Source organism: Aegilops tauschii, chromosome 6 (genome assembly GCF_002575655.3).
Source record: "Aegilops tauschii subsp. strangulata cultivar AL8/78 chromosome 6, Aet v6.0, whole genome shotgun sequence".
NCBI lineage: Eukaryota > Viridiplantae > Streptophyta > Magnoliopsida > Poales > Poaceae > Aegilops > Aegilops tauschii.
In genome coordinates this window covers 41,463,910-41,535,998 of record NC_053040.3, presented here as the reverse complement: position 1 = coordinate 41,535,998, position 72,089 = coordinate 41,463,910, and the positions used below count along the sequence as shown (strand labels likewise).

The window sequence follows — 72,089 nt, the reverse complement described above, 5'->3', positions numbered from 1 at the left end:
AGTGATCCAAGATCACATTGAGTCCATAGGAAAAGCTAATAGTATTAAAAGGGGATGAGGTGTTGCTTAATGGCTTGCTTGCTCAAAATGCTTAGTGATATGCTCCAAAAGCCCTCAAACACTTTCTCATTTCCACATATGTCCTAAACCTAAATTCAAACTCGGCCCCACCGATTTGATCTATCCGGCGCCACCGAGTTCACTTGACATAGCCATAGCCAGAAACCCTAATCAGTTCGGTCTCACTGAGAAGGGATTGCAAACTCTCTATTTCCCTTCGTAACATTTCGGTCTAACCGAGATGAGCGATCGGTCCCACCGAGTTGGCAATGCAAACTCTATGTTTCCTTTTTGTAACGTTTCGGTCTCACCGAAATGAGCGATCGGTCCCACCGAGTTTGCCTGACCAACTCTCTATTTGCTTATTACTAAAATCGGTCTCATCGAGTTCATGTGATCGGTCTCACCGAGATGAAGTTTTGCCCTAACCCTAGCGCATCGGTCTCACCGAGTTGATATTGTTGGTCCCACCGAAAAGCCTAATGTTCACATTTTGAACCAGGTCGATCTCACCGAGTTTCACTATTTGGTCCTACCGAGTTTGGTAAATTGTGTGTAACGATTAGATTTTGTGTGGAGGCTATATATACCCCTCCACCCCCTTCTCCATTCAGGAGAGAGCCATCAGAACGTGCCTACACTTCCACCATTCATTTTCTGAGAGAGAACCACCTACTCATGTGTTGGGACCAAGACATTCCAATCCTACCACAAGAATCTTGATCTCTAGCCTTCCCCAGGTTGCTTTCCACTCAAATCATCTTTCCACCATATCCAAATCTATGATAGAGAGTTGAGTGTTGGGGAGTATCATTTGAAGCAAAAGAGCAAGGAGTTCATCATCAACACACCATCTATTACCTTTTGGAGAGTGGTGTCTCCTAGATTGGTTAGGTGTCACTTCGGAGCCTTTGTCAAGATTGTGGAGTTGAACCAAGGAGTTTGTAAGGGCAAGGAGATCGCCTAATTCGTGAAGATCTACCCAAGTGAGGCAAGTCCTTCATGGGTGATGGCCATGGTGGGATGGACAAGGTTGCTTCCTCGTAGACCCGTCGTGGGTGGAGCCCTTCATGGACTCGCGCAACCGTTACCCTTCGTGGGTTGAAGTCTCCATCAACGTGGATGTACGATAGCACCACCTATCGGAACCATGCCAAAAATCTCCATGTCTACATTGCGTTTGCTCCCTCCAAACTCCTCCCTTTACCTTCATATGTAATGATTTACATTCCGCTGCTATACTCTTAGAATTGCATGTGTAGGTTGATTGCTTGACTTGTGTTAGTTGCTAAAATCTTCCAAGACTTAAAATTGGGAAAAGGCTAGACTTTTATTTGGTCAAGTAGTCTAATCACCCCCCTCTGGACATACTTTTGATCCTACAAGTGGTATCAGAGCTTTGGTATCCATTTGCCTTGATTTCCATAGCTTTGGTGATCATAGCCTTGGTTTCACAACCTAGGAGAGTATGGCGTCTAGCGAGGGAAATTACCACCATAGAGGTCCTTACTTTGATGGTACTAATTTTGCTAGTTGGAAGCATAAGATGAAAATTCATATTCTTGGACATAACCCCGCCGTTTGGGCTATTGTGTGTATTGGCTTGCAAGGTGAATTCTTCGATGGAAGGGAACCGAATCGTGAAGCTACCGCTGAAGAATTGAAGATGTTGCAATACAATGCTCAAGCTTGCGATATCCTTTTCAACAGATTATGCCCCGAAGAATTCAACAAAATCAGCCGTCTTGAGAATGCAAAGGAAATTTGGGATGCTTTGATTGATATGCACGAAGGTACCGACTCCGTCAAGGAATCCAAATTGGATGTGCTTCAAAGTCAACTTGACAAGTTCAAAATGAAGGATGGTGAAGGCATCGCTAAAATGTACTCTAGGCTTTCCTTTCCGAATCCTTGCTTCTGCGAGAGGTTCTTCGTTCAAGCTCATGTTGGTGAATGGGTATCCGGTTCCGACTCCGACCACCACTCCGAGAGAAGTTATCACTCCGACTCCGAATATACTCAAGATGAAGGTGCTGCCGGTCTAGCACTTGTGTCAACCAACTCCTATGACATATTTGACTCACCAAATGAAGGAATTGGAAGATGCTTCATGGCTAAAGTCCCAAAGGTATCACACCCCGAGTATGTTGATTTCAATAGTGATGAAGATGACTTGCTAGGTGATGATTATTAACTTGTTGATCACTCTAGTAATGAAAACTATGATGAAATTGCTATTGATCATGCTAATCAGGATGAAATGAATGACGATGATAAGAAGGAGATTGAGTGTCTAACTAAAGAACTAAACACTCTTAAGTTAGCTCATGAAACTACCTTAGAAGATCATCGAGAGCTTTTAAAGACTCGTGAGAAGCTACGCTTTGAAAATCTCAATCTAGAGCAAGAGCATTGCCAAGCGTTTACTCTTGTCCACTTACATGCCACAAGTAAAGTCTACCAACAAGAGTAAGAAAGATTCTTCTTCTAGTAGTAACAATAATCATGCTAAATCCAATATTGTTGCTTCTAGTATTTCTCTTGATTCCACTAATGATTCTCTTAGCCAAGTTGCACTTGAGCAAGAAAATAGCATATTGAAGGGAATTATAGAGAAAGGTGTTTACAAGTGCCTTGCTGGGAGTAAGCAATTTGAGGAAATTGTACGCAAGCAAGGAAGGCATCGGAAGAATCAAGGTGTTGGTTTTGAATGAAAGTTCAATGCTAATGGAGTTGAGTGGGAAGAAGATCAATACCCCAAGACGAAGTTTGTTCCTCAACAAGAGCAGTATGATCCTACTTCCTTCCAGGGGACACAACCTCAAGATGCTCTTCCACCACAAGACCAGAAGCTAAAGGCAAGGACAAGCTTCAAGAGCAGATTGATGCATTTGAAGAAGCTCCTAAGGTCTTGGTCAAGTGGGTTCCCAAGACTACATCAAGTTCTACTTCATCAAGTACGACTACAACTCCAAGGATTCCCATCAAGATGATGTGGATCCTGAAGAAGAGGAACTAGAGAGTTCTTGAGGGTGACTCCACCAACATACTTCACTTATATTCATATTGGCAAGGACAAGTGCAATCAACTTTCACATATTGCACTAGTTCAAGGAGTCACAAACCCTCTTGTTGGTAAGTCAAGGGCCAAGGTAACCTAATGCTTTCATGGACATCATCTTGTGTGTACTTCACTCTATGTCTATGAATATCCTTGTTTGTTCCTTGTGGGACTAACCCATGTAGGTATTGAAAGTGCAACTCACTCCAATGGATTGCTCCAAATGATCTACATCAATATGGAGCACCTACATCTTCAACACCTACATGAAGTCATCATCGACAAAACCAAAGGTTTGTTCATCCCTCTTAGGGGGGGATACCACATCTAGGGGGAGGTTTACTCTAAGATTTGAGCTAAAGCAACTCTAATGGTGTGAACACAACAATGCTTTATGTAAAAGTGGTAACCCCACTTGTGCTTAAACGATGAGTATGACCTATGATCAAATGTTTTCATTTGACTCCTAAGTCAATATACTCGTATATAGATGACCTAGTGATCGCCAATTGCTTGATAGATGATAGAGTGTTTGTGCATGCTTTGCCACATATTTCATTTGCCATCTTATTGTGTGAGCATGTTGAGTGCATACTTTTCTCATTCGAGGACATCCATTTGTTGCTTTGATTGTTTGGTCTTTTTCTTTTGCCAAATGGATGGACAAGAATGCCTAAGAACTCCCTCTAGCTATCTATGCTTTTCTCGTCTCAAACTCTATTCATGCTACATCACAAAGTCTGATCAAGTCAGATTCGAACCCTCTGGGTGAGGAGCACTCAGAGCCACCAATTCGTCATAGACTTAAACTTCGAAAACCAATCTATGTATTTCGGTCTGACCGATTCATTCCTTTCGGTCATACCGAGTTCTGTCACATCCCTAGTTCCGGTATGCTCTAGGCTAGCTACTGTTGTTTGCATCATGTTTATATTTCAATGAACTTGAAATGGGGACATGTGAAAGCCTCAGAAATCATTTCTGGAAATGACCAAGATAAAAAATTGCTCCAAATAGGTCCAAGAAAATGTTCATGTTTCTCTCTGAAAATATTGGTTAGAGGTAAAATTCAAACCAATATTTTTAGGAGATCGCAAATATTTATTTTGGGCATTTGGAACTAATGCAATAATTATTTGCATTGGCTATATATATGTTATATATTTTATATATGTCCAATAATTCTGGGTAAATGTGAGGGGCTCTGGAATAATCCAAATAGTCCCTACAAAAATTTATCAGAAAAATCCAATCTGTACCATTTTCATGCATGTTAGAACAACTTATGGCTACTGTTTAGGACAAATCATATAAAGGGCATTTAAACCTTCACATATGGAGTTTGAATTTGAAACTAGGGTTCAAACCAACTTCATTTAACTTGTTGCTAGTTGCATTAGCTCAATCAACAGCATATTTCCATGTCACATTCATGCATCATATTGTTGCATTGCATTGATTGTGTTCCTTCTTGTTTGCCGGTTTTATTCCCCTCTCAGTAGACGTGGTTTCGACGACGACTTCGATGACACTGATGAAGAGCTATACTATCTTCAGAAGTGCCAGGCAAGCAAAACCCCCTTGTTCATTCCGATACAATCCCATTCTCTCGCTCCTGCTCTCTTTTACTGCATTAGGACAACAACGATTCAACTGTTACATGCTGCGGTAGTTGAACCCCTTTCCTCTGCATGACCTGTCATTGCCACAGTAAATAGATGAAACCCACTAGCACGAGTAGGAGTTGTTTGAGCCCTGATGTGCCTACTCATTCATGCTTGTTCGTCATGTCTGCTATTGCTTAGAGTTGTGTCAGGTCTAATTCATCGGGGATGAATTAGAAAGTTGTGAACATGTCCTACTGTTGAGAGCGAAGTGTGTGAACACGATTTGGTAAAGGTAGTGGTGAGAGGCCATGTAGGAGTACATGGTGGGTTGTCTCATTGAAACCGTCCTCAGGAACTGAGTTCTGTGTTTGTGATCCATGAACAACTACTACCACACATTGGGCTCCGGGCACTCCAAGCTCTCTCGACTTATTAATCAACCTGATCTCTGTCCAGGAGTTGCAACTAGTTTCTGGTGTTTGTAGGTAGTGCCAGTAGTCTACCAAGTGGCACCCGGTACAGGTGGGCTTGGGACAGACTAGGTGCAGTGGCACGGTGTAACAAGCGTCGCCCGTTTGGTGGGCTTGGGAACCCTGCTCACATCGTTTGGGGCCGTGAGCGACACCCCGGCCGGATCTCCTTGCGGATGGAACCCGAATAGGCGATAAACCTGGACTAGAGACTTGTGTGGTTAGTCAGGACGTGGCCGACTCCCTCGCCAGGCTTCCGCTTGAAGGTTGCCGAGATACACGACGTGTACATGGTGGTAAGTGGCGAGAGCGTGTGTGAAGAAGTACACCCCTGCAGGGTTAACATCATCTATTCGAATAGTCGCGTCCGCGGTAAAGGACTTCTGGGTTGCCTGTACAGTTCATAGACAAGTAAAGTGGATACTCTAAAATGTGCAAGATAAGCATGAGTGCTATGTATGGCCTTCTCTTAGGGAGACGGGAGCGGATCCATAGTGGTGTATTGATATGGTGAATATGTGGACTCGTGTGCACCACCTCAAAAGAGTTACTTGCAGTCGTAGTTCTGGATAGCCGCTGAGTCAAAGCTGGCTTGCTGCAGTTAAACTCCACCACCCCTTTGTTGATACCGATGCATATGTAGATAGTTCTGATGTAAGTCTTGCTGGGTACATTTGTACTCACGTTTGCTTAATTTATGTTTTTGTAGAGAGACTTCAGTCTCACTAATAGTTCCACGTGGACTCCGGCGTTTAGCTTGTCACCTCAGCTACGATCTTGTACCCTTGGGAGGGTCTTGTAGATAGTCAGGCTTCTCAGCCTTTTTTGTCTGTACTCAGACATGGTTATGCTTCCGCATGTGCTTGTTGCTTGTATGACCTGAGTGATGGGTCATCAGACCCATGTTTGTAATATCTGGCTCTTCGGAGCCTAATGAATAAATACTTTGAGTTGTAGAGTTTTGCTGTGATGCCATGTTGTATTTGCACATATCGAGCATATTGTCTGTATGATTTGAAATGCTTGGTATGTGTGGGATCCGACAACCTAGATGTTTATCCTTGGTAGCCTCTCTTACCGGGAAATGTCTCCTAGTTCTTCCAATGAGCCATGGTAGCTTGCTACTGCCAGAACACTTAGGCTAGCCGGCATGTGTCCTTCTTCGTTCCTTTGTCTGTCCCTTCGGGGAAATGTCACGCGGTGTCTACCGGAGTCCTGTTAGCCCAGCTGCTACAGTCCGGATTCACTCGCTGATGACCGACACGTTCGTTGCTGGGTCATGTATGCATGTCCCTGTAAGTTAGTGCCACTTTGGGTTTACGACTAGTCATGTCGGCCCGGGTTCTTTGTCATATGGATGCTAGCGACACTATCATATACGTGATCCAAAAGGCGCAAACGGTCCCGGGCCAGGGAAGGTGGCACCCGTGGGAATACCGTGCATGAGGCCGCAAAGTGATATGATGTGTTACATGCTAGATCGGTGTGACTTAGGATCGGGGTCCTGACAAGTTCATTGAGTTGATCTAGGTTTCAATCTCGGTGCAACCGATTTGAACAATTCGGTCACACCGAGTTGCAGTAACCGCTTGCGATTCTGCATCTCGGTGCCACCGAGTCGTTACACTCAGTCACACCGACAGGGTCTTGATATATATACCCACGGGTCAAATTTTGGAAATTTCTCCGAAACCCTTCGCCCGCGCATATCCAGCTCCACCGACTCGAGATCTCTGGATCGTCTCCTCATCGCCAGCGACCCCCTGCCGCTAGTCTCCGCCGCCGTCAACGGATATCTCCGCCGCCGTTGTTGCCGTAGCGAGCTCATCGCCAAGCTAGGGTATGAGTTCGATCCTTTGTGCTTTCTCACTCCGATTCTTAGCACGAAGACAATGTCATGATTCTTGCCACGTTTGATATTGTTCTATCCAGCAAAAACTTCCTTTAGATTAGTTTTGATTCAAAAATTTAGGGTTAGGTTTCCGACGAATTCATCTCGGACCGACCGAGTTGTAGAAATCGCTCTCACCGATTTGGCCTAGGCCATTGCATTTGTGATTTTCGGCCCGACCGAAACTTACAAATCGGTGTGACCGAGTTTGATTCTCTGTGAAACCCTAGCAATCTCGGAGTCACCGAGCTGTGTCTCGGTCTGACCGATTCCACTAGTTTAGACTCTAATATTTGCTTCGGTGTCACCGAGTTTAACAAATGGGTAGCTCCGAAATGCTTTCTGTAGAAAACTAAAACTAAGTTTTTGACTCAATTGTTTTGCAAAATCTCTGCACTTTGTGATGCTCATCCACTCTATCTCAACTATATCTATTGACAGGGTCAGCTTTCAGGGTCAGCTTGCAGTTTCAGCTATGTCAGATCAAATTCATAGCCAGAACAAGTCAGAAGAGCACCAAAACCTCAGTGAGGGCACTAGTCCCTCTGATAGCTATGATGAGGGTAGCAGAAGCACCCCAAGTAACCTGCCTAAGGATGCTACTAGGCAGAGGAGGAAAAGAAATTCAGATTCTGAGGATGAAGATTTTGTTGTTGATGAGGAGGTCACCTCAAAGAAGAAAGTGCTCAAGAAAGAGCAAGCTGCTGCTGGCATCAAGCCAGGTATGAAGAAGAAGACTCCTACCAAGAGAGTGCCAATGTCCAAAGCCAGAGCCTCAACACAGGAAACCATTGAGTTCACTCTTGAACCAAAGGAGGCTGGTGAGGGCAAGAAGAGAAAGGAAAGGGTCAAGAAGACCATGGCCAAGGTAATTGGCAGATCCTCTATGATGAGAGACCCAGATGAGGATAAAGAAGAGGATGAAGAAGATGCTGCACCAGCACACAAAACTCAAAAGTTGATGGGGGATGCCATCAAGTCAGGGGCTACTCCATCAAAGCCCAAGACTGCCCCCAAGGCTGCTGCTCAAGCTTCTAAGCCTACAGCACCAAAGAGATATGCTAGAAACATACCAGTTGCTGAGAAGAACAAGGCCCCTGTGCCTGAAGTGGAAGAAGAGGAAGAGCCCCAAGTGGTCAGAAAACTCAAACCAAAGATTACTGATCATGATGACATTCATCCAGTTGCTGAGAACATGAAGATAAGAAAGGATGCAGGTCTTAGATTGTGGAGACAGTCAGACCCCTATGCAGTGAGAAGAAGAACTGATGTGGACTACAGGTTTCACACTAAGGAACAACAGGACTTCTATGAGACAGTCCTCTTGGACAAGAAGCCCATTGTGTGTGACATGAGATGGGTGGACTTGAAATACATTGACAACAATGAAGATCATTTTCATGGAGTTCATGAGAGCTTCAGACTCAATGGAGTTGACACTTTTGTGGGTCAGAAATTGACCAAATGGAATGATGAATTGATCATGCAGTTCTATTCCACTACTCACTTCTACCCAGATGGGAAGATTGTATGGATGACTGAGGGTACTAGGTACCAGTCTACAGTTGCTGAGTGGGCCAAGCTTATCAATGCCCCTAAAGAGCATGAGGATGACACTGATGTCTATGCCAAGCGCAAGAAAGATCACAACTCCATGGCCAATATGTACAAGGAGATACCTGACAAAGCCTTGAAGACACACAAGATAGGCTCAGTATATTACTTGTTGTCTGGTTTGGCCACCATGAACACTATATTGAGGCACACCTTGTTACCCAAGTCAGGAGATCACAGGATGATCAGAGGCCACTCCATCAACTTGCTTCAGATGTTTGATGTGACACACAAATTTAAAGTGATGAGTTTGATTGTTGAGACTATCAAGAGAACTGCAGCCGACCAGAAAAGATCATGTGGCTATGCTCCACACATTCAGATGCTCATAAATTCCAAGATGGGCACATGCACATATTTGTTGGACAGAGAGCACCTTCCCTTGAGGCCTGATTTTGAGGATAACACTGTTGTGATAGATGCTTCACATCCAACTTCTGTAGAGGCTCAAGAGAAGAGAGAGAAGGCACAGGCTGAAAAAGCTTCAAAGATCCCAGACCCTTCTGTAGTCAATCTCAAGACCAAGCAGGACTAGCTCAGCTATCTGCTTGAGGCCACTGTGAGAATAGAGAAAGGACTAGCTACCCTGACTCGAAATCAAGAGAGCCTTGAGAGGATCTTTGAGACAAAGCTACATGACTTGGATGTCAAAGTCAATGAGATTCAGACTTCAGTGGAGAAAATACAAGAAGAACTTGAGGACAGGAGTGACAAGACCACCACAGATGCTTATCAGAGGGTGCCTAGAAGAAAGAGGTCTACAGCAGTGCCAGTGGTTGACTCTAGAGCCACAACCTCAGCTCCTGCAGCCACAGCCTCAGTTGCCCCTCCAGTGGCAACCCCTCCAGCTCCTCATACGTCAGCCGAAGTCTTCGTAGATGCTGTTATCTCCACGCCGCCTTCGCACTCCGGAGCTCCCGGAGATCATGCTTACAGTGTTGTATAGCACTATGCATTTTCAAGCTTTTTGGTAGCTTGTTGCCGAAGGGGGAGAAAGTGTATAGATCATAGGCTGAGAGAGAGAGAGAGAGAGTGTGTGTGTGTGTGTGTTTTGCTTTCTTTTGTCTCTCTTGCTACTTTATTTGCTTGCTTGTTTTGTTGATACTCTATTTATGTGTGCGTGAGATACTTATATGTTCACGTGCTTGATCATATCATACTTTAATGTTTGTGCTTGAATGATGATATTCTATCTCTCATGTATGATCATTCACATCTTGTCTTGGTGATGAGTGCATATTTCACATTCTATCATTTTGAGCACTCCACCAAGATGTATGTGACATGGAAGAGTAACCCATGATCCTAATCGATTATGCATTTTCATTCAAAAGAAAATTTTAAATAATGCACAAATTTAGGGGGAGCTCTTGCTTATCACATACTTCTCAAAGCGACGATGTATTTCATTCTTATTATCATTTGTCGAAGCTTTGATCTATATGTTGTCATCAATTACCAAAAAGGGGGAGATTGAAAGTGCAACTAATCCCCGGGTGGTTTTGGTAATTCCTAACAACATATAGCTCATTGAACTAATATCCATTCAAGATTAATGTTTCAGAAAGTTCAATGATTGGCATGGCATGGACTAGAGATGTGGACCCCTCAAAATGCTAAGGACACATATTGGCAAAAGCTCAAGACTCTACATTTTCATTTTAGTGATCCAAGATCACATTGAGTCCATAGGAAAAGCCAATACTATTAAAAGGGGATGACGTGTTGCTTAATGGCTTGCTTGCTCAAAATTCTTAGTGATATGCTCCAAAAGCCCTCAACCACTTTCTCATTTCCACATATGTCCCAAACCTAAAGTCAAACTCGGCCCCACCGATTTGATCTATGCGGCGCCACCAAGTTCACTTAACATAGCCATAGCCAGAAACCCTAATCAGTTCGGTCTCACCGATAGGGATCTTGGTCTCACCGAGAAGGGATTGCAAACTCTCTGTTTCCCTTCGTAACGTTTCGGTCTAACCGAGATGAGCGATCGGTCCCACCAAGTTGGCAATGCAAACTCTCTGTTTCCTTTTCATAATGTTTCGGTCTCATCGAAATGAGTGATCGGCCCCACCGAGTTTGCCTGACCAAGTCTCTGTTTGCTTATTACTGAAATCGGTCTCACCGAGATGAAGTTTTGCCCTAACCCTAGCGCATCGGTCTCACCGAGTTGATATTGTTGGTCCCACCGAAAAGCCTAATGTTCACATTTTGAACCAGGTCGATCTCACCGAGTTTCACTATTTGGTCCTACCGAGTTTGGTAAATTGTGTGTAACGATTAGATTTTGTGTGGAGGCTATATATACCCCTCCACCCCCTTCTCCATTCAGGAGAGAGCCATCAGAACGTGCCTACACTTCCACCATTCATTTTCTGAGAGAGAACCACCTACTCATGTGTTGGGACCAAGACATTCCAATCCTACCACAAGAATCTTGATCTCTAGCCTTCCCCAGGTTGCTTTCCACTCAAATCATCTTTCCACCATATCCAAATCTATGATAGAGAGTTGAGTGTTGGGGAGTATCATTTGAAGCACAAGAGCAAGGAGTTCATCATCAACACACCATCTATTACCTTTTGGAGAGTGGTGTCTCCTAGATTGGTTAGGTGTCACTTGGGAGCCTCCGTCAAGATTGTGGAGTTGAATCAAGGAGTTTGTAAGGGCAAGGACATCGCCTACTTCGTGAAGATCTACCCAAGTGAGGCAAGTCCTTCGTGGGCGATGGCCATGGTGGGATAGACAAGGTTGCTTCTTCGTGGACCCTTCATGGGTGGAGCCCTCCGTGGACTCGCTCAACCGTTACCCTTCGTCGATTGAAGTCCCCATCAACGTGGATGTACGATAGCACCACCTATCGGAACCACGCCAAAAATCTCCGTGTCTACATTGCGTTTGCTCCCTCCAAACTCGTCCCTTTACCTTCATATGCAATGATTCACATTCCGCTACTATACTCTTAGAATTGCATGTGTAGGTTGATTGCTTGACTTCTGTTAGTTGCTAAAATCTGCCAAGACTTAAAATTGGGAAAAGGCTAGACATTTATTTGGTCAAGTAGTCTAATCACCCCCTCTAGACATACTTTCGATCCTACACTCCCACATATTCTAAGAAGATCTTTATTGGTCGAACTGTTATGACAACTGATACGTCTCCAACGTATCTATGTTTTTTTATTGTTCCATGCTGTTATATTATCATTCTTGGACGTTCTACAATCATTTTATAGTAATTTTATATCATTTTTGGTACTAACCTATTGACATAGTGCCAAGTGCTAGTTGTTGTTTTTTGCATGTTTTTTACATCGCAGGAAATCAATATCAAACGGGGTCCAAACACCGCGAAACTTTTTGTGGATTTTTTATGGACCAGAAGACCACCAATGGGCCAAAGCAGCACCTGGGCATGCCCCAAGGGGGGCACAACCCACCAGGGCGCGCTTGTGGGCCCAGGCGTGCCCAGGTGGGTTGTGCCCACCTCGGTGGCCTCCCGTACCCCCTCTTTACCCTATAAATTCCTAAACACTCCGAAAACCCTCGGGGTTAACCTAGATCAGAAGTTCCGCCGCCGCCAGGCTTTGTAGCCACCGAAAACCAATCTAGACCCCGTTCCGGCACCCTCCCGGAGGGGGGAATCGTCTCCGGTGGCCATCTTCATCATCTCGGCAGCCACCACGATGAGGAGGGAGTAGTCCATCCTCGGGGCTGAGGGTTTGTACCAGTAGCTATGTGTTTAATCTCTCTCTCTCGTGTTCTTGAGATGTCACGATCTTGATGTATCGCGGGTTTTGTTAATATAGTCGGATCATATGGTGTTTTCCCCTCTCTATCTTGTGATGAATTGAGTTTTCCCTTTGAGATTTCGTTTTATCGGATTGAATACTTTTATGAATTTGAGAACACTTGATGTATGTCTTGCATATGAATACTCGTGGTGACAATGGGGTATCATATTGATTCACTTGATATATGTTTTGGCACTCAACTTGCGGATTCCCAAGGTGACATTGGGGTAATCTATGCATAGGGGTTGATGCACGTTCTTGTCTTTGTTTCTCCGGTAGAAATCTTGGGGCACTCTTTGAAGTTCTTTGTGTTGGATTGAGTATTATGAATATGAATTTGCTTTGGTGTTATTTTAGTACGAACTCTAGGATGGATCGAACGGAAAGAATAGCTTTGTGTTATTTTAGTACGAACTCTTCAATAGATCGAACGGAAAGAATAGCTTTGAGGTGGTTTCGTACCCTACAAACAATTTATTCTTATGTTCTCCGCTAGATTGGAACTTTGGAGTGATTCTTCATCGCACTTTGCGGGTGGTTATATGATCCAATTATATTAGCATTGTTGAGAGGTTGCACTAGTGAAAGTACGGATCCTAGGCCTCATTTTCAAGCATTGCAATACCGTTTTTGTGCCCGTTTACTATTTTCTACCTTGCTGTTTTTGTTTATTCAGATTATAAAAATATATTTCTACCATCAATATTACACTTTTATCACCATCTCTTCGCCGAACTAGTGCACCTATATAATTTGCCATTGTATTGGGTGTGTTGGGGACACAGGAGATTTCTTGTATTTGGTTGCACGGTTGTTCGAGAGAGACCATCTTCATCCTACACCTCCCACGGATTGATAAACCTTAGGTCATCCACTTGAGGGAAAATTGCTACTGTCCTACAAAACTCTGCGCTTGGAGGCCCAACATGAGTCTACAAGAATAAAGTTGCGTAGTAGACATCAAGCTCTTTTCTGGCGTCGTTGCCGGGGAGGTGAGTGCTTGAAGGTATATCTTTAGATCTTGTAATCGAATCTTTTAGTTTCTTGTTTTATCACTAGTTTGGTTTATAAAATAAAACTACATAAAAATGGAATTGAGGTTGTATCATATTATTGATCATCTTTATAATATCTTTCTTGAAAATGATGGTTCGGAAAATTGTGCTCAATTGTTAGAAGAAGAAGTCAATAAAATGTTTGGCACAAAATATTTGAATGATGAGCATGATTGCAATGTTGTTAGTATGAATTCTTTGAATATCCATGATGCTAATGATATGCAAAGCCATAAGCTTGGGGATGCTATATTTGATGAAGATGATATTTTTAGTCCCCCAAGTTTTGATGAGAAAAATTATTATGATGATAGCATGCCTCCTATTTATGATGATTATAATGATGAAAGCGGATTTGGAGAGGTCATGACTTTATTTAGTGATGAATCCACCATTTTGGATGAGGCTTCAATTGACTATGATAACAAAGTTGCTATCTATGATGATTATGGTGATGACATGTATGCTATAAAGAATAATGATAATCATGAAACTTGTCATCATGATTTTAATTTTCAATCACATGATAGTTATTTTGTTGAGTTTGCTCCCACTAGTATTGATGAGAATAAATTTGCTTATGTGGAGACTAACAAAATTTCTATGCTTTTGTGTCATGAAAAGAATGCTTTATGTGATGGTTATATTGTTGAATTTCTTCATGATGCTACTGAAAATTATTATGCGGGAGGAACTTATGCTTGTAGGAATTGCAATAATATCAAGTTTCCTCTCTATGTGTTGAAAATCTTGAAGCTATGCTTGCTTTGCCTTCCTATGCTAGTTGATTCTTGTTCCGATAAGTAGTTTGCTCACAAAATCCCTATGCATAGGAAGTGGGTAAGACTTAAATGTGCCCGCCATGTGATTCATGATGCTCTCTTTGTGTTTCAATTCTTATCTATTATGCGAGCATCATTGAAATCATCATGCCTATCTAAAAGGCATTAAAGAAAAGCGCTTGTTGGGAGACAACCCAAAACTTTTACCTACTGTTTCTTTGTGTTCACATGATTATACTACTGTATTGATCATGTTTTATTGCTTTTGTCTCAACAAAGTGCCAAGTAAAGCTTTTGGGATGGTCTATGGCGATAGTTGATTTGATCTTGCTGAAAAACAGAAACTTTTGCGCTCAGGAAAACAATTCTCATTTCTAACAAAAGTGTGATAAAATTATGATTCATTTTTAAGAAGATTAATAGACAAATTTCCCAGGTTTTCCAATTTTTTCAGAATTTTTGGAGTAGCAGAAGTATGGTTGGAGTACAGATTACTACAGACTGTTCTGTTTTCGACAGATTCTGTTTTCAATGCATAGTTTGCTTGTTTTCTAGTTTCTATGGCTTATATTCCTCAATATAAATTGTAGAAATGATATTCTACAGTAGGCATTGTGTGGAAACAATTATAAATCTTGTCTTTTACAATACCAAAGTGAAATGTTTTGCTCTTTATCATACTAACCTATCTCACGAAGTTCCGTTAAGTTTTGTGTGATTGAAGTTTCCAAGTTTTGGGTGAGACATCGATATGAGGAGAATAAGGAGTGACAAGACCCTAAGCTTGGGGATGCCCAAGGCACCCTAAGGCAATATTCGAGGAATATCCAAGCAACACAGCTTGGGGATGCCCCGGAAGGCATCCCCTCTTTCTTCTCCAACATTATCGGTAACCTCACTTGGAGCTATGTTTTCATTCATCACATGATATGTGTTTTACTTGGAGCACCAATTTATTTGGTTTTGATTTGCTTGCTGCTATCTATGATAATGTTTTACATCTTTTACTTCAATAAAAATGTCAAGTATAGCCTTTGCCATGCTTATTTTGCAAGTCTATATGTGGCTGTTTCAAAACAGAAAGTTTATCGTTGTTGCAAAAATTCCCTAGAAAAGTCAGAATGTGATAAAATGTAAAAAATTTACACAATAAGCTCTGACAAATTTTCTACAGTGTGGTAATTTTCATAATTTTTGGAGTTAGGGAAGTATTGATACTCCTGCGTTCTTTACACACTGTACTGTTTTGGCAGATTGCTGTTATGTTTGCATTGTTCGCATAAGTTTGCTTGTTTAATGATTACATTTGAGGATAGGAGTATTAAATATGCAGAGACATTTAGTATGCAATGTTGAATAATAATTTTAGTGATTTTCTACCGTAGAGAATGATAAGGTTTTTGCATTGGTTTATACTAACTTATCTCACGAGTTCTTGTTGAGTTTTGTGTGGATGAAGCTTTTGAGATTTAGGAAAACCGTGATATGAGAAGAATTAAGGAGACACAAAAGCTCATGCTTGGGGATTCCCAAGGCATCCCAAGATAATATTTCAAGAAGTTTCAAGTATCTAAGCTTGGGGATGCCCCGGTAGGCATCCCACCTTTTTTCTTCAACAATTATCGGTTAGTATCGGTTGAGCCTAAGTTTTTGCTTCTTCACATGAGTTGTGCTATTCTTAGAATGTCATTTTATTTTGTTTTTGCTTGCTGTTTTAATAAAATACTTAGATCTAAAAGTTTTTAAATAAGAGAGAGTCCTCACATAGCTACCAATTTACATAACTACTCGCGTGATTTTAACTTATATCTTTTTGGAGTGGCTATCATTTGCTCTAGTGCTTCACTTATATCTTTTTGAGCACGGTGTGCTTTAGTATTTTTGAAGAAATGCTCTATTTCTTAACTAAGATTTATTTGTCAGTAGTAAATTTTTAAGAAATTCTCTCTTGCTTCACTTAAATTAATTTGAGAGAAAGAAAATGTATGCTCATGATCTTCACTTATATTTGTTTGAGCTTATCAAACACAACACATGAAAATTAGTTACAAAGTGATAGATATCCAAGAAAGATATAATAAAAACTTTCATGAAGATCATTGGACAAAATAAACTTGATTCCTTGTAATAGTTTTGAGATATGATGATGCGATATGTGAGTCATGTTGATGATTAATTGTGCTTTAGTAAGAATATTGGTGTTAAGGTTCGTGATTCCCTATGCAAGCATGAAAAACAATAGTTATGCAATGAAATTACATCCTACTTGTGGTGCATTATTCGGTGTTAATTATGCTCAATGCTCGCTTATGAGATTATTCGTTTCTTGGTTGGTCGCTTCTCAATCTTTTGCTAGCCTTCATTTTGCACTAAGTATGATCACTACTTGTGCATCCAAAATCCTTTAAACCAGTTTTGCCACATGAGTCCACTATACCTACCTATATGTGGTATTCTTTTTCCATTCTAAGCAAATTTGTATGTGCCATCTCTAATTTTCAAAATAAATTTCTCTTTTGTGTGCTCGTACCGCTCGCAAGGCGGTGAGGGGTGGCCAATATTTTCCATGCTAGATGTGTTATTCTCACGATGAGTGTTTATTCACTTGTCATTGCACGAGAGTAAGGTAAAGGTATTAGGGATGCCCAGTCCCGAAATGAAAAATGAATTTACTTTATGTTGGCAAATAATAAATTTCTTGGAAAGTGTTGGTATGGAGGGCACCCGTGGATACGGTTAGCCATGGAAAGCGAAAGTATGGTGGAAAAAGGAATAAACTTTATTTTCTGTTTGGGAACCGCCTATGATATATCTAGCATGGAAAGTGTTGGGAGCTCTAAGTCATTTTTGTTGGTGGGAAAAGTATGCCTCTCAAAATGTTTTTATCTCTCAATTTTCGCTTTGAGCTCTGGCACCTCTACAAATCCCTACTTCCCTCTGCGGAGGGCCTTTCTTTTACTTTATGCAATTTTTATTTTTAATTTGAGTCTCCATCTTCTCTTATAAAGCACCAACTAGGGGGCACTATGATCGTACTTGAGCATTGGGTGTAGCTAATATGCGAGTGTGTTTCATGAATGGATCAATGACTGAGCATGATGGGCTAGGGATAACTTATTTTAGCGTTGATATTTTGAAAGACATGGTTGCTTGTTGGTATGCTTGAGTATTTAAGTCCTCATGTCAAAACTAGACTATTGCTTTGAACCATATAAAAGTCCAAATGTCCATGCTACAAAGAAAAGAATATGAGATGACATGTTAGGCAGCATTGCACATCAAAAATTCTGTTTTTATCATTTACCTACTCGAGGACGAGCAGGAATTAAGCTTGGGGATGCTGATACGTCTCCAACGTATCTATAATTTTTTTATTGTTCCATGATGTTATATTATCATTCTTGGATTTACAATCATTTTATAGTCATTTTATATCATTTTTTTAACTAACCTATTGACATAGTGCCAAGTGCCAGTTGCTATTTTTGCATGTTTTTTACATCGTAGGAAATCAATATCAAACGGAGTCCAAACACCGCGAAACTTTTTGTAGATTTTTTATGGACCAGAAGTACACCAATGGGCCAGAGCAGCACCTGGGGGTGCCCCGTGGGGGGCATAACCCACCAGGGCGCGCCTGGGGGGCCAGACGCGCCCAGGTGGGTTGTGCCCACCTCGGTGGCCTCCCGCACCCCCTCTTTACCCCATAAATTCCCAAAAATTCCGAAAACCCTCGAGGTTAACCTAGATCAGAATTTCCGCCGCCGCAAGGCTCTGTAGCCACCGAAAACCAATCTAGACCCCATTCCGGCACCCTGTCGGAGGGGGGAATCATCTCCGGTGGCCATCTTCATCATCCCGGAGGCCACCACGATGAGGAGGGAGTAGTCCACCCTCGGGGCTGAGGGTTTGTACCAGTAGCTATGTGTTTAATCTCTCTCTCTCTCTCGTGTTCTTGAGATGTCACAATCTTGATGTATCGGGTTTTGTTAATATAGTCGGATCATATGGTGTTTTCCCCTCTCTATCTTGTGATGAATTGAGTTTTCCCTTTGAGATTTCGTTTTATCGGATTGAATACTTTTATGGATTTGAGAACACTTGATGTATGTCTTGCATATGAATACTCGTGGTGACAATGGGGTATCATATTGATTCACTTGATATATGTTTTGGCACTCAACTTGCGGATTCCCGAGGTGACATTGAGGTAATCTATGCATAGGGGTTGATGCACGTTCTTGTCTTTGTTTCTCCGGTAGAAATCTTGGGGCACTCTTTGAAGTTCTTTGTGTTGGATTGAGTATTATGAATATGAATTTGCTTTGGTGTTATTTTAGTACGAACTCTAGGATAGATCGAACGAAAAGAATAGCTTTGTGTTATTTTAGTACGAACTCTTGAATAGATCGAACTGAAAGAATAGCTTTGAGGTGGTTTCGTACCCTACAAACAATTTATTCTTATGTTCTCCGCTAGATAGGAACTTTGGAGTGATCCTTCATCGCACTTTGAGGGGTGGTTATATGATCCAGTTATATTAGCATTGTTGATAGGTTGCACTAGTGAAAGTACGGACCCTAGGCCTCATTTTCAAGCATTGCAATACCGTTTTTGTGCCCGTTTACTATTTGCCACCTTGCTGTTTTTATTTATTAAGATTATAAAAATATATTTCTACCATCAATATTACACTTTTATCACCATCGCTTCGCCGAACCAGTGGACCTATACAATTTGCTATTGTATTGGGTGTGTTGGGGACACAAGAGATTTCTTGTATTTGGTTGCACGGTTGTTCGAGAGAGACCATCTTCATCCTACACCTCCCACGGATTGATAAACCTTAGGTCATCCACTTGAGGGAAAATTGCTACTGTCCTACAAAACTCTGCGCTTGGAGGCCCAACACGAGTCTACAAGAATAAAGTTGCGTAGTAGACATCAACAAATAAGTTATTCCCTTTGTCATCGGTATGTTACTTGCCCAAGATTTGATCGTCGGTATCTTCATACCTAGTTCAATCTCGTTACCGGCAAGTCTCTTTACTCTTTCCGTAATGCATCATCCTGTAACTAACTCATTAGTCACTTTGCTTGCAAGGCTTCTTATGATGTGCATTACCGAGAGGGCCCAGAGATACCTCTTTGATACTCGGAGTGACAAATCCTAATCTCGATCTATGCCAACCTAACAAACACGTTCGGAGATACCTGTAGAGCATCTTTATAATCACCCAGTTACGTTGTGACGTTTGATAGCACAAAAGGTATTCCTCCGGTATTCGGGAGTTGCATAATCTCATAGTCAAAGGAATATCTATATGACATGAAGAAAGCAATAACAATAAAACTGAATGATCAATATGCTAATCTAATGGATGGGTCTTGTCCATCACATCATTCTCCTAATGATGTGATCCCGTTCATCAAATGACAACACATGTCTATGGTTAGGAAACTTAACCATCTTTGATTAACGAGCTAGTCTAGTAGAGGCTTACTAGGGACACGGTGTTTTGTCTATGTATCCACACATGTATCAAGTTTCTGGTTAATACAATTCTAGCATAAATAATAAACATTTATCATGATATAAGGAAATATAAAATAACAACTTTATTATTGCCTCTAGGGCATATTTCCCTATTGTCCAAAGAATAGAAAGAAGGCTACTAGGGTGTTCCACTATGCTCTCCTATGATGAAAGAATTCTCATGATCAAGTATGTGTTCTCTACACTACCCATCTTTTTTACGTGTTGTCTCATGCTGCCAATGTCTACAGTGAATCAGATCAACAAATACTTGAGGCACTGCCTATGGTGGAAGTTTGGCATGGAGGATAGAGGATCTGCTCTAATTGCATGGGATAAAATTTGTAGGACAAAACACCAAGGAGGGTTGGAAAGAAAAGATGTTCACACTCACAACAAAGCCTTACTCATAAAAAATCTTCATAAGTTTCTGAATAAAAAAGACATGCCTTGGGTCAAACTCATCTGGGAAAAATACTATGCCTCGGATACCCCTGGTAACAAGTTGGAAGGTTCTTTTTGGTGGAAGGCTCAGATACCCCTGGTAACAAGTTGGAAAGCTCTTTTTGGTGGAAGGCTCATCTTAAACTCTTCCTCTTTATAAGGAGTTTTCAAAATGCAATATTGGCAAGGGTGACTCTGTTTTTATCTGGCTTGATAAATGGACTGATGTTCCCCTGTCTCCTAAGTTTCCAGAGTTTTACTCCTTTGCCCACAGTGACTCTATCTCAGTGGCCTCTGCTTCATTTGCTGAAAGTATCCTGGATCTCTTTCACACTCCCCTTTCCATTCAGGACTATGATTAGTTTATAGAGCTTGTTGAAATTATTCCTGACACTCACACTGCTGAAAATGACTGTTGGTTCTTCAATAGCCCTAATAAGAAGTTTTCTGCCACTCAATATACTCTTCCTTAATAGTAATCACATGGCTCATGTTTTGTTCCAGAACCTATGGAGGACTGCCTGCATACTAAATCACAAAATAATTTTATTTTTTTTGGTTGATCTTGCATGACAAAGTTAAATCTAGGGCCATGCTAAAAAGAAAAAATTTCTTCCTCCCCAGTTAGAGTTGTGTTATATGTAATCTGGATACTAAAGAAACTCACATGCATCTGCTGTGGGACTGTGATTTTGCTCTGAACTGTTGGGACTCCATGGTTCCTAATAGAAGAAGGGGTACGTTGGTTTATGATGATTCACTTCTGCTTGGGGCGTCTCTCCCTGCAGAGATTAGACTGGAGGTGATCATCCTTGGGTGCTGGCATATTTGGCAGCAAAGAAATGTTCAGAAACATCCAGCCATCTTTGACTTCTTGGAAGATCTGCTTTAGAAGGGATTTAGAGCAACTCCTTTTCAGAGTTCAAGACAAGTATGTTACTCCCTTTGTCCTAAAATAAATGTCTTAACTTTGTACTAACTAGTACAAAGTTATACTAAGCTTGAGACACTTATTTTGCGAGGATGGAGTACTTGTCTTCAGAATTGGATCCATAGCACGTTCTAAACGATGGTTATTTTTCTCAGGACTGGTGTAGGCTAACTTGGTTTCCCCCTGTTTTTAGATAGCTAGTTTTTCGTTCCTTCCTTTTCTTCCTTCCTCCTTGTACGATACTTTGATATTAATGAAAAATTACCGTGGAACTATTGTTCTACGGTGTGAGGCTTCAAAAAGAAAAGAAAAAAGGCTCAGGATCCGGACCATGAAATAATTCGTAGGAACCCACACCGGCTCAAGGTCACGGGAGAAAAAGACTCGCTCCAATGTGACAGCGGGTCCACAGTACTACGTGGCTCGGGACGTACGTGTCGTCATGATGTGGGGGTTACCGACACAGCTGCTCTCTCTCGCTGCTGCTGCTGCAGCTGCTGATCCACCATACACTTCGCTTCCAGGACTGGGGCCGGCCGGTCGGCCATGCACTCGATGATGCCGAAACAGCTTGGATGGCAACGAATTGCACCATGGCAGCGACGTCTCTGGCAAGCCATTTTTTCACACAAGATTGCGTCGTCAGTTTTGACGTGTGCGATGACGATCATACATCGTACTACATGCACAAGTGCCGTGCTAGCTATGAGTATAGAAAGAACTGGCCGATGTAGCTAGCGACCCGAAAGCTAAGTAGAAGCAAAAAAAAAAAAAAAAAACCTCCTCTTGAAAGAGTGTATTTTCAATTTTGTTGGAAAGTCAACATCTTTTATGTTTGACCGTATTTACATAATAATACATCAATATTTATGCCATCAAATTAGTTGCATTAGATTCATGATAAAATATATTTTTATCATATACCTATTTGGTTTCACAAACATTGATATATTTTTGCACCAACTCGGTAAAACTTTGAGATAGTTTGACCCTCTAACAAAGTTGGAAGTCCACTCTTTTAAGGACGGATGGAGTAAACTCAATTAACCCCACGCATCGGTTCTATTGAAAAATAGATATTAACCATGAGTTGTAAAGCTTGTATATTTTTTATTGGCGGAATATGAGAGAGCTTTATTTGTTTTATTTTATGTGAAAACATCGTATCTATTATAAAAGTTCATCGGAAGTACAAAACATTTTAAACATAATAAAAATTACATTGAGATTCCGAGACCACTAATGCCTCTAGAACAAGCCGCCGACGCGCCGCTGTCGCCACTCCACTACCGGACCGGAGTCGGCTTGATCTTGTCAATGACAGCCGTGAAGTCTTCGTGCACATGCATCAGCACACTGGAGCCGCAGTCATCGTCGTTAAACCCTTGCATAGATTTGAAGCATCTGACAACAAATCTCGTCACATGCCGAGAAACCCTAACCTCACCGCTCCATGAAGACAGCGGGAATCTACGTCGGAGTTCCATCGACTACGTCCAGACGGATGAACCCGAGGAGGATCGAAGCCCGGAAGACAAGCTCGAAGAAGAAGCACCGCCATCCGCCTAAGCGCCGCACTTGCGAGGAGTGAAAAAACCCTAACCTAAACTACTAACGGGAGCAGAGGCACAGAAATTCTCCTCCCCGCCACCGGCCGTCAGAGCAGCAGGCAGAGAGGGGGGGGTGCAAATCCAGCTCACCGATGAAGTCTGCAGGGAAAACTTTGCCCTAGCTGCCAAGAGAGAGCTTTATTCATTAAAGGCATTTCTAAGAGTTTCAACGAGCCAACTCTCAGTCATATTGACAGTACAAGCGAACTTAACACACATGTGAGCTAGGAGATCAGTCGATCTGTTTACACGATGGATACTAAAATTAGAAAACTGAAATGCTAGCCCTCCAATTTCATCTAGTAGAGCATCACAGGGGCCCAGTAAGCGACAGATCAACAAGCTCCTTGCAGTCCAATTCCATCATCACATGTCTGAAGCCTCGGAGCTGTGCAAATACAACATCATAACCGGTATATGTGAATATTAGAAGTGTCCTTCTTTTCTAGACATACAAGAAATGGGCAATTTTTACAAGGAACCGCATATACGGTTGTATCATATACAAATACAATTTGGTCCCCGCAAAAAATATACAATTTGATCATCCACTCTAACACCCTCCCTAAGTCAAAAACGGGTGTCTTGCGATTACTAAGACTATCCCAAACATCCAAGAAGAGTGGAGCTGCTAAGCCCTTGGCAAAAATAAGCATGATAAGGTACGGTGCCGGAGCCTCACCCATGGCCACGCGATCTCGAACAAACTGTGGATCAATCTCTACGTGATTCACTCTTTGATGGTTAGCTCGATCCCGAGTCATGAATACCGAACTGACATTATCGCATAACACTATTGTGCGCTAGTTAGATTCTTAGAGTCGGTCCACTGTCTCCTGCATAATAGGCATATGCATAGTGTTGATCATTTACGGCTTTACTGTTGCAGTTATGCTGGTTTTTTTTTTTACTTTTGTCAGATTGATGGTGTGTGGCTGTGTGCATCCTAACTATGTAGATGTCGGGTGTTGCTCATTATGCTTTGTATCCACTTGGTGCTACATTTTGAGTTAATAAAAATACCCTTTATTAAAACAAAAAATATTAGAGTAGCCAACAAGATTCGCAACAACTCTATATTCAGCGTTTGCACTCGGGTCGTGAGACATCATGCTGGATCTTCGCAGGCAGGACACCAAATTGGGCAAACGCATCCTCATAAGATACCTCTTGGAAGTTGGACCATGTCCCAATCCGTCAACAAGAATCTCACATGACATGGCAAAATTTCAGTCACGTAATGCGCTGTACCCCGTATGTAACCAAGTAGTAACAAAAATCTGACCGGAGCATGGGTGGAAGCTGCACAGCTCTTGACTTGACTAGTGAAAGTGACAAAAGTGCACATGTTACACGAATGTCTACGTTCGTGAATCTGTGTCTAGCTTCCCTAGACACAGATTGTCAAAGTTGTTGATTACACCAGTCGCCAGTCAGTCCTCTCTTTTGGCATACGTACATTTTGAGGAGCTGTCACCTGTACTGTCTACTAGCTATAGCTTAGCTAGTGTACAAGACTAGGTATTCCATGTCCCCCTCAACCCGGCCAGCTCTCTCCCTGCAGCTCCGTGACTGTGGCCCGGGTTAATTCATGCCCTCTGAGGCAGAGACGCCTCAGCTAGTTGCGGCTGCCAGAGAAACCGCGAGCGCGTACATGTCAATGTCCCAATGAATATACGTGATACTTTTCACACGTAATCATCCGTGTCTGCTGCCTGGACAACGTAGGGCGACCGGCCTCGAAGACGACTTTTACCCGGCTTGAAATGGGTTCAGTGAAACAGCGAGCTTCTGGACTACCTTGATGACTTTTCGACCGATGCTTCAATAAACTTCTGAGTCTCAACAACTTTGCACCGTTAGGATGAAAACACATAGACCACAACGAGCTTGGCTCATGGCGCACCTCCGGTGGATCCAGGAGGAATAAAACTTCGACACCCACATAGATGCATTTTTCAGTTCATGTAATGTTGTTTATCATATACTCCCTCCGTTCCGAAATATTTGTCTTTCTAGTTATTTCAAATGGATTACCACATACGGATGTATGTAGACATATTTTAGAGTGTAGATTCGCTCCTTTTGCTCCGTATGTAGTCACTTGTTGAAATATCTAGAAAGACAAATATTTAGGAACGGAGGGAGTACTAAAGCATAATATAGGTCAAAAATAGGTAAACATGTTAGAAAATCCGACAAAAAAATAGAAAGTTTGTAAAACTTTGAAACTTGATAAAGAGTGAGGGATAAATTCACCAAGTTTCAAATTTTAAAACCTAAACCCTAAAAAAAACTTAATATTACAAATTGAGCCAATTCATATGGAACTTGCATTGGTGAGACTTGGTAAAAACTAAATATTTCAATTATCAAGTTTCAGTACTTGAAACTTGGTAGAAAAACAAACTTGTAAAAAAAACGTATTCAAGAGTGGTCTTGTTTGGAAGCTCTCATCGCAAGGAATATGCACATGCAACTTGAAACATAAATTCAACTTTTGGTTCAAAGATATAATAGATACTCCCTCCCTCCCATAATATAAAAACGTTTTTCATATTATGTTAGCTTGAAAAACATTCTTATATTATGAAATGGAGGGAGTATAATTTTAAGGCACAAAAGGAAAAAAAGGCAAGAAATGGGGTGGGTGGAGCATGCAGTGTCTGCTAAAAGAGCCAAACACTTGCAGGCTCCCAACCAAGTTTACATATCGCGAGGCAAACACGTGGCCGACCAAGTGTGCCCCTACCCATGCTTGCCACTACAGATCTCGTCGGAATCGAATCATTCAGGGTTCAAACCCAAGTATGTTCCATATAGTGTGAAATAAGCATCTGACGCAGTGGCAGAGTTTTATTTTCAAAGTACCAAATTTCTCTTTCTTCTAACTAATTCAGCTCAGACATCAGCATTTTTTTTGTCCATGACATCCTTTTAGATAATACAGTTGGGGGTGTACCATTGGATATGGCTTTTATACCCTTGTATATATGCTCAGTGCAACGATGAGCTCAATAAAAGCTTCAACTATCTAGTGAAAATGCACCAGTGAATTTTGCACGTGGCTCATCCGTGACACTTTGCTTTGCGCGGCGGTTTCCCGGTTCACACACCAGACACCACTCAAGTCACTCGCACATCAGGGAATCGATGCTGCGATCGAGCTCTCCTCTCCCTATAAATTTGCGGGGCAATCCTGCACAGCCCGTATCATCCATCCGAAGACCTGCCTAGTAAAGAGCCATTTGCATCAAGGAACTGATGGCTGCTGCCCAGATCACCTCCTTGTCCTTCTCCGCCCAGCCAATAATGTTCCATTCGTCTTTGCCGGTGGCCGGAAATGGTGGCCCGAGAGGCCGGCCAAATGCTTTCTTCTGCCCCTGGGCGCCGGTGATCTGCCATGGGCGACGGGAGGCCACACCCCATGCGCTGTCCGATGACTGTGACTTCCAGGTATATAGTTCTCGTATGACACAGCAATTAACTCACAGCGTGATTAATTAGTAGTTTATGATATATAGCACGTTTCTAAATGTGGTTTTCTTGTTACAAAGGATCTGCTCTCCGTGCAACACCAAGAGGCCCTAACAAGTGTGCAAGCGTTGTTCCTTCAACATCCAAAAAGCAGCCGTGGCATGATGACCATTGTTGATCACCTCAAACACCTCTGCATTGACCAATATTTCCAAGACGAGATCGGCAATGTCGTGGACTCATGCATGGATCTCATACGTAGTGATAATCTCCTCGATGTAACCCTTTCCATGAGGCTGATGAGGGAAGGTGGATATCATGTTTCGGCTGGTCAGCAAACTACATTTTATATATTTTTACAAAATAGTGTGAGTGGTATAATAACATAGGTGTAGCCAACTCCAGAATAAAATATATTGTCTTCCTTAAGCAGATTTTCCCAGATAACAATTTTTTTTCATTATATGTACTTGCCTGAAAACCCTTGTCCTCACCGCGGCAGATGGGGTTCTTCAAAAGTTTGCAAATGGCAATGGTGATTTCAGCCTAGCTCATAGCCAAGATATCAGAGGATTGTTGAGCTTGCATGATGTGTCACAACTCAATATGGGAGAAGCTTCACTCTACAAGGCAAAGGAGTACTCAAGAAAACACCTTAGATCTACACTGAATTACTTGGAGCCAAATCTGGCAAGATATGTAAAGCAGTCACTAGACCATCCCTATCATGTCAGCCTGATGCAGTTCAAGGCCAGGCACCACCTGAGCTACCTCCAGAGCTTGCCCACTAGGAACACTGCAATTGAGAAGTTGGCAGTTGCAGAGTTTCAGATTAACAAGTTGCAGCATCAGAGGGAAATGCAAGAGGTTAACAGGTACTCTCCTTCCATAATTAATTTTATGGAGATTGTCTAATCTACTCATTCTCTTGATAAGAGAAACGCTAGAACTCCTGCAAATTTTCTATAAATTAATAATTTTAATTGCTCATGTAATCCCACAATTAAAAGTGGGGTGATTTTTACTATGAAATGTTCATTTCACACACAGATGGTGGATGGATCTGGGATTGGCCAAAGAAATACCGGCTGCAAGGGACCAAGTAGTGAAATGGTACATGTGGCCCATGACTATCCTCGAGGGTTACTCCTTCTCTAAGTATCGAATTGCGATCACAAAGATCATCTCAATGGTCTACATTGTGGATGACATCTTTGATCTCGTTGCCACACAAGAGGAGCTCTCCCTCTTTAATGAGGCAATCATAATGTGAGCATGCATGTTCCCATTATAGATTAATGCATTTAGACTCACCGCATAATTCCGTCCTGCACAAATAAATAGCCTCCTAAAACGTCCACTTAAACAATCATACTTTTTCTAACATTGACATGTTGCCACGGGAATTCGTGTTAAAACAAGTGCATAAATAGGTGCTTAAAAACAACCAAAACTAATGGAAAAAACAATGTGAGATTGTCCTTGGTTTATATTTTAGAAACAATAGAACATATGAATATCTGACAAAATTTTGTATAAAAAGAGAGAAGAAATTGAACTGAACTTAACGCGGCACATCTTCTAACAAAAATGTGAAGCATGAACTATATAAGTTTGCCCCAAGTGTCCAACACATATATATCATTCATGCCCACACAACAAATTAATGCAAAAGATTATAACATGCATGACTTGATTCCTCTGGAAGAGAATGACTTCATGTGGCATGTTGTACATGGATAGATTAGTGCAAAAAATGTATTTACGAGTATATGCATGACTTGCTAATGCCACAAGATTTTGATCGGACGGCTATCCGATCAATAATTGAGGTCGCATTGAAGCATGCACATGTCCGTAGAAATCTAGTAATGGGGGTTATTTATTTATATATAGAAGATATGTTAGTTAAACATACGAGGCTTGTGAGTATTTTTTGTAGATTTATACTTTTTTGTTTTAAATGGAAATGGCATATGGTAGAATTTTTGTGCCAATAGCGGCATCTATTTGCTAATGGAGGAAAAAATCGTGGTTTAATTAATGCCTTATACGATGATATATATAAGTACATGTTCTTAATTGTGATAAAAGTTTCACACACAAAATGCACATTTTGACAGGTGGAATCTTGAAGCTGTTGATTCACTCCCAAGCTACATGATATCATGCTACAAGGCTCTTTACAATATAACAAATGATATCGCTGACATGTCCATGAAAGAGCATGGACTGAACTCAATCAATCATCTCAAGAAAGCCGTATGTCTTCTGGAATAATTCTTCATTTTGTTTGCCTAAGAAATTAAATATATTAATAGTATCACCTCATATATTTGTATTTATGTATGGCTGTGTGTATCTCCTGATGCAGAGGCCAGGGGTAATCCTCCTTTCAAAAAAAATATTTAAATTTATGTACTACAATTTTTTATTGATCATTTTTAAAAATCTTACGAATATAACACTGGAGCTTCCTTGGAGAAAGCTTACCTCCTTTCCTTTATCTTGCAGTGGGCAACTTTGTTTGATGGATTCATGATTGAGGCAAAATGGTTGTCTGGTAATCACGTCCCTGCACGGGAGGACTACCTGAGAAACGGCATCATCACCTCAGGAGCACCACTTTTGTTTATGCATCTTCTCTTCATGCTAGGCCATGATATAACGGAGGAAAACAACGACCACATGTCTCGGATTATCTCATGCCCTGCAAAAATCATGAGGCTCTGGGACGACATGGGCAGTGCAAAGGTCAGAACACGCCAAAAACTTTGACTTGACATGCCCATGAAATGCATGTACAGCTGCACATACACATATATACATCATCATATTTTAAAAAGGATTAATAATAGTAATTTTATGTGAATTAATTCACTCCATAACATCGACACCGGCTAAGCCTGATCTTAATTTTTTTTTTCTCTATGTCCCATGCAGGATGAAGCGCAAGAAGGGCTTGACGGTTCGTACAAGGAGCTCTACCTAAAAGAGAGCCCTCATGGGGACGCAGAAGAGCACATGTTGGAGATGATTGCAGGTGAGTGGGAGGGTCTCAACAGGGAGTGCTTCTCCAGGACGAGGTCATCACTATCCCCTACCTTCATTCGAGCGTCACTCAATTTCGCAAGGATGGTCAGCGTCATGTATGGCTACGACCACGAGCACAGGCTCCCTGTCCTTGAGGATTACACAAGAATGCTACTCTTCTGAATCATACATGACCAGTACATAAACTGTACAAAAGTCTTGTAATTGTAGTGTATCCTTGTTGTGGTGTTACATATATTGGAGTTAATACTATGAGGGAGGCTAATCGATGGGTGATCATGGGGATGCTCTCTTCCCTACAAACCCCGTGGTTCTGGAGCTCTTCTCGAACTTTACCTTCTGCTCATCTCATCCTGACACCGTTCACCCGCCTTCCCTCTACACCTATCTTTCACCTCAAAGATCCAGATAATTGGACCCCCAAAAAATGAAATTATTTCAACTGAACCATCGAAAGATTATTTATTTAATTTTGGTGAACTTTGAACAAATATCCATAGGACTTTGAACAAATTTTAGAAAGTTCCGCCAACTAATCAGACCAAGATTTCAACTAATTACAGAAAATCCGTACCTATACTTTAAGAATCCCCAACTAAATCTATATAATATAACCAAAATCACCAAAGCTTTCACCTAATCCCTGATGTCCTTCCAACCAAAAAAGAAAACCCCATTATCCCTACCCCTACCTCCTCCCCGTGGCAAGGGTAAGCCCATCCCATCCACGAGCGTGTGGAGGCACCGTCCATGGGGCCACATGGTGCAAGCGGCGACCATCGACTAACGGTGGTTGCGCGCATGGTGCACTAGTACCCTGCAGAGTGTCGCAACACACATGTTAGATCTAGGTGGCCCAGCGGTGCACATGACGGGTTAGTGACGTGCAACAATTGAAGGGAAGGAAGCCTAAGGACTCCCCAAACTCAGCGAGGGATTCCCCCCTTTTTCCGCGAGCGATGTGATGAGAAGGATGACAACAAATCGCATGACTCACATGAGGCGCATCGTGCAGTTGGCAGGCAACTAATCGGGATCTAGCGCCAGTCGGCTAGCACCTAGCCCCACCCACTAAACAAACAATACATATTAAACATTGTCTCTCATACTTGTGCTAATGCCTATTTTTATTGAAACACCGAGTACAATATATTGTGCTAATGTCTCTTTGCGGGAGTCTGAACCTCCACCGCGTAGGACTTCGATCGACACCCCCAGCCCACGAAAACCACACCTGGATCCCGCGTCTATATCTTGCCCCCCTTGCTCTGCACCCGTTTCATCCTTGGATGACGCCACCACTGTACCACCTTGGCCGCCGGGTCGCCATGCCGCTTTGCCTACGTCGTTGTTCCACCTCTCATCCGTCCGTCATGCAGCAGGTACCATCCTCCTATGTGGATGTCGTCGCGTGGGGATCCCCAAGCCCGACAAGTGTTTGGTGTAATGGCCGTGCTAATTTTTTGATAAATTTTCTCCCTTGTTTGAAACAATGGATTCGGACTAGTGTCGCATTTGAATATTTTTCACTCATCAAAGATTGATATGCTATTATTTTGAGCGGTGCGGACTTAGAAAAACGGGGGCTATATAGGGGGGCAGGGTTGGAGGGCCGGCTCCCGTATCCGTGTTCGCGGACGAGTACATACCAATTTGACAAATATTGTGTCCGTTTTGAGAGTCGAAGATGCCCTTTATGCATGGCGGTTGATTGATATCATTATGCGCTACTATTCTGAAGGCCAAATAGTTCCCGGATAGGGACCTTCTTAATGCAACTTTGAAGAAACGGTCCTCCTATACGTGGCAGAGTATTATGTCAGAAGTTGATTTTTGTTTAAAAGGGACATATTTAAAGAGTTGGGAACGGAGAAAAAATAAATATCTAGGAAGATGCGTGGATTCCACAATCACCTACAAAGAAGGTTCTTATGAACACAGGCAGTCAACTTCCCTCCCATGTGAGCGATCTTATAGACCCGACCACTATAGATTGGGATGTTCAACTAGTGAATCATACCTTCTGGCATATTGATGCTCAAAGAAGCTTACATATACAGAAATTGCTTGTTTTCGGTTCGTTCTGCTTACCATTGTGAATGGGAAAATCAATATGGAAATACACTGATAAATGAGAATGATGTAGCACTAGTAGAAAATAGGCCTTTAGTCCCGGTTCGTAAAGGCCATTAATCCCGGCTGTGCAACCGGGACTAAATATGCGCGACTAAAGGCCCCCCCTTTAGTCGCGCCTCTTACGAACCGCGACTAAAGGCCCGTCCACGTGGGCGCCAGGAGTCCGTCGGGGCAGAGGACCTTTAGTCCCGGTTCTCGTGGCTAACCGGGACTAAAGGCCTCCTCCGCAGGTTTAGGGTTTTATCCCCCCTAAACCTGGTTTCTTTTTAATTTGTAGTGTTTTATTTCTTTTATATTTTATTTTGTGTTTTATTTTAATTTTGATGAAGTTTCAGTACACATATTCTACACTACTATATACATGCATATGAAATTTCAAACAAGAAGAATTCAAGAGGAATATATAATATATATTCAATCTCGGGTGACCATATACAACTTCGAACAAGTTTCCATACACAATTAGGATGGATGACCATATACAACTTCGAACAAGTTTCAATCTCGGGTATGCATATAAATTTCTTCGTCCTCGGTATAGTGTTCTCCTTTAGGATTGAGGACTTCCCTCATAAAAAATCCTGCTAATTCATCTTGAATTGGTCGGAAGCGAGCTTCTGGACTAAGCCTCCTCCGCAAGTTATCCGTCGCCTTCCGCACGCTATCCGATGCCTTCCGCTCAGAGGAGTGTCTCCGGATGTTCTCACAAACATAGTATCCACATAGATTGGTCCGCGGTGGCTGCTTATCCACATTAACTAACCTTCTAAAATCTAGCTCATGTTTGAATTCACCGACAATTTCTTCTGAGAACCGTCTCCAAACCCTACAGGGCAAAGAAAATTAAATGAACAAGGGAGTTATTAGTTACTTGATATTAGGAAATGAACGAAAGAGACCGATCGATATAGAGCTCAAATGATTGAAAATAATTACTTTTGCAGCATTTTTCTCATGTCGGCCCAACGCTTTGAATCTGAATCCATAGAGTCCATGATTAGAACTCTGGAGGTGTGAAGTTCAATATTTAGCAGAATCCAGTGGAACCTGCGGACACGTTACATGCACAGTCATGCATAACTCATCGATTAGACATACCATGCATGGAGTAAACAAAAGAGAATGGGCACAAGAGAGAAACACTCACCCAAAATGGTAAGGAAATAGAATATGACTTTTGAGTTGATGCTTTCTAAGAAATTTGTACAAGTCTTTCTCCACGTCTTCGGGGTGATTTTGTAACACATGTCCATTAACGATATGTGGGTCAATGAACCCAACATCATGGATGTTTCTTATTTTGCATTCCCAAATCTTCAATCTGCATAATAGCGTACGCAACAATATAGTTAGGAAAATATATATATATATATATATATATATATATATATATATATATATATATATATATATATATATATATAGTGCAGGCAATGAAGAACGAGATGAGGTAGAAATAAACCACTTACAGAACGTAGCAACTCAGGATAGATTTGTCGAGCTCGCGCAGATTGAACAGCTGGAACAATTCACTCATATGAACTTGTACAGAGTACCGTTTGGTGTGATGCTCCTCTGTAACATCCGCATAAACATATTCTTTGCCGGCCCATGTTATGAAATGCTTGTACCAACGTAGCAGATTTTGCATTTGTGGTGGTAGACTCTTTTCCCGCGCAGGCTCGACGAGAGGCCCATTCCGCACATATTGTAATGCTATCTCACATACTGGCGCATCCTCAAGGCCTAACGAGGCACGAAGAGTCAAACCCATCTCGGACGCTTGTTTCATGGCACTCGCTACAGTCAATCCAAGTGCTGCCGCAGCTGCTATGATCTCGGGGTCCTCTTCCGGACCGGCTTTCACTATGAGCGGGGGGATCGCTTGTTTATTCTGCATCCCGAGCTGGTCAACTTGTTTCCCGCTTTTTTTACTTTCTTCTTTCTCCTCCTTCAATATTTTTGCTTGCCTACGAAGTTCATGTCCATAGTCGTCAGGCATATTCAACTCGGCTTGGGACGGTGTCGTCAAAAAATCCTTAGCCCACTTCTTTTGCTTCTCAGTGAATACTTGCTTGGGCTCAGGCTCTTTTATCGCCTTCGTATCCACCTTCCATTTCTCATAATGAGCAGACGCGGCCAATTTGGTTTCAGCTTCACTAAGTTCCCAAGGCCTTGGGAGGAGAGGCTTCAGTGATGGCTCCGGTACCCTTGTGGTCTTAGGTACATAAGGGTCCGGGTTAATAGTCCAGGAGCGGGTTTCCTTGCTGTCCGCCAGCTTCTGCTTCTTCGCCAGAGGTGGATTGGGGGGCGTCGTACCCGCCGGAGGAGGATTGGGGGGCGTCGTACCCGCCGGAGGAGGATTGGGGGGCGGCGGCTGCTTACCCGCCGGAGGTTGTGGATCGGGGGCGGCGTCGAATGGTGTGAAGGAGGTGTAGGTGAACCACCACGACCACCACCACCGCCACCACCACCACCACCACCACCACCATCGGAGGGGGGTGGACTTGTTAGCCTTGGCGCCTCGCCTGGAAACACTATGTACTTCTTTTTCCATAGAATGATCTGGCGCTTGACATCTCCAAGTCTTCTCTCCCCTTCGGGTGTAGCTTTGTCAATCTCCAGGTCCTCAAACTCTTGGACTATGTCTTCCACCGTGACACGAGCATAGCCATATGCAATGGGGTTGTTGTGGTGGAGTGCTCCAGGTGTACAGGGTAAAGCACTGCCGGTAGCTACCTTCGTGGAAACGTTCCCCACGGGATAATGCAGATCACATTCTTTCATCTCCTTTACATCATCCACGGGGTAGTGAGGCTCCGGTGCACGAATCTCGACCGTCGGTGCATTAGCACCAGGCGGGGCATCCGTGGAAGCCACGCTGCTTCTCCGCTGCTGGCTTCCGCGATCCGCTTCATGATCTTCATGCGGCCCTGCAGCCGATTTTTCTTTTACTAGTTCATGCACGGTCTGCTTCAACTCATGGAGTTCCGATGCAAACTTCGCCAAAAGATCTGCATCCCGGTCCGTCTTTCTCTTACGGCTTCTGTAACAGTACGGGTCATTGTCCTGGGAAAACCCTACTTTCCACGGAATTCTGCCTTTGCCTCGTACATGTCCTCCGTGTTCATCATTCCCGAGGGCTGTTGTCAGTGCGTCTTTCTCTCTATTGAACTTGATCAAGCCCTCTTGAGCTTGGGTCATTGCGTCAATAAGGGCTTGGGTGGGAGCAAACTTTTTCTTCCGGTGAACACACACCCCTGTCTCCGGGTCTAGCGATCCCCCATGCCCGTACCACCAGCTTTTGGCCCTTGGGTCCCATCCCTCTGTACCTAGAGGGATTCCTCTCACCCTCAGGTCCTCCTCCATCTTCTGCCACTTAGGCTCCGAAAGGCGGTATCCTCCTGGCCCCATAATATGATGGTACTTTTTCTTACTCGCATTATCCTTATTTTTTCGATATTTCCTTGAAATGCTCCTATTTCTTTTGCCTCACAAATTCTGGCCAATCATCTTTCAGTTTCTCATGTTGTCCATTGAAATCCGGAGTCTTGCCCTTGTTGACATAGTCACGGGTTAAATTTTTCTTGAAGTTCCGGAATGCTTCGGCCATCTTCTGAAGAGCGAACTCTTTAACTAGCCTCCTCCTCTCACGTCCACCCGGAACCTCGTTACCGAATTCATCGACTTTGTTGTATTCCGGAGGTAGAATGAAATGTTCCATAAGCTTTCTCCAGCAATCCTTTTTCGTTCTCTTGTCGACAAAACTGAAACCAAGACGTGCCTTCTTTGGCTCCTTCCATTCCTGGACGGTGATCGGGACGTTGTCTCTAACAATGACTCCGCATTGGTTGATAAACTTTGAGATGTGCTGTAGGGGCTTGCCGGTTTCACTGACAAAATCAATGGTATATGTTTCTCCTGTTTTCATCGCCTTGGATTTGCCATGCTTTGTCGTACTCGATCCGGCCGAGGGCAAAAAAAAGAAAGAGAGTCGCGCGCGTTAATACATATGTATTCACATTTCAGTAAGTTTGTATCACGAGAGGCTCAATGTATATATATACCTCGTCGGAGGTGGTTGCTACTTGCAATTCGAGATCGTCGTTTGTTGACGGTTGACCTCCGTCGACAATGTCCATTCCTTCACCTTCTTGATCATCGACAATGTCTGTTCCACCGTCAAGGTTCAGAAAAGAAGAGACTACATCCTCTTCTTGCTCATCTTCTGAGCCCGGCACATAAGGAATCTCGTTGTTTATGATGCCCATTAAATAACGTTCAGCCTCCGGATCCCTAAGCGGCTCGGCTCTATCGTCCGCCATATGTCACTCCTGCATGTAGTAAAAATTAATTAAGTATAAAGGAATTAAAAAATAAGATTAAGGGGACATAGAGGAGGAGCAGCGACGGTTGAATGATTAAGAGCTATTAATTTTTGCTTTCATTTCAGCCATTTTTGGAAAACAACAAAAACAGAAATACTTTAGATGTCAAACTGCATGTATAAGGTTGAAAACATGTGCCAAATGTTTCACTGAACATTTTGAGGTATTAAACATAATTTTTGGATAATTATTTAATTAGTTATGCCATTTTCTTTTTCCTTTTCTTTTATGACCAAAACAGAAAATTGATGTTTTTTTGGTCAAATTTATACAATTATTCCCAAATAAAATACCATTGTGTATATTTTGTTAAGACAAAATTTTAGAGCTCAAGTTTGCTCAATTTGAGTTAACAGAATTCAAGTTATGAATTTTGCAAGTTTCCATTTTTAGTTCCCTTTTCTGTATTTAATTATTTAGTGCAAACATTATTGCAGAAGCATGTTGAACTTTTTCTATAAACAGAAACTGCTCAAGTTCCTGAATGTATAGAAATTTGAATCACTCAAATTGGAGAATTTATGAATTAGTTATGGATTTATGAATCTATAAACAGAAACTGCTCAAGTCCCTTTTCTCTCTCTGCTCTCTCTCTCTCGCTCGCTGACGGGTGGGCCCCACGACCCCGAGCGCTCTCCTTCTCTCTCTCTCTGCTCTCTTGCTCAATTTTTAGTTTTCCCACGCGGCGGTGAGCACCAGCACGGGCACGCACGGCGGCGCCGTTTCCGCACGCGCGCGAGGCTGGCAAGGCGCGCATCCAGTACGCGGCGACGAGGAGGACGGCAGGCGGCGGAGGACGGCAGGCGGCGGCGGGTGAGAAGACGACGGCGGTGGTCCCCTCTTCTTCTAGGCACGCGAGGAGGACGGCAGGTGGCGGAGGACGGCAGGCGGCGGCGGGCGAGAAGACGAGGGCGAGAAGACGACGGCGGCGGTCCCCTCTTCTTCTAGGCACGCGAGGAGGACGGCAGGCGGCGGCGGGCACCTACCGGAGACGAGGGCGGCGCGGAGAAGACGAGGGCGGCGCCGCGGAGAAGACGAGGTCCTGGATGCGTTTGGTCCTTAGCGCGGAGAAGACGAGGGCCGCGGAGAATATATAGGGCAAGCCTTTAGTCCCGGTTGGGGACACCAACCGCGACTAAAGGTACCCTTTAGTCGCCGTTGGTGTCCCCAACCGGGACTAAAGGGGTACCTTTAGTCGCGGTTGGTGTCACAACCCGCGACTAAAGGTTCTTTCGCGCCGTTTTCGTTCCCGCGTGGAAAGAGCCTGTCACGAACCGCGACTAAAGGTCCTTTTTCAAATACTTTTCATTTTAAAATCTTAAAAATACAAATAATATATCAAAAAATTCAGAAAAATAAAACTAATTCATTTTAAAATCTTAAAAATACAAATAATATATCAAAAAATTCAGAAAAATAAAACTAATTCATTTTAAAATCTTAAAATAGAAATAATATATCAAAAAATTCAAAAAAAATAAAACTAATTCATTTGAAAATCTTAAAAATACAAATAATATATCAAAAAATTCAAAAAAATAAAACTAATTCATTTTAAAATCTTAAAAATACAAATAATATATCAAAAAATCTAGAAAAATAAAACTAATTCATTTTAAAAATTTAGACCGATTGTTTTGTTCTACATCCTCGATCCCTTGAAGGTTTGACAAAAGGTTTGATACATCATTCAGTTCATCGACCAAATACAAATCATCCGGATTCGCCATCATACGTCCTGCCGTGCATTTGGTATGCATATATGCACTCAGTAGCCACGGCAGGGCTGTATGATGGCGATACCGATTGTTTTGTTCTACATCCTCGATCCCTTGAAGGTTTGACAAAAGGTTTGATACATCATTCAGTTCATCGACCAAATACAAATCATCCGGATTCGCCATCGTACGTTTTAATTCACATGATCCATTCAACAAAGTTTGGTAGAATAAATTATTACACATAAATTCTTCCCTTGTGTCCCTGCTTGCTTACGATTGTGCCGTATCCATGGAGCATCCTCATCATTTAACTTAATGCTTGGGTCAGTGTTCACTTTGAAGGGCGGAATTTCACCAAACATATTATAATCTTCTGACATGTCTGTCTTGTCCTCCACTCCCACGATGTTTCTTTTCCCTGAAAGAACAATGTGGCGCTTTGGATCATCGCATGATGTACTGATCGTTTTCTTATCTTTCCCCTCGGTTTGCTACTCATGTCCTTCAAATAAAAAACCTGAGCGACATCTTTGGCAAGGACGAATGGTTCGTCAAGGTAACCAAGATTGTTGAAATCCACCATTTTCATTCCGTATTGCTCGTCCACCTTTACCCCACCTCCTGTTAGCTTGAACCATTTGCACCGGAACAAAGGGACCTTAAAGGAGGGTCCATAGTCAAGTTCCCATATCTCCTCTATGTAACCATAATATGTGACCTTTTGCCCATTCTCGGTTGCTGCATCAAAGCGGACACCACTGTTTTGGTTGGTGCTCTTTTTATCTTGGGCGATGGTGTAAAATGTATTCCCATTTATCTCGTACCCTTGGAAAGTCGTTATAGTCGAAGATGGTGTCTTGGCCAACATGTACAGCTGATCTCCAACATCATTGCCATTCATTAAATGTTTTCGCAACCAACTGCCGAAAGTCTCCATGTGGGCCTTTCTAATCCAGGATTCAGGCTTCCCCGGGTTGTCCGAGCGTAAAATATTCTTGTGTTGCTCGAAGTACGGAGCCACCAAGCTGGAATTTTGCAGAACTGTGTGGTGTGCTTCAGTCATAGAATGACCGTCCATACATATCGTTGATTTCATTCCGATCGTGCCTTTTCCACTTAGTCTACCCTCGTGCCGCGATTGAGGAATACCAATCGGCTTAAGGTCAGGAACATAGTCAATACAGAACTCAATTACCTCCTCATTTCCATAGCCCTTGACGATGCTTCCTTCTGGCCTAGCACGGTTACGAACATATTTCTTTAATACTCCCATGAACCTCTCAAAGAGGAACATATTGTGTAGAAATACAGGACCGAGAATGGAAATCTCTTCGACTAGGTGGAGCAGGAGGTGCGTCATAATATCGAAGAAGGATGGTGGGAACACCAACTCGAAACTGACAAGGCATTGGACCACATCGTTCTGTAACCGTGGTAGATCTTCTGGATTGATTACCTTCTGAGAGATTGCATTGAGGAATGCACATAGCTTCACAATGGCTACTCGAACATTTTCCGGTAGGAGCCCCCTCAAAGCAATCGGAAGCAATTGCGTCATAATCACGTGGCAGTCATGAGACTTCAGGTTTAGGAACTTTTTGTCCGCCATGTTTATTATTCCCTTTATATTCGACGAGAAGCCAGACGGGGCCTTCATACTGCTCAGGCATTCAAAAAAAATGACCTTCTCTTCTTTGGTAAGAGCGTAGCTGGCACGACCTTGAAACCATTCCGGATGCCGGTCATCTGGGTCTTTCAAAAGTTGCTGGTCCTGCCGTGCTTCCTTTGTATCATTTGTCTTCCCATACACGCCCAAGAAGCTTAGCAGGTTCACGCAAATATTCTTCGTAACATGCATCACGTCGATTGCAGAGCGGACATCTAGGACTTTCCAATATTGTAGCTCCCAAAATATAGATTTCTTCTTCCACATGGGTGCGTGCCCGTCAACTCCCCGCGGAACTGATTGTCCGCCAGGACCCTTTCCAAATATGACTTTCAAATCCTTGACCATATCAAATATCTCAGCACCAGTATGTTCCGCAGGCTTCGGCCGGTGATCTGCCTTGCCGTTGAAATGCTTGCCTTTCTTTCTTACGTTACGATTTCAGGGAAGAAATCGACGATGACCCAGGTACACGTTCTTCTTACAATTACCCAAACGTACACTTTCAGTCTCATGTAAGCAGTGCGTGCATGCATTGTATCCCTTATTTGTCTGTCCCGAAAGGTTACTGAGAGCAGGCCAATCGTTGATGGTTACAAAAAGCAACGCTCGTAGGTCAAATTCCTCTTCTTTGTGCTCATCCCAGACACGTACACCAGGTCTGCCCCACAACTGTAAAAGTTCATCAACTAATGGCCTTAGGTACACATCGATGTCGTTGCCGGGTTGCTTTGGACCTTGGATGAGCACTGGCATCATAATGAACTTCCGCTTCATGCACAACCAAGGAGGAAGGTTGTAGATGCATAGAGTCACGGGCCAGGTGCTATGGCTGGAGCTCTGCTCGCCAAAAGGATTCATGTCATCAGTACTTAGACCAAATCTTATGTTCCTTGCGTCAGCTGCAAAATCTTTGAACACTCTATCGATCTTTCTCCATTGCGTTCCATCAGCGGGGTGTCTCAACTCCCCGTCGGACTTACGGTCCTCTTTGTGCCATCGCAACGACTTGGCATGCTTTTTGTTCCTGAACAGACGTTTCAACCGTGGTATTATAGGAGCATACCACATCACCTTGGCGGGAACCCTCTTCCTGGGTTTCTCGCCCTCAACATCGTCACCAGGGTCATCGCCTCTGATCTTATAACGCAATGCAGTGCATACAGGGCATTCATTCAAATTCTCGTATTCACCGCGGTAGAGGATGCAGTCGTTAATGCATGCATGTATCTTCAGAACCTCTAAACCTAGAGGGCAGACAACCTTCTTTGCTTCGTACGTACTGGCGGGCAACTTGTTATTCTTCGGAAACATATTCTTCAATATTTTCAGCAAATTTTCAAATATGAGTCAGCTACACCTTCCCGTGCCTTCCATTTTAGCAAATCCAGTGTGCAGCCCAGCTTTTTCAGACTATTATCGCATCCTGGGTACAGCGACTTTTTGTGATCCTCTAACATGCGATCCAAATTCTCCCTCTCCTTGTCAGTTTCGCAGCGTCTCCGTGCATCAGCAATGGTCCGACCAAGATCATCAGCGGGCTCATCATGTGCCTCTTCTTCACCTTCACCTAACCCTTCCCCACCTTCAGCATCATCCTCCATGAAAGTATCACCGAAATGATCATGATAGTTGTCATCGATATCATCCCCTTCTTCATCTTCTTCCATTCTAACCCCTCTTTCTCCATGCTTGGTCCAACAATTATAGCTTCGCATGGAACCGTGCCGAAGCAGGTGCATGTGAACGTCTCTTGAGGAGGAGTAACCCTTCTAATTCTTACAGACAGCACATGGACAGATAATAAAACCTCGCTGCTTGTTCGCATTTGCCACTACGAGGAAATCTTTCAAACCCGTAGTGAACTCGCCGGAGAGTCGGGGACCGTACATCCATTGCCGATTCATCTGCATTATTATTATATAAAGTATATAATTAACCATCATGCATTTGTTAAACTAACTAGCTAGAAATAATACAAATTAAACAATGAACTACACACATGCATATTTTATCAATGACACATGAAAGGTTCAAGTTGCTAACCGCGATCGCGGAGGAAAAATAAATGAGAAAGCTCAAGTGTGGCTCGGACACTTCATATCATGTTTGTTTCATGCTCTCGGGCATTTCATCGAACACCTTGTGTGCATAGGAGGAACCAAAAGCAAACCCACCACCCCCCTTCTGAATATTGTGAATAGAAGTGGCACCAATTGTGGCTAAGTGAAGTGAGCTGAGTCCTATATATAGGGATGGGCCTTTAGTCCCGGTTGGCCTGGCCAACCGCGACTAAAGGCCTTCGGGCCAGCCTGAGGACCTTTAGTCCCGGTTGGCCAGGCCAACCGGGACTAAAGCCCCTCCCGTCCGCCAGCTGTCGACCGAGCGCGCTGGGCCCAGATAGTTGGTCGCGGGTCTCCTCCCGAACCGCGACTAAAGACCCCTGTGGTCGCGGTTCGATTATTTTAGGGACTAATGAGGGTGTATAGAAGCCTCTTTTTCTACTAGTGTAGGTACTTACGTTCCTAGTTTTATATGGAGTACGGTATGGAGTTTATTATGTCCATTAAAGGTCAAAATATTTAGTTGGGGGGCTTTGTGAAGCCACCCCTTGCCGTGCAGTCCTAGCTAATAGGCACATCAAGGTGCAGGCACATTGTCCGGTGTGCAACGCTAGTGCGGATATCATCAAACATCTTGTCTTCGAGTGTCCTAAAGCAATGATCTCTGGAGTTTACTAGGAGTTGAGGATTTCATAACAAGAGCATGTCATATTGTCATGTTGATCATTCTGGTCCAACGGTACTAGAGTTCCTTCTTAACATACCTGGCCATGAAGTTTCCGTCACTGGACAAGGAAGATTTAGAGATATTATTGTGGTTACTTGTTGGTACCTCTAGTGGGAGCGAAGGAAATTCAATCATGGGGAAGAAATGCAACAGGCAAACAATATCTCTTTTTTTTTGAAATGGAACACTCGTATTCCATTAAGACACGGCGGAATCGCCGGTTACAGCACGGGTTACATCATTAGGGTAGCTATCAAACCATTGACGATCGGCACCGATTGCTAACCCTGTACCCAACGCGGCCAACACATGGGCTGGCATGTTACAATCACGGCTAACATGTACTACACTTGCTTGGATGAACTGAGTGGCCAACTTCAGCTTAAGTTCTATGAATAGGTTGCCCAAGGGTGCATAGTCAAACTCATTGGAGGCTATAGCTTCCACAAGGGTCGAGTTGTCCGTTTCAAACATGGCTCTGGCCATCGCTTGGCGCAAAGCCTCTGTCTCAGCATGCAGAGCGCAAGAGTAATCTTGCCCAGCCCCTGCTGCTGCAAACTGAATTTCTCCTGAGTAGTCTCTGCATATAAAGCCCAAGCCACCCTTTCCTGTTTCTGCTGAAAACGCCGCATCCACGTTTATCTTCACCATGTCCTGCGGCGGTGCTTTCCAGGAACTGCGAGGGATTTGCTGGGAAGAAAGCTTTGGTGCTAGAAATTCTATCCACTCACTGACATGCCTGCGGACTGTGAATTGAAATTCTTCAGTGTTGAGTTGGCGTTCGCCATGCCTGCCCTTGTTACGCTCCTGCCACCAGCACCATAAAAGCGCCACTGTAAGCAATTTATTTTCTTCAGTCAGCCTCAAGGTAGCGTGCACCACCTCCTTGGCCGAGCTGCAATCAGCTAGGTGCCTTCTAACATCTTCCAGTTGTAGCGCTCGCCACCTCTGTTTGACAAACTTGCACTTGAGGAAAAGATGGCCACCATCTTCAAACAGTCGCCCACAAACTGCACATGTCGTATAAAGCTCAACTCCCCGTCTACTTATATTCATATACATTGGGTGGCTGTTTAGAGCTAATCTCCACAGAAAGTGGTGCACTTTGGGTGGACATGCGACCTTCCAAAGTTCAGTAAACATTTTTACCATATGGTCATCAGAGGTAGACCCCTGTCCAATTTGTCTGCTTGTCTCACGCTTGAGCATATTCACATGAACCTTGTATGCTGATTTGACTGAAAAGACGCCTTTGCTGTCAAAGTGCCAAGCCAAGAAATCGTTTGCATTGTCGCTGATGGGTATGCTCAGAATTGTTGGGACGTCATCCGGATGAAAGCACCCCTTTACCAGGTCATGATCCCATGTTCCATATATTGGGTTGATAAGTTCAGATACACGAGAGAGAAGACCCCGTCCCTGGTGGGATGACGGCTGCCGTGTCTCTCCTCGTGGTAACCATGGATCCTCCCATATTCTAATGTCATTGCCGTTGCCAACTCTCCATATTAAACCTTCTTTTAATACCCCAATTCCTTTAAGTATGCTTCTCCACACAAACTCATGACCTGTTTTGGTTCGGCAGTGAGAACATTACCAGTGCAGCCTCCCCTAAGACGAGATGGGATCAGAAGGATGGTTGAAGCCAAGATGGATCAAAGCACTTGTTATAAATTTCATATATTGTGTATGTTGATATTTTTTTTTTAAACTCGGTCAAACTTGTACTCATTTGACTTTTAAGAAAACAAAGAGTACATTTTATATAAAGGAGTGGAGGGAGTATAGTCGTGGGAAGTCGCATGCATTTTCAACGCTGCCACGCTGACCACTTCTAATGGGCACGGCAGGGAAGCCGCCGGCGCAGCCGGAGCCCGCGTCGGTGGCGGCGGCGAGGAAGCTGCACCTCCTCCTCCGCTCCCGCGACCTGCGCCCGGCGCTCGAGTACCTCAGCTCCCTCCCCTCGCCGCTCACCCTCCTCCCCAACCACGCCCTCAACGCCCTCCTGCGCGCGCTCGCCGCCGCCGGCCGCGTCCGCGCCGCCACCGACCTCTTCCGCCGCATCCCCGCCCCCACCGCGCACTCCTTCAACTCCCTCCTCGCCGCCCTCCTCCGCCGCGGCCGCGGCCGCGCGGCCAACGCCGTCCTGGCCGCCTTCCTCCGCTCCCCACGGGCCACACCCGACGCCGCCACCCTCAACACCCTCCTCCACGGCCTCTCCACCGCCTCCCCGCGCCCGTCGCCTCCCGCGCTCGTCAGGCTCTTCCGCTTCCTGCCGGAGACCTACGCCTTCGCCCCCGACGCCATCTCCTACAACTCCCTGCTCTCCGCTCTATGCCGTGCCGGTGACCTGCACGCCGCGCGCAAGCTGTTCGACAAAATGCGCGTCGGAGAAAAGGACTGCAAAGCTTCTGTGTCTCCCAATGTCATCACTTACACGACCATGATCAAGGCGTACTGTGTAAGGGGCCTGGCCGACGAGGCGCTCGCGGTCTTCAACATGATGTCTGCAGATGGTGTGGCGCCAAACAGGATCACCTACAACACGATGATCCAGGGGTTCTGCGAGGCCGGCAGGATGGAGCTGGTGAAGGGGTTGCTGGAGACGGACTCATTTAAGCCAGACACGTGCACATTCAACACACTGATGGCCGCACATTGTGGCGAAGGGCGGGTCAAGGAGGCGATGGAGGTGTTCGGCCAAATGGCGGAGCTCCGCGTGAGTCGTGACTCTGCGAGCTATAGCACGGTGATCAGGGCATTGTGCGACAACAGGGAGTTCGTGAAGGCTGAGGCGCTTGTGGATGAGCTTTTGGAGAAGGAGGTGCTGACGAAACGAGGGGGTTGTGTACCGCTCATTGCGGCATACAACCCAGTTTTTGTGTACCTGTGTGAGAATGGGAAGGCAAAGAAGGCAAGGGTGTTGTTTGGGCAACTGTTGGATCGGAGGAGCAAGGTCGACTTCGCTGCATTCAAGACATTGATTCTAGGGCATTGCAAGGAAGGAGATTTTGAAGAAGGGTACCAGCTGGTGCTCTCGATGTTGAAGAGGGATCTCGTGCCTGATGATGAATGCTACATTGCCATCGTAGAGGGATTTTCACAGAAAGGAAGGATGAAGGTTGCGTGGGAGGCCCTACACAGGATGCTGAATAGTGGTCTCCGACCTAGCACTAGCACGTTCCACTCGGTTCTCTTGGGACTTCTGAAAAAGGAAGGTTGCGCAAAAGAAGCTGCAGATTTGATCGAGATAATGCTAGAGAGGAAGATCCGCCAGAATTTGGATCTTTCGACCAATACGATTGACGCATTGTTCAAAAGCAACCTAAACGACCGTGCTTACAAAATCATCACATCTCTATATGACCAAGGCTATTACATCAAGATGGAAAAACTAATCGGGGACCTCTGCGAGGAAAAGAAGTTCACAGAGGCAGCCGAACTCACCTTGTTTAGCCTGCAGAAGCGTCATGATTTGGGTGTGTCGGTATCCAGTACGGTTCTGGATGGCCTTTGCGCAACTGGTAGAGCTTCAGATGCGTTCCGGCTTTTCTACGAACTCATTGAGAGCGGAAACAGTTCTGGTGCCGTTGAACCTCGCAGTTTGGTTGCGCTTCGTCATGCGCTTGATGAAGATGGGAAAAAGAAAGAAGCTGATTTTGTTGCTAAACAGATGAGGCGTGCGGCTGCCAGAATTAGGGAAATGGTCTAAGAATTATCATTTTCCCGGGAACCAAGTCAAACTCTACGATGATCCGTACACACTCGGCCTTGATTGAACAGAGCAGGATGCTGAAGCTGGACTTCCAAGCTCTCGGCTTGATCAACTGCCTGACAAGAAATGGGTCATCGAGGAGTGTTTGATGTTGTAAGAACGCAGACAGCAAATCAGATCAATATATGTTCGTTAACCATCCTTAGAATGGTTTGCTTGGGTCATTGGATGGGCAGACTTCGAGACAGAAAGAACCCTCTGCGCCTGCGACAACATAAGCTTGTCAAGGCCGTCTGATCTGGTACCGTTCTTCTCGAGGGCTGCCATGTCCACCTTCCAGATGAAATGGAGTGATTGGAAACAAGACGGCAAGCTGCTCTGAAGACTTCGAAGAGCAGATTCGCCGGAGATCAAAGTGTGCGTCCACACCGTAATCGCTTTGCCAAAAGGTCCATATGAGCTATGGTGACTTGGAGAGTTTACAGTAATGGCTGTCAGACACATTTGGCACGAAATGCAGAGGCATTGCCAGAAATAAATTTATTTATTTTTGAAAGAAACGGCATTGCCAGAAATAATGTACACAGTTGTTTGCAGTGTGCGAGTCCTCATCCATGGCTTTCTTTTATCTTGCGGGAAGTACCCCTGTCGTTGCTCCCCGTGCAGTTAGGGTGCTAAGCATGGATGTGTGTGGAAGTGATTTCATCGTCTTCATGTTCTTGCTTTGAAGATCGATTGCGCAAGATAGGGCGATGACCGAGCCTTGTTCGGTATTGACATCAACAGGGATCTCAAAGAGGAAATCACGCCTTTTTTTGTTAGTGCGAAACACAAGTTTATACTCCCTCCGTTCCTAAATATAAGTCTTTGTAGAGATTTCATTATGGACCACATACGGATGTATGTAGATGTATTTTAGAGTGTAGATTCACTCATTTTGTTTCGTATGTAGTCTATAGTGGATTCTCTACAAAGACTTATATTTAGGAACGGAGGGAGTAGATCATTAGCAAGAATGCCTGCGAACTTTCAGTGCTGAGATATAAGTTCTTTTTTCTAGGCAGAAACAGGAGTTTACAGAATCCTATGAAATTAGATCGCAATGCTCATTATCTCAGATCACAAGTTATCTTGTTTAGTTGCATCAGGTGTTACTGGCAATGATTGTACAACTTTGATTTAGCTTAATATCCCATCATCTATTTGGTAAATTCAGTCTCAAAAGTGCTGCGCCGCACTTATGTTTACATATGTTCTGGAAACATTAGGTTCAAAGAGTACTCTCGTTCAGAGTGACAGCCACAAAGAACAGGTACATAGCAATCAATCACATCAAATGTCTCAAGTGTCAAGTCTCAGATACTAGTTCGAATGTCGCCACTATTACAGACAGTTCTGGTTCCAGTTCCCTACCAGGCGACCACTAAGGAGAGCTTCATCCCACGCACGCACAGCTCAAGATAATAGCACAGCAGAAAAACTATTCTGCTTGGTGTGCAGCAGACACTATTTTGCAAGATGGCACGGCTCACATGATCGACACGCTCAAGTAATCACCTATCTGCAAACCAAGGTAGCATAATAAATGACATTATGTGCCAACCAAGAAAAAAAGAATGAAGTAACATACTGCGGAACTTATGCATACCTGGAAGCCAAGATCCCCAAGAGATTTGGCATCATCCCCTCTTCCATGACCATAAGAAAAGGTCGAACCCACCTTCACAATTGTCCAACAAGATGAGTTATCGCAGGTTGAAACTTCAACGGTTATGATTTATGAATGCAAGGGAACATAGGTTGTACAATGGAAATTTGTGGATGTAGCTAGCAGTTTAAGCACAACGCTCAATGGACTAGTAATAAGCATCAATTTCGGTATGGAACTGGCGATTACCATACTGTCTGGAACACTTTGCAATGGTCATATTGCCTAGGGTCATGTTGTTGCCCATTATTAGGAACGCATAGTTGAAACATAATTGCTTAACGGCGCAAGCTGCAAGTAGTAGCTCATCATGCTACTAACTAGGCCAAACCAGGAATAATGAGACAGCGCTAGAGACTTTTAATATCAAATGGAATTATACAAGATTATGAGCTCATAAACAGTAGCGAGAACCAGAACTAATAGTTAATGTATCCTGCTATTGATGTAACTCATTCTTGAAAGTAGAACTAGCATCTCCTGTCATCCATAAAGGAGTGAATGAGGTATCAGGAATTTTGGATTTAGGACAGGGTGCTCTGCATTTGTAAATTACGAGTAGTATTGAAAAAACAACTAATTTGCTAGCTTATCACCATTGGGTACCGTGATATACAGAGCAACAATTAATTTGGTTGGCATTTGTAAATTGGTATTGAAGAAACAAATCAGTCAAGAACTTACCTGTTTGACAACAAAACGACCATTCTTATCCGGGTATACAAAAGCAAAAGATAACCTAGCGTTTCTTTTCCTTGCTGGAAGAGCAACCTCTTTGACCTGAAACATGATCAAAATTGTGCTGATTAGACTCTCATCCAAGCACTTGGGATTACCATACTGTCACACACCCAGTGGTATTTTATGACATGGAGGCCCAAGCACTAATTATAGCTGTCACACACCCCCAGTGGTATTTTATGAAATTCCCAAAAATGTCAAAAGTAAGATATGTAATATTACAAGATCAGTGAGCTCCCGGAGTGTGGCATCCTTCCACGTGTAAATCTGAACTTCATCTTTTGGCTCCTTCCCTCTCTCAGAAAACTCTTCATTTAGGTGATGGCCACCAACCTGGAAAAAAATAACCAGGATCAGTTTTCTGTATTACTGTGTGTTTATTCACAAATCTGCAGTCTGCACTGAGAAGACATTGTTCAGAACTGTTACAGAAGATAAAAGTTGGATAGTGTAAGGATCTCTACTTGTCTGATAAAAGTTGGAGAGTGTAAGGATCTCTACTTGTCTATTTTCCAGATCGCCCACAACAAAAAATTCTCAGATTTCTTGAGCACTACATGCTTACTAGAATTCTTTCTGGCAAGGATTAAGAATAGCCATAGCTGACTTGAAAATCAAAATGCAGAATCCAGTGAGTACATGAATAGCATCCATCTTCCTAAAACAAACAACAACAAAGCCTTTAGTCCCAAACAAGTTGGGGTAGGCTAGAGGTGAAACCCATAAGATCTCGCAACCAACTCATGGCTCTGGCACATGGATAGCAAGCTTCCACGCACCCCTGTCCATAGCTAGCTCTTTGGTGATACTCCAATCCTTCAGGTCTCTCTTAACGGACTCCTCCCATGTCAAATTCGGTCTACCCCGCCCTCTCTTGACATTCTCCGCACGCTTTAGCCGTCCGCTATGCACTGGAGCTTCTGGAGGCCTGCGCTGAATATGCCCAAACCATCTCAGACGATGTTGGACAAGCTTCTCCTCAATGTTGGACAAGCTTCCCAAAACATAACGTCCATTTTTTCAGCCAAAGATGGTGAACCCAACATTGACAGCTAAGTACTTCCCCTTAAATTGAGCTCACAGTTCCAACACCAACAGATACTCCTTTGAGCAAATGAACATATGTGGGTTTAAATTGTCAGGTTGAAAAAATGTATGACATGTAGTGACTTAGAATGCTCGTAAATAATGGAATTTGCGAACTGCATGTCTGTCAGCCATGATAAATAGGCTAGTGCTGAGCTGCTGATGGCCTTCACAAAATTTTGTTAAGATTCAATAACTAAGACATCCAAAATGTGTGATTTATATGTTCAATCCTTAGAGTTTATTACGGATAAATGGGTCTAGCTATGTTTACATGCCTTTTGGCCCCTGATTAGCCAGGTTTCATGTTGAACTAAAACTATAAGGCCTCAAACAAAACCAACATTTTGACAAATAAGTTTTGGGATCCTCCTCTGTATTACTGAGTCATGATAGTTATTTGCCAAAACTACAGTTAAACACCTAATCAAACTTCGCTACCGACCACCCATGCACCAGAAGATCCAATAAAATATTGCACAAACCAGGCGAATCAAGGATATCATAAGGCGCTCTCGACCATAAGTGCACTAAAAGGAACAAGAAAGAGTAGAAGAAAAGAGATCACTGGGCCTTACCTTGGTGAAAACCCGGAGCAGGAGAGGGCAGGTCTGCACAAGAAGAATTCAATCGATTAGTCAGTGCTCGCATTCCTCAAAATGCAAAACCTAACAGGCCTAAATACAGTGCTTCTGAACCGCACAGTAGTATAACAAAGTAAAATCGTTAGGGTTGCGGAGGAGGCCTGGCTGACCTTCTCGCGGTCGATGGGTTCGGGGCGGGGGCGCGCCATGGGAGGCGGGCCGCGGTGCATCGGCGGGCCCGGCCGCGGCCTCATCGACATCTCGCCCATGCCTGCCATCTCCCTCCTCGGAAAGCTAGAATCCGCCGCCCTGCTCTGCTCTGACCCTGCCGAGATCGATGCGACACGAACCAAGGAGATGCCTCAATCCACCAACCTTTTCAAGCCAAGAGAGCGAGAACGGGAAACCAGGGAGGCCGGGCTGACCTGCTCCGCTGCCGCTCGCCGCCCGCCGTCCGCCGCCGGATTCTTCACGGGGTGGTGGGGGGTGTGGATGAAGGTGGGGGGAGAAGAGTCCGCGGCGTGGATGTCTCTGGAAGAAACCCTAAGATTTTGTGGTTTGCACCCTTGCTTTGATGGAAATTCTGGCCCAGCCGTGAAATCGTTGTTTTTATAAGGTCTTGTATATACATCTAGACCGCTCGCTCACGGGCCAACGGCTGAGGCTCTCATAAGGGTGGCACACTTTTCATCTCCATCTTTGCTTTTGCATTCTTCCTAAATCATATTACTACTACTACTCCCTCCCATAATATAAGAACTTTTTGACACTACACTAGTGTCAAAAATGTTCTTATATTATGGAAGTGTCAAAAACGTTCTTATATTATAGGACGGAGGGAGTATGTTTTTGCATTCTCCCTAAACCATACTGCTACTTGGCCTTGCCTTTCTTTTTTCATTGTAGAGGTGACCTTTGGATTTTAAAGAAATTACGTCAAACCAATTGAGGGATTTATTTATCAGGGAAAGTTGAACGAAAACCATGCAATTTTCTATGGTTTTGCATTCCTACACCCAGATTCGTTAAGATTTCTAGCAAACAGGTTAGGCCTCAAGGGGTCTTCTATGTGTCTTACATGCATCTTCTATGTTTTCAAAACTCTTAGAAAACATCTTGTAGAACACACAAAGAGCTTTACACATAAATCCAAGTGTGTTGATTCCTTGTAAAGTTGTAAAATTCAAGAAGTTGTGTCATTTTCAATCGTGCATTTTATTACTTGTCTTATGAGAATTCTGCGCTCCAATGGAAGGGTTCCCAAGTTTCTTATGCATTTAGTAATGTTACTCTAGTGGAGGAGTACTTCTATTACAAACTCTAGGTCACCTTTGATTCAAAGGCACACGTGTCGCGTGCTACCTCTTGAGCACTGCGTTGCTTTTCCCTTGAAGAGGAAAGGGTGATGCAGTAAAGTAGCGTAAGTATTTTCCTCAGTTTTGAGAACCAATGTATCAATCCAGTAGGAGGCCACGCTCGAGTCCCTCGTACCTACACAAACAAATAAGAACCTTGCAACCAACGCGAGAAAGGGGTTGTCAATCCCTTCACGGCCACTTGCAAAAGTGAGATCTGATAGAGATGATAAGATAATATTTTTGGTATTTTTATGTTAAAGACTAAAAGTAAAGAAAACAAAATAAACGGCGCCAGAAATAGCTTGTTGACGGGAGATTAATATGATGGAAAATAGACCCGGGGTGAGGGAGTCCTAGACTAAGGGGTCCTAGGGCGTCTGGCCTGTTATTCATTGGGCCGGACTGATGGGCTGTGAAGATACGAAGGCCGAAGACTATACCCGTGTCCGGATTGGACTTTCCTTGGCGTGGAAGGCAAGCTAGACGACCAGCTGTGAAGATTCGTTCTTATGTAACCGAATCCATGTAACCCTAGATCTCTCCGGTGTCTATATAAACCGGAGAGCATAGTCCGGATAGGAGATATTCATTACTATATTCACATAGGCTCGACTTCTAGGGTTTAGCCATTACGATCTCGTGGTAGATCAACTCTTGTAACACTCATATTCATCAAGATCAATCAAGCAGGAAGTAGGGTATTACCTCCATAGAGAGGGCCCGAACCTGGGCAAACATCATGTCCCCCGTCTCCTGTTACCATCGATCCTAGACGCACAGTTCGGGACCCCCTACCCGAGATCCGCCGGTTTTGACACCGACATTGGTGCTTTCATTGAGAGTTCCACTGTGCCGTCGGCAAAGGGCTTGATGGCCCCTTCGATCGTCAGTAATGACGTTGTCCAGGGAGAAATCTTCCTCCCCGGACAGACCTTCGTGTTCGGTGGCTTCGTACTACGGGCCAACTCGTTTGGCCATCTAGAGCAAATCAACAGCTACGCCCCTGGCCACCAGGTCAGATTCGGAAGCTTGAACCACATCGCGGATATCCATGGAGACTTGATCTTCAAGGGATTTGAGCCCGCGGCGATCGCTCCCCCTCACCCCGATGAACGTGACTTAAATCTGTCATCGGATCACACCCAGGAGATGGTTCCTGCTGCTGTGACAAAGCAGATCGTGCCATCCGAGGCCGCAGAGTCCGCGGCGTTAGAGCCGCACGCGGACTCAACGCCCTGCAATATTCGCTTCAACGGAACTTCGGACTTGTCTCCGGCCATAAGTTCCGGACTGTGTACGCCCGCGGACACCGAGCTAGATCGGTTATCGATCTTCGAGTTCAGCGCCGCTAACGTTTTCCAGCACTCGCCTTTGGGTGACGTGCTAAAATCTTTAAATAATTTGTCCTTGGAAAAGGACTCACAGCCGAATTACGTCCGGTTCGAGCTAGAGACGGATGACGAAGAATTTTGCTCCCCACCCGCCACCCACTTCATAGCCACCGTCGATGACTTAACCGACGTGCTTGACTATGGCTCCGAAGACATCGACGGTATGGACGACGATGCCGATAAGGAGCAAGGCCAAGACCCGCCATTCACCGGACGTTGGACGGCTACCTCTTCGTACGACGTGTACATGGTTGATACACCCAAAGGATCTGGCGACGACAAAGAAGAGCCAGATGCGAATAAAATCTCTGAGACGCAGTCCAAGCGCCGACGCCCCAAACGCCGTCCTAAGCCTCGTCGCTCAAGGGATGGAAATACCGGCTACAGAGAAAATAGTACTCCAGGCGACGCCGAAAACAATGAAGACCCTGTCAGAGCTGCATCCGACCAGGAGGAACATAACAACATGCAAGACAACCCCGATGAACAGGCCATAGAAGATGGCTCGGAGGACGGAAGTTACCGTCCACCCTCCGAGGAGGAGACAAGCCTCGGCGACGAAGACTTCATCGTGCCTGAGGGTCCTCTGGAGCAGGAGCGCTTTAAGCTTCAGCTCATAGCCACTGCAAGGAGCCTGAAAAAGAAGTAGCAGCAGCAGCTTCAAGCGGAACAAGATCTGCTCGTCGACAGATGGACTGATGTCCTGACAGCTGAAGAATACGGCCTCAAGCGCCCAGCCAAGAGCTACCCGAAACGCAGACTGCTACCTCAATTCGATGAGGAGGCACCAGAGCACACATCTCCCTCGCGTAATGCGGAACGACCACCACGTGGTCGAGACAGGGCGGCCGACCGGCCACCCCGCGGTCGGGATAAAGCGGCAACTCAGGAAGAATAGCCGCCTGCCCCACCGCCCCGTAAAAATAGAAACGAAAGAGTTCGGGGTCACACGTACGACCTCCGGCAGACCCTGGACAGTAGAGCAGGACACACAAGATCGATCTACGGATCGCGAGGACGCGCTCGAGGCACGACGACGGCTACCTATTCGGACGTGACAAACCTAACCACGCCTTGGCCGAATACCGCAGACGGACTCCGTCAGAGCTACGCCGCGAGGCGGCCCGCTATAGAGGCGCCGCACACCCTCTCTGCTTCACAAATGAGGTGCTGGATCACGAATTCCCCGAGGGGTTCAAGCCTGTCAACAATGAGTCATACGACGGCACAACCGATCCTGCAGTATGGATCGAGGATTTTATTCTCCATATCCATATGGCTCGAGGAGATGACCTCCACGCCATCAAATACCTCCCATTAAAGCTCAAAGGACCAGCTCGACACTGGTTAAATAGCCTGCCTGAGAATTCCATTAGCAGCTGGGAGGACTTGGAAGAGGCTTTCCTTGATAACTTCTAAGGAACTTATGTCCGGCCACGACACGCCGATGACTTAAGCCACATAGTTCAACAAACTGGAGAATCAGCCAGAAAATTCTGGACTAGGTTCCTAACCAAAAAGAACCAGATCGTTGACTGTCCGGATGCCGAAGCCCTTGCGGCCTTTAAGTATAGCATCCGGGACGAATGGCTCGCCCTCCACCTCGGCCAGGAAAAGTCGAGGTCCATGGCAGCCCTCACGGCACTTATGACCCGCTTCTGCGCGGGAGAGGATAGTTGGCTGGCTCGCAGTACAAACACAGCCAGCGACACTGGCCCCTCCGAGGCCAAAAACAGCACCGGCAAGCTCCGGCGCAACAGACACAAACGCTGAAGCAATGGCGATAACACCGATGACACAACAATTCACGCCGGGTTCAGTGGCTCCAAGTCCGGCCAGCGAAAGAAGCCCTATAAAAGGAGCAACGGAAGACCATCCAGCTTGGACCGCATACTTGATCATCCTTGACAGATACATGGCACCCCATGTTGAAATATGCCCTAGAGGCAATAATAAAATGGTTATTATTGTATTTCCTTGTTCATGATAATTGTCTATTGTTCATGCTATAATTGTATTAACTGGAAACCGTAATACATGTGTGAATACATAGACCACAACATGTCCCTAGTAAGCCTCTAGTTGACTAGCTCGTTGATCAATAGATGGTTATGGTTTCCTGACCATGGACATTGGATATCATTGATAACGGGATCACATCATTAGGAGAATGGTGTGATGGACAAGACCCAATCCTAAGCATAGCACAAGATCGTGTAGTTCGTTTGCTAAGAGCTTTTCTAATGTCAAGTATCATTTCCTTATACCATGAGATTGTGCAACTCCCGGATACCGTAGGAATGCTTTGGGTGTACCAAACGTCACAACGTAACTGGGTGGCTATAAAGGTGCATTACAGGTATCTCCGAAAGTGTCTGTTGCATGAATCGAGACTGGGATTTGTCACTCCGTATGACGGAGAGGTATCTCTGGGCCCACTCGGTAATGCATCATCATAATGAGCTCAATGTGACTAAGGAGTTAGCCACGGGATCATGCGTTATGGAACGAGTAAAGAGACTTGCCGGTAACGAGATTGAACGAGGTATTGGGATACCGATGATCGAATCTCGGGCAAGTAACATACCAATAGACAAAGGGAATTGTATACGGGATTGATTGAATCCCCGACATCATGGTTCATCCGGTGAGATCATCGTGGAACATGTGGGAGCCAATATGGGTAACCAGATCCCGCTATTGGTTATTGGCCGGAGAGGTGTCTCGGTCATGTCTGCATGGTTCCCGAACCCGTAGGGTCTACACACTTAAGGTTCGGTGACGCTAGAGTTGTTATGGGAAATAGTATGTGGTTACTGAAGGTTGTTCGGAGTCCCGGATGAGATCCCGGACGTGGCGAGGAACTCCGGAGTGGTCTGGAGGTGAAGATCGATATATTGGACGAAGGGTGTTGGAGTCCGGAATTGTTCTCGGAGTACCGGGTGACGACCAGCGTGACCGAAAGGTGTTTCGGAGGCCCCGACAAGCATTGGGGGGCCTTATGGGCCAAGGGGGGCACACCAGCCCACTAAGGGGCTGTGCACCCCTCCCTACCCCTCTCACGTAATGTGGAGAGGTGGGGGCGCCTCCCCTAGGGCAGCCACCCCTCCCGGCTTGGGGGGCAAGTTTCCCAGGGGTGGGGGCGCCCAAACCCATCTAGGGTTTCCCCTGTGGCCGCCGCCCCTCCCCTAGGGAACCCTAGGGCGCCTCCTCCACACCCTTCCCCCTATATATAGTGAGGGAGAGAGAGGGCAGCCGCACCCCTTGCCTGGCGCAGCCCTCTCCTCCTCCAACTCCTCCTCCTCCGTAGTGCTTAGCGAAGCTCTGCCGGAGAACCACGAGCTCCATCGCCACCACGCCGTCGTGCTGCTGGAGTTCTCCCTCAACTTCTCCTCTCCCTTGCTGGATCAAGAAGGAGGAGACGTCCCCGGGTTGTACGTGTGTTGAACGCGGAGGCGCCGTCCGTTCGGCGCTAGATCGGATCTTCCGCGATTTGAATCGCCGCGAGTACGACTCCATCAACCGCGTTCTTGTAACGCTTCCGCTTAGCGATCTTCAAGGGTATGAAGATGCACTCCCTCTCTCTCGTTGCTAGCATCTCCTAGATTGATCTTGGTGACACGTAGGAAATTTTTGAATTATTGCTACGTTACCCAACAGTGGCATCATGAGCTAGGTCTATGCGTAGATTCTATGCACGAGTAGAACACAAAGTAGTTGTGGGCGATGATTTGTTCAATTTGCTTACCGTTACTAGTCTTATCTTGATTCGGCGGTATTGTGGGATGGAGCGGCCCGGACCGACCTTACACGTACTCTTACGTGAGACAAGTTCCACCGACTGACATGCACTTGATGCATACGGTGGCTAGCGGGTGTCTGTCTCTCCCACTTTAGTCGGATCGGATTCGATGAAAAGGGTTCTTATGAAGGGTAAATAGCAATTGGCATATCACCGTTGTGGATTTTCCGTAGGTAAGAAACGTTCTTGCTAGAAACCCATAGCAGCCACGTAAAACAGGCAACAAGAATTAGAGGACGTCTAACTTGTTTTTGCAGGGTATGCTATGTGATGTGATATGGCCAAAAGGATGTGATGATTTATATATATGTGATGTATGAGACTGATCATGTTCTTGTAATAGGAATCACGACTTGCATGTCGATAAGTATGACAACCGGTAGGAGCCATAGGAGTTGTCTTAATTTATTGTATGACCTGCGTGTCAATGAAAAACGCCATGTAATTACTTTACTTTATTGCTAACCGTTAGCCATAGTAGTAGAAGTAATAGTTGGCGAGACAACTTCATGAAGACACGATGATGGAGATCATGGTGTCATGCCGGTGACGAAGGTGATCATGCCGCGCCTCGAAGATGGAGATCAAAGGCGCAAGATGATATTGGCCATATCATGTCACTTTATGATTTGCATGTGATGTTTGTCATGTTTACATCTTATTTGCTTAGAACGACGGTAGCATAAATAAGATGATCCCTCACTAAAATTTCAAGAGATGTGTTCCCCCTAACTGTGCACCGTTGCGAAGGTTCGTTGTTTCGAAGCATCACGTGATGATCGGGTGTGATAGATTCTAATGTTCGCATACAACGGGTGTAAGCCAGATTTACACATGTGAAACACTTAGGTTGACTTGACGAGCCTAGCATGTACAGACATGGCCTCGGAACACAAGAGACCGTAAGGTCGAACATGAGTCGTATAGTAGATACGATCAACATGAAGATGTTCACCGATGATGACTAGTCCGTCTCACGTGATGATCGGACACGGCCTAGTTGACTCGGGTCATGTATCACTTAGATGACTAGAGGGATGTCTATCTAAGTGGGAGTTCATTAAATAATCAGATGAACTTAATTATCATGAACATAGTCAAAAGGTCTTTGCAAATTATGTCATAGCTTACGCTTTGGTTCTACTGTTTAAGATATGTTCCTAGAGAAAATTTAGTTGAAAGTTGATAGTAGAAATTATGCGGACTGGGTCCGTAAACTCAGGATTATCCTCATTGCTGCGCAGAAGGCTTATTTCCTTAATGCACCGCTCGGTGTGCTGAACCTCGAGCGTCGTCTGTGGATGTTGCGAACATCTGACATACACGTTTTGATGACTACGTGATAGTTCAGTGCGTAATGCTAACGGTTTAGAATTGAGGCGCCAAAGACGTTTTTGAAACGTCGCAGAACATATGAGATGTTCCAAAGACTGAAATTGGGATTTCAGACTAGTGCCCACGTCAAGAGGTATGAGACCTCTGGCAAGTTTCTTAAGCCTGCAAACTAAGGGAGAAAAGCTCAATCATTGAGCATGTGCTCAGATTGTCTGAGTACTACAATCGCTTGAATCGAGTGGGAGTTAATCTTCCAGATGAGATAGTGATGGTTCTCCATAGTCACTGCCACCAAGCTATTAGAGCTTCGTGATGAACTATAACATATCAGGGATAGACATGATGATCCTTGAGCAACTCGCGATGTTTGACACCGCGAAAGTAGAAATCAAGTAGGAGCATCAATTGTTGATGGTTAGTAAAACCACTAGTTTCAAGAAGGGCAAGGGAAAGAAGGGATACTTCATGAAACGGCAAATCAGTTGCTGCTCTAGTGAAGAAACCCAAGGTTGAACCCAAACCCGAGACTAAGTGCTTCTGTAATGAGGGGAACGGTCACTGAAGCAGAACTACCCTAGATACTTGGTAGATGAGAAGGCAGGCAAGGTCGACAAAAGTATATTGGATATACATTATATTAATGTGTACTTTACTAGTACTCCTAGTAGCACCAGGGTATTAGATACCGGTTCGGTTGCTAAGTGTTGGTAACTCGAAATAAAAGGCTACGGAATAAACGGAGACTAGCTAAAGGTGAGATGATGATATGTGTTGGAAGTGTTTTCAAGGTTGATGTAATCAAACATCGTACGCTCCCTCTACCATCGGGATTGGTATTAAACCTAAATGATTGTTATTTGGTGTTTGCGTTGAGCATAGACATGATTAGATTATGTTTATCGCAATACGGTTATTCATTTAAGGAGAATAATGGTTACTCTGTTTATTTGAATAATACCTTCAATGGTCTTGCACCTAAAATGAATGGTTTATTGAATCTCGATCGTAGTGATACACATGTTCATGCCAAAAGATATAAGATAGTAATGATAGTACCACATACTGGTGGCACTGCCATTTGAGTCATATTGGTATAAAACGCATGAAGAAGCTCCATGTTGATGGATCTTTGGACTCACTCATTTTTGAAAAGATTGAGACATGCGAACCATGTCTATTGGTAGATATGCATGAAGAAACTCCATACAGATGGATCGTTTGGACTCGCTTGATTTTGAATCACTTGAGACATGCAAATCATACCACATGGGCAAGATGACTGAAAGGCCTCGTTTTCAGTAAGATAAAACAAGAGAGAAACTTGTTGGAAGTAATACATTTTGATGTGTGCAGTCCAATGAGTGCTAAGGCACGCAGTGGATATCGTTATGTTCTTACTTCACAGATGATTTGAGTAGATGCTGAGTATATTTACTTGATGAAACACAAGTCTGAATTATTGAAAGGTTTAAGTAATTTCAAAGTGAAGTTGAAGATCGTCGTGACAAGAGGATAAAATGTCTATGATATGATCATAGAGATGAATATCTGAGTTACGAGTTTGGCACACAATTAAGACATTGTGGAAATTGTTTCACAACTAATACCGCCTGGAACACCATAGTGTGATGGTGTGTCCGAACATCATAACTGCACCCTATTGGATATGGTGCATACCATGATGTGTCTTATTGAATTACCACTATCGTTTATGGGTTAGGCATTAGAGACAACCGCATTCACTTTAAATAGGGCACCACGCAATTCCGTTGAGACGACACCGTATGAACTATGGTTTAGAGAAACCTAAGCTGTTGTTTCTTAAAAGTTTGGGGCTGCGACGCTTATGTGAAAAAGTTTCAGGCTGATAAGCTCGAACCCAAAGCGGATAAATGCATCTTCATAGAATACCCAAAACAGTTGGGTATACCTCCTATTTCAGATCTGGAAGCAAAAGTGATTGTTTCTAGAAACAGGTCCTTTCTCGAGGAAAAGTTTCTCTCGAAAGAATTGAGTGGGAGGATGGTGGAGACTTGATGTCAACTAGTGTGTAGCAGGGCACAAGAAGTTGTTCCTGTGGCACCTACACCAATTGAAGTGGAAGCTTATGATAGTGATCATGAAACTTCGGATCAAGTCACTATCAAACCTCGTAGGACGACAATGATGTGTACTACTTCAGAGTGGTACGTAATCCTGTCTTGGAAGTCATGTTGCTAGACAACAATGAACCTACGAGCTATGGAGAAACGATGGTGGGCCCAGATTCCGACGAATGGCTCGAGGCCATAAAATCCGAGAGAGGATCCATGTATAAAAACAAAGTATAGACTTTGGAAGAACTACTTTATGGTCGTAAGGCTGTTGGGTGCAGATGGATTTTAAAAGGAAGACGGACAATGATGGTAAGTGTCACCATTAAGAAAGCTCGACTTGTCGTTAAGATGTTTTCCGACAAGTTCAAGGAGTTGACTACGATGAGATTTTCTCACTCATAGCGATGCTAAGAGTCTGTTGGAATTATATTAGCAGTTACTGCATTATTTATGAAATCTTGCAGATAGGATGTCAAAAAAACATTGTTTCCTCGACGATTTTCTTGAGGAAAGGTTGTATGTGATACAACCAGAAGGTTTTGTCAATCCTGAAAGATGCTAACAAGTATGCAAAGCTCCAGCAATCCTTCTAAGGACTGGAGTAAACATCTCGGAGTTGGAATGTACGCTTTGATGAGATGATCAAAGATTTTGGGTTTATACAAAGTTTATGAGAAACTTGTATTTCCAACGAAGTGAGTGGGAGCACTATAGATTTTTGATGAGTATATGTTGTTAACATATTGTTGATCAGAAGTGATGTAGAATTTCTGGAAAGCATACAGGGTTATTTAAAAAGTGTTTTTCAATGGAAAACCTGGATTAAGCTACTTGAACATTGAGCATCAAGATCTATAAGGATAGATCAAAAACGCTTAATAGTACTTTGAAATGAATACATACCGTGACAAGATTTTGAAGGAGTTCAAAATAGATCAGCAAAGAAGGAGTTCTTGGATGTGTTACAAGGTGTGAGTATTGAGTACGACTCAAGACCTGACCATGGCAGAAGAGAGAGAAAGGACGAAGGTCGTCCCCTATGCTTTAGACGTAGGCTCTACAGTATGCTATGCTGTGTACCGCACCTGAAGTGTGCCTTGCCATGAGTTAGTCAAGGGGTACAATAGTGATCCAGGAATGGATCACATGACAGCGGTCGAACTTATCCTTAGTAACTAATGGACTAAGGAATTTTCTCGATTATGGAGGTGGTAAAAGAGTTCGTCGTAAGGGGTTACGTCGATGCAAACTTTGACACTAATCCGGATGACTCTGAGTAGTGAACTGGATTCGTATAGTAGAGTAGTTATTTGGAATAGCTCCAAGTAGCGCGTGGTAGCTGCATCTACAAGATGACATAGAGATTTTTAAAGCACACACGGATCTGAATGTTGCAGACCCGTTGACTAAAACCTCTCTCGTAAGCATAACATGATCAAACCCTAGAACTCACTAAGTGTTAATCACATGGTGATGTGAACTAGATTATTGACTCTAGTAAACTCTTGGGTATTAGTCACATGGCGATGTGAACTTTGAGTGTTAATCACATGGTGATGTGAACTAGATTATTGACTCTAGTGCAAGTGGGAGACTGTTGGAAATATGCCCTAGAGGCAATAATAAAATGGTTATTATTGTATTTCCTTGTTCATGATAATTGTCTATTGTTCATGCTATAATTGTATTAACTGGAAACCGTAATACATGTGTGAATACATAGACCACAACATGTCCCTAGTAAGCCTCTAGTTGACTAGCTCGTTGATCAATAGATGGTTATGGTTTCCTGACCATGGACATTGGATGTCATTGATAACAGGATCACATCATTAGGAGAATGATGTGATGGACAAGACCCAATCCTAAGCATAGCACAAGATCGTGTAGTTCGTTTGCTAAGAGCTTTTCTAATGTCAAGTATCATTTCCTTAGACCATGAGATTGTGCAACTCCCGGATACCGTAGGAATGCTTTGGGTGTACCAAACGTCACAACGTAACTGGGTGGCTATAAAGGTGTATTACAGGTATCTCCGAAAGTGTCTGTTGGGTTGGCACGAATCAAGACTGGGATTTGTCACTCCATATGACGGAGAGGTATCTCTGGGCCCACTCGGTAATGCATCATCATAATGAGCTCAATGTGACTAAGGAGTTAGCCACGGGATCATGCGTTACGGAACGAGTAAAGAGACTTGCCGGTAACGAGATTGAACGAGGTATTGGGATACCGACGATCGAATCTCGGGCAAGTAACATACCGATAGACAAAGGGAATTGTATACGGGAATGATTGAATCCCCGACATCGTGGTTCATCCGATGAGATCATCGTGGAACATGTGGGAGCCAATATGGGTATCCAGATCCCGCTATTGGTTATTGGCCGGAGAGGTGTCTCGGTCATGTCTGCATGGTTCCTGAACCCGTAGGGTCTACACACTTAAGGTTCGGTGACGCTAGAGTTTTTATGGAAATAGTATGTGGTTACCGAAGGTTGTTCGGAGTCCCAGATGAGATCTCGGATGTGACGAGGAACTCTGGAGTGGTCCGGAGGTGAAGATCGATATATTGGACGAAGGGTATTGGAGTCCGGAATTGTTCTGGGAGTACCGGGTGACGACCAGCATGACCGAAAGGTGTTTCGGAGGCCCCGGCAAGCGTTGGGGGGCCTTATGGGCCAAGGGGAGGGGCACACCAGCCCACTAAGGGGCTGTGCGCCCCTCCCAACCCCTCTCATGTAACGTGGAGAGGTGGGGGCGCCTCCCCTAGGGCAGCCACCCCTGCCGTCTTGGGGGGCAAGTTTCAGAGGGGTGGGGGCGCCCAAACCCATCTAGGGTTTCCCCTGTGGCCGCCGCCCCTCCCCTAGGGAACCCTAAGGCGCCTCCTCCACCCCCCTTCCCCCTATATATAGTGAGGGAGAGAGAGGGCAGCCGCACCCCTTGCCTGGCGCAGCCCTCTCGTCCTCCAACTCCTCCTCCTCCATAGTGCTTAGCGAAGCTCTGCCGGAGAACCACGAGCTCCATCGCCACCACGCCGTCGTGCTGCTGGAGTTCTCCCTCAACTTCTCCTCTCCCCTTGCTGGATCAAGAAGGAGGAGACATCCCCGGGCTGTACGTGTGTTGAACGTGGAGGCGCCGTCCGTTCGGCGCTAGATCGGATCTTCCGCGATTTGAATCGCCGCGAGTACGACTCCATCAACCGCGTTCTTGTAACGCTTCCGCTTAGCGATCTTCAAGGGTATGAAGATGCACTCCCTCTCTCTCGTTGCTAGCATCTCCTAGATTGATCTTGGTGACACGTAGGAAATTTTTGAATTATTGCTACCTTACCCAACACCCCAGACAAACCGGCAAACCATACTAACAGAGATTGCCGGGTCTTTAAACAAGCCAGCAAGGTAAACAGCAAAAACAAGGAAGGGGAATCTCAGAGGAGGACGATGACGAGGAGTCCCGGCAGCTGAGCACGGGGGGCACAAGAAATCTCCCCCTCAAGTAACATGATATACGCGACACACATCCCCAAAAGGGAACGTAAGCGCACTTAGGGACGTCTACGCGGTAGAGCCAGTCGCCCCAAAATTCAATCCGTGGTCGTCGTTCCCGATCACCTTCGATCGCCGAGATCATCCAACCAGCATCCGCCATGGCGGTTCAGCCGCACTGGTCCTCAACCCAGTCATCGACGGATTTTACCTGCCACGAGTCCTAATGGACGGTGGTAGCAACCTCAACCTGCTCTATCAGGACACAGTGCGGAAGATGGGCATCAACCCCTCACGAATCAAACCAACAAAGACTACCTTTAAAGGAGTCATACCAGGCGTGGAGGCCCGTTGTACGGGCTCAATAATGCTGGAGGTAGTATTCGGTTCCCCGGATAACTTCCGAAGCGAAGAACTAATCTTCGATATCGTCCCATTCCGCAGCGGCTATCACGCCATGCTCGGACGAACCGCTTTCGTTAGATTCAACGCGGTACCACATTATGCTTATCTCAAGCTCAAGATGCCCGGTCCACGTGGCGTTCATTACAGTAAATGGAAACACGGAACGCTCCCTTCGTACAACGGAGCACACTGCCGCCCTAGCAGCAGAAGTACAGAGCGGCCTTCTCAAGCAGCATTATAATTCGGTTGCTGAGCCCCTGGACATCGTCAAGAGGGTTCGGACAACACTGCAGCAGGACAGCTCGGCCCATCGCGAGCCGAATTAGCAATTCGGCCTCCATCCCAGCCCCGATGAGGCAATGGCATTACTACCGCGCGTACATAAACGACGCACTCAAAACCCCATGGGTATTGACGGAGGCATAACCCGTTCGCGATCCACAGTACGGCTTGACCGACCCTGGGATTCGCCCACTTTTCCTTTTTCTTTTTATGGGTTTCCTCCTCTTTTCAAGGTCTATACGGACAACCCGCTTGCAGAACACACCAAGGAGGCAAGGAGCTTTGGCGTACAAGGGAACCCCCAGGTGATCTCTAATAAACGATTACCATACTTGTTTTACATACCCACACGCAGCTCGCCCTTGGTCACGGCATGTTAAATAGCCTTACTCGCTTATCGCATTACTTGTACAAAGTACGCCTCGACGTACTAGTTACATCACAATGGTGAATAAATGGTGGTGTCAGCTCATTACCCTTTTTTCCCCGTTTCCTCACCTCAGTATCTATTACTCATTGCACACGTACACCATGGTACGTACTGCTACGCCAGGGGCTTCATTACACCCCGCATCACGGCAATAAAAGTCCGAACACTTTTACAGTATAGTTCGGCACCCCGAACTTATAGCCTTATATGCATCGGCTCCGAATCATGTCTTTGGTCAATAGTTGGGTTGCCCGGCTCCTGTGTTTACTACCTTACGTTCCGCTATATCGGCTAGGATAGTAAAAGGAGAACTACTGTGATTGTGTCCCGGTTCTTCCGGACGAGCACCTCAGTAGAGAAAACCAAAAACTGATTGTCATGATGCGGCGAGAGCCGGTCAGCTGTTCGAGAGGTTTCAAATCGTTGGAGATTTTTTCCGCTTCTTGTGAAGAATCGGTTCTTCCGATTAGGTGTGTATAACGCCCCTAATCCGGCCTTCCAAACACCAGGGGCTTCGCCAACTTTCTTAATTGTCAAACTCCTATGGCTAAGTGAGGGCGGTAATAGCCGCATAGTCTGATTGCCTTGTTCGTTGCGCTAAACACCTCCTTTAAGGACCAGAATATGGAGTAAAGAGTGTTTAGATTTATCCCGAACACCCCCGTACTATCTACGTGGGGGCAGAAACCGACGACTGGTCAACCCTCAGATTTAATAAACGGCCGCACAGGAGGTAAAATTTAAATCATAAGCATTATACTACATAACATCTTTGTTCCATATTACATGGCAAGGTAATATACATGTTCTCGTGGGAATATAACATCCGTCGAACATTGCTCCGCCACAAGGCGGGACCCCTCCAGAACACCCTCGAAAAAGTGCTCGGGTCGACGATGCTCCTTGCCCTCCGGCGGTCCCTCGGTCATCAGCTTTTTGGCATCCAGCTTCGCCCAATGCGTCTTGACGCGGGCAAATGTCATACGCGCACCTTCAATACAGACCGATCGCTTCACGGCTTCGAGCCGCGGACAGGCACTCACAAGCCGCTGCACAAGTTCGAAGTAGCTGCTAGGTACAGGATCAGTAGGCCACAGCCGGACTATCAGGTCCTTCATGGCTAGCTCTGCCAACCTGTGCAGCTCGACCAACTGCTTTAGCTGGTCGCTGAAGGGCACCGGATGTTCGGATCCCAGATGTTGGGACCAGAATAGCTTCTCCGTAGACATCCCTTCTTCGGCTCTATAATGCTCGGCCGCATCTGACACTGCGCGGCAGATCCATAAACGCCCTTGGAAAATCCAAATTCAGGATAAGTACAAGGAACGTTTCTTCTACATACTTGCTATGCATGGTGACAGACTTACCCGCTGTAATTTTCTTGGCCGCCTGAATTTCCTGGAGGGCGCTCTGGGCTTTGGCTCGTGCATCCTACGTGCTCTGGCGGGCCTTCGCCAATTCGGAGTCTTGCGCCTTACAATTGCGCTCCAGGGACTCAAATCTCTCTATTGTGCCCTGGAGCTGTTGCTGCGCCTCACCAACCCGGGCCTCGTGCTTCTCGCGCGAGGCGCGTTCCTTGGCCGCTTTGTCCTCGGCCTCGGATAGCGCCTTCTTAAGGGTTGCCACCTCAGTCGTGGCCCCTAATAAAGTTTATGACACTTTAGTCTGGTCGACTATCCATTTTTTCGAAAATATACCAACAGGTTACCGCATACTCTGGCTATCCTCCAGCTGCTTCTTCACGAGGCCGAGCTCCTCCTCGGCCCGCTCCAGTTTCTTCTTTAGTCCGGAGACCTCCGCAGCATGAGCAGTGGCAGCCTGAAGCGATACCTGCTTATTCACATAGACAACTCATGTTAGACTCCTGCGATATTTTTGATCCTCTGTTCGGCTTTTCTTCCCGAACATCCAACAGAGCATCAGGGGCTACTGTCTACACTGTGATATTTTTCCTACAATCACATTACTTACCTCAAAGCCCGTTAGAAGGCTAGTGCAGGCTTCGGTCAGTCCGCTTTTGATGAAATGACCTTCTCTATCACCTTGTCCATAAGGACACGATGTTCATCCACAATAGAGGCGCCTCGTAGCGCCTCCAGCAGATTATCCGGCGCCTCTGGTTGGACAGAGGTCACCGGTGGAATAGGCACATTCCCTCCTTGCAGGGAATGCCGCTTGCTGGACCCTGGAGCCGTATAGATCTCCGGAATAGTATCCGGCTGAGGTCCAAAGGGAACTCGGGCCCCGTCACCAGTCCCCATGGGGACTTCTTTCCCCGCATGTCCGGCGGCCGCAAAGTCATCCTGGGGCATCACCCCGATGATCTCCGGGATCTCCCCCCGCCCTGGAAAAGTCTTTTTGGACACCACCTCGTCATCACCCTTGGGTGAGACGAAATGAGCAGGTGGCGGAGATATGCTAGCCATCTCCTTCGAGTCCAGTGAATCCTCAGTCGAGGATTGCGGGGAGCCATCGCGTGCCGGACTGCAGTAACAAGGCTTACAGTATGTCAATACTACAAACCAGGAAGGCCATACATTTGCAGATTCTGGTACTTACGAAGCGGCCCGAGGCTTGGTCCGGTGAGGTCGCTCTGGACTGCTATCAATATCCCACACGGAGTTATCCGCTTGGGAGCCTTTAACCCTCTTAGGCGCTTTTGCCTCAGGATCCGCGGGGGCCGCCCTCTTCTTCCTCCCCACCTCAGGTGGGGAATCGTTTTCTTCTTCTTCCTCTTTATCGTCGTCATCGGACGAAGAGGAAGCCTCGTTCTCAAACGACATGTCCGGAGCGCCTTTTTGGCAATGGCCCTTCTTGGCCCCTTTGGCCGCTTTCTTGGCCGTCTTCTCTGGCACTTCATACGGCGCCGGAAACAACATCTTCGTCAGAAGTGGGAATTCTTCCTCCTCAGGAAGCGGAGCCGGACAGTCAATCTGCTCCGCCACCTCGATCCAGGCCTGGTAAAGTAGGTGGAGGAGCTCAGTATCCGTCCTCAAAATATGCCGATGAAGGGTATACCTCGAAAACATTAAAAGACCTACCGGATTGGCCTGACGCTTTGAGCTAAGCCCGCGATTTTCAGTCGTGGGCGGGGGCGTCTCGCCAGCCTTGAAGAGCGCTTTCCAGATGCCTTCGTGCGTTGTGCCGAAGAGCCCTCGCAGCGTCTGGTGCTTGGCGGGGTCGTACTCCCACAAATAGCAAGCCCGGCGTTGGCACGGAAGGATCCGGCGAATGAGCATAACCTGGATCACATTCACAAGCTTGATCTTCTTGGTTATCATGTTCTGGACGCATGTCTGGAGCCCAGTTATCTCGTCTAAGGATCCCCATGTCAGGCCCTTCTCTTGCCAGGAAGTGAGCCGCATCGGAACTCCGGATCGGAATTCGGGGGCTGCTACCCAATCGGCGTCACGCGGCTCGGTGATGTAAAACCACCCCGACTGCCATCCCTTCACCGTCTCCGCGAAGGAGCCTTCGGGCCAGGTGACATTGGGCATTTTGCCCACCATGGCGCCTCCGCACTCTGCTTGTTGACCGCTCACCACCTTCGGTTTCACGTTGAAGGTCTTTAGCCATAGGCCGAAGTGAGGCGGGATACGGAGAAAGGCTTCGCACACAATGATAAATGCTGAGATGTTGAGTATAAAGTTGGGGGCCAGATCGTGGAAGTCCAACCCATAGTAAAACATCAATCCACGGATAAATGGATGAAGGGGGAATCCCAGTCCGCGGACGAAGTGTGTGAGAAACACAACCCTCTCATGGGGCTCGGGGGTAGGAACGATTTGCCCTTTTGCCAGGAGTCGGTGAGCAATCTCCTTGGCTAAATAGCCGGACTCCCGGAGCTCCGCGATGTCCTTCTTCTTAACGGAGGAGGCCATCCACTTGCCTCCAGCTCTGGATTCGGACATGATTGGAGCGCCTTCTCAAACAAGGAAAAGCTAAAGCTTGGGCGCTAGAGCTCGAGGACGGAAGGACTGAAGATGAAGAAGGGTGTGGGTAAAGGGAGAGTGTCCTTATCCCCTTATAAAGGCCGCGAATATTAAGCGCCTCCTCACTCGCCTTAGGATTCGCCTGTTCCCAAGGGCTGTATAAACGGCACGGTTGAGTTACCCATGCCTGCATTGATGAGAATCCCGCGATAAGGAGACACGATCTCTGTTTCGACAAGACATGCCAATAGCAACCGCGTCTCGAAATGTGGGATGGCAGAAGAAAAACGGTTCAAAATTATGACCGGACAGACGCGATGTCGTGTTGAAAAGAAGCTGTCAACAGATTAGATTCGTGCAAATATTATATTCTCTCTGCGGTTGTGTATGGTGTATAACAGGTCCAGATACAAATTATCACGTCCGAAGACTATCTTGGAGTTCGGAAAAAGGGGAACCCGCCATGCAATGCCGAAGACAATCTGCGCGTCGGACTCCTCGTCATTGAAGCCAGCTTCAGGGGCTACTGAGGGAGTCCTGGACTAAGGGGTCCTCGGGCGTCCGGCCTGTTATTCATTGGGCCGGACTGATGGGCTGTGAAGATACGAAGGCCGAAGACTATACCCGTGTCCGGATTGGACTTTCCTTGGCGTGGAAGGCAAGCTAGACGACCAGCTGTGAAGATTCCTTCTTATGTAACCGACTCCATGTAACCCTAGATCTCTCCGGTGTCTATATAAACCGGAGAGCATAGTCCGGATAGGTGATATTCATTACTATATTCACATAGGCTAGACTTCTAGGGTTTAGCCATTACGATCTCGTGGTGGATCAACTCTTGTAACACTCATATTCATCAAGATCAATCAAGCAGGAAGTAGGGTATTACCTCCATAGAGAGGGCCCGAACCTGGGTAAACATCGTGTCCCCCGTCTCCTGTTACCATCGATCCTAGACGCACAGTTCGGGACCCCCTACCCGAGATCCGCCGGTTTTGACACCGACACGGGGGCCATAGGTTTCACTAGTGGCTTCTCTCAAGATAGCATAAGTATTACGGTGGGTAAACAAATTACTGTCGAGCAATTGATAGAATTGAGCATAATTATGAGAATATCTAGGTATGATCATGTATATAAGCATCACGTCCGTGACAAGTAGACCGACTCCTGCCTGCATCTACTACTATTACTCCACACATCGACCGCTATCCATCATGCTTCTAGAGTATTAAGTTCATAAGAACGGAGTAACGCTTTAAGCAAGATGACATGATGTAAAGGGATAAACTCATGCAATATGATATAAACTCCATCTTTTTATCCTCGATGGCAACAATACAATACGTGTTTTTTTCCCTACAGTCACTAGGATCAAGCACCACAAGATTGAACCCAAAGCTAAGCACTTCTCCCATTGCAAGAAAGATCAATCTAGTAGGCCAAACCAAACTGATAATTCGAAGAGACTTGCAAAGATAACCAATCATACATAAAAGAATTCAGAGGAGATTCAAATATTGTTCATAGATAATCTGATCATAAACCCACAATTCATCGGATCTCGACAAACACACCGCAAAAAGAAGAGTTACATCAAATAGATCTCCAAGAGAATCGAGGAGAACTTTGTATTGAGATCCAAAGAGAGAGAAGAAGCCATCTAGCTAATAACTATGGACCCGAAGGTCTGAGGTAAACTACTCACACATCATCGGAGAGGCTATGGTGTTGATGTAGAAGCCCTCCGTGATCAATGCCCCCTCCGGCGGAGCGCCGGAAAAGGCCCAAAGATGGGATCTCACGGTACAAAAGGTTGCGGCGGTGGAAATAGGGTTTTGGCTCTGATTCTGATGGTTTGGGGGTACGTAGGTATATATAGGAGGAAGAAGTAGGTCGGTGGAGCCACAAGGGGCCCACGAGGGTGGAGGGCACGCCCAGGGGGGTAGGCGCGCCCCCCTGCCTCGTGGCTTCCTCGTTGGTTGCTTGACATCCACTCCAAGTCCTCTGGATCACGTTTGTTCCGAAAATCACATTCCCGAAGGTTTCATTCCGTTTGAACTCCATTTGATATTCTTTTTCTGCGAAACACTGAAATAGGCAAAAAAACAACAATTTGGGCTGGGCCTCCGGTTAATAGGTTAGTCCCAAAAATAATATAAAAGTGTATAATAAAGCCCATTAATCATCCAAAACAGAATATACAATAGCATGGAACAATCAAAAATTATAGATACGTTGGAGACGTATCAAGCATCCCCAAGCTTAATTCCTGCTCGTCCTCGAGTAGGTAAATGATAAAAACAAATTTTTTGATGTGGAATGCCACTTAGCATAATTTTCAATGTAATTATCTTATTTGTGGTATGAATATTCAGATCCGAAAGATTCAAGATAAAAGTTTAATATTGACATAAAAGTAATAATACTTCAAGCATACTAACTAAGCAATTATGTCTTCTCAAAATAACATGGCCAAAGAAAGTTCATCCCTACAAAATCATATAGTTTGGTCATGCTTCATTTTCGTCACACAAGAATGCTCTCATCATGCACAACCCCGATGACAAGCCAAGCAATTGTTTCATACTTTAGTAATCTCAAACTTTTTTCAACTTTCACGCAATATATGAGCGTGAGCCATGGATATAGCACTATGGGTGGATAGAATATGATGATGGGGGTTATGTGGAGAAGACAAAAAGAGAGAAAGTCTCACATTGACACGGCTAATCAACAAGCTAGGGAGATGCCCATCGATTGATGTCAATGCAAGGAGTAGGGATTGCCATGCAACGGATGCACTAGAGCTATAAATGCATAAAAGCTCAACAAAAGAAACTAAGTGGGTGTGCATCCAACTTGCTTGCTCACGAAGACCTAGGGCATTTGAGGAAGCCCATTGTTGGAATATACAAGCCAAGTTCTATAATGAAAAATTCCCACTAGTATATGAAAGTGACAAAACAAGAGACTCTCTATCATAAAGATCATGGTGCTACTTTGAAGCACAAGTGTGGAAAAAAAAGATAGTAGCATTGCCCTTTTTTTTTGGGCCTTCCTTTTTTTTGCCTTCCCCTTCTTTTTTTGGGACAATGCTCTATGAATGATGATCATCACACTTCTATTTATTTACAACTCAATGATTACAACTCGACACTAGAACAAAGTATGACTCTATATGAATGCCTCCGGCGGTGTATCAGGAAGGGCAATGAATCAAGAGTGACATGTATGAAATAATATGCATGGTGGCTTTGCCACAAATACGATGTCAACTACATGATCATGCAAGGCAATATGACAATGATGAAGTGTGTCATAATAAACGGAACGGTGGAAAGTTGTATGGCAATATATCTCGGAATGGCTATGGAAATGTCATAATAGGTAGGTATGGTGGCTGTTTTGAGGAAGATATAAGGAGGTTTATGTGCGATAGAGCGTATCGTATCATGGGGTTTGGATGCACCGGCGAAGTTTGCACCAACTCTCAAGGTGAGAAAGGGCAATGCACGGTACCGAAGAGGCTAGCAATGATGGAAGGGTGAGAGTGCGTATAATCCATGGACTCAACATTAGTCATAAAGAACTCACATAATTATTGCAAAAATCTACAAGTCATCAAAAACCAAGCACTACGCGCA

General features: G+C 44.8%; 3 protein-coding genes across 3 annotated transcripts; 2 read left to right on the top strand and 1 right to left on the bottom strand.

Annotated features, from left to right (window-relative positions):
• The first annotated feature begins 26,121 nt into the window (after window positions 1-26,121).
• Window positions 26,122-29,653, top strand: LOC109765288 (S-(+)-linalool synthase, chloroplastic-like). The gene is made up of 7 exons (XM_040393916.3): window positions 26,122-26,313; window positions 26,415-26,664; window positions 26,837-27,209; window positions 27,385-27,603; window positions 28,458-28,596; window positions 28,849-29,088; window positions 29,278-29,653. Exons 1-7 carry the CDS (start codon window positions 26,122-26,124, stop codon window positions 29,548-29,550), a joined length of 1,686 nt encoding a protein of 561 aa, XP_040249850.3. The 3' UTR covers window positions 29,551-29,653.
• A 14,219-nt stretch (window positions 29,654-43,872) lies between these two features.
• LOC109765285 (uncharacterized) lies at window positions 43,873-46,432 on the top strand. The gene has a single exon (XM_020324078.3). It carries the CDS (start codon window positions 43,927-43,929, stop codon window positions 45,799-45,801), a length of 1,875 nt encoding a protein of 624 aa, XP_020179667.3. The 5' UTR covers window positions 43,873-43,926; the 3' UTR covers window positions 45,802-46,432.
• A 583-nt stretch (window positions 46,433-47,015) lies between these two features.
• On the bottom strand, window positions 47,016-50,520 carry LOC109765283 (histone deacetylase complex subunit SAP18). The gene is made up of 7 exons (XM_020324077.3): window positions 50,349-50,520; window positions 50,094-50,248; window positions 49,918-49,950; window positions 48,476-48,586; window positions 48,197-48,292; window positions 47,453-47,524; window positions 47,016-47,365 (listed from the first exon to the last, which is right to left on the bottom strand). The coding sequence occupies exons 2-7, from the start codon at window positions 50,199-50,201 to the stop codon at window positions 47,333-47,335; spliced, it is 453 nt and encodes a 150-aa protein (XP_020179666.1). The 5' UTR covers window positions 50,202-50,248; window positions 50,349-50,520; the 3' UTR covers window positions 47,016-47,332.
• Window positions 50,521-72,089: the final 21,569 nt, after the last annotated feature.

Coding starts and splice junctions, on each gene's coding strand:
- LOC109765288 (XM_040393916.3), top strand. CDS start 26,122: ATGGCTGCTGCCCAGATCACCTCCTTGTCCTTCTCCGCCCAGCCAATA. Junction 26,665..26,836: donor TGGATATCATGTTTCGGCTG/GTCAGCAAACTA, acceptor TCACCGCGGCAG/ATGGGGTTCTTCAAAAGTTT. Junction 28,597..28,848: donor TCAATCATCTCAAGAAAGCC/GTATGTCTTCTG, acceptor TTTATCTTGCAG/TGGGCAACTTTGTTTGATGG.
- LOC109765285 (XM_020324078.3), top strand. CDS start 43,927: ATGGGCACGGCAGGGAAGCCGCCGGCGCAGCCGGAGCCCGCGTCGGTG.
- LOC109765283 (XM_020324077.3), bottom strand. CDS start 50,201: ATGGCAGGCATGGGCGAGATGTCGATGAGGCCGCGGCCGGGCCCGCCG. Junction 47,525..48,196: donor GTCGTTTTGTTGTCAAACAG/GTAAGTTCTTGA, acceptor ACAATTGTGAAG/GTGGGTTCGACCTTTTCTTA. Junction 47,366..47,452: donor TTGGGGATCTTGGCTTCCAG/GTATGCATAAGT, acceptor CTTGGTTTGCAG/ATAGGTGATTACTTGAGCGT.